At 39.8% G+C, this 72,089-nt stretch overlaps 2 protein-coding genes across 5 annotated transcripts in view; both read left to right on the top strand.

Annotated features, from left to right (window-relative positions):
• Positions 1 to 22,523, top strand: part of foxp4 (forkhead box P4) — a 92,637-nt gene extending 70,114 nt beyond the window's left edge. For 3 of the 4 annotated variants that reach the window (XM_039797856.1, XM_039797855.1, XM_039797853.1), the window contains exons 7-18: positions 742 to 943; positions 1,454 to 1,552; positions 3,159 to 3,257; positions 6,305 to 6,392; positions 7,579 to 7,662; positions 9,843 to 10,068; positions 10,675 to 10,751; positions 10,846 to 10,947; positions 14,584 to 14,705; positions 15,319 to 15,385; positions 16,488 to 16,657; positions 17,021 to 17,168. In XM_039797856.1, the coding sequence (XP_039653790.1) occupies positions 742 to 943; positions 1,454 to 1,552; positions 3,159 to 3,257; positions 6,305 to 6,392; positions 7,579 to 7,662; positions 9,843 to 10,068; positions 10,675 to 10,751; positions 10,846 to 10,947; positions 14,584 to 14,705; positions 15,319 to 15,385; positions 16,488 to 16,657; positions 17,021 to 17,168 (1,484 nt within the window). Of the gene's footprint in view, positions 1 to 741; positions 944 to 1,453; positions 1,553 to 3,158; positions 3,258 to 6,304; positions 6,393 to 7,578; positions 7,663 to 9,842; positions 10,069 to 10,674; positions 10,752 to 10,845; positions 10,948 to 14,583; positions 14,706 to 15,318; positions 15,386 to 16,487; positions 16,658 to 17,020 lie in introns of all 4 variants that reach the window. The other variant, XM_039797854.1, reaches the window with a different exon arrangement.
• Positions 22,524 to 33,798: 11,275 nt separating this feature from the next.
• On the top strand, positions 33,799 to 67,225 carry mdfi (MyoD family inhibitor). Its single transcript, XM_039799112.1, has 5 exons — positions 33,799 to 34,314; positions 35,684 to 35,885; positions 51,210 to 51,347; positions 62,853 to 63,209; positions 64,423 to 67,225. Exons 2-5 carry the CDS (start codon positions 35,735 to 35,737, stop codon positions 64,674 to 64,676), a joined length of 900 nt encoding a protein of 299 aa, XP_039655046.1. The 5' UTR covers positions 33,799 to 34,314; positions 35,684 to 35,734; the 3' UTR covers positions 64,677 to 67,225.
• The last annotated feature ends 4,864 nt before the right edge of the window (positions 67,226 to 72,089 follow it).

The raw sequence follows: 72,089 nt of genomic DNA, 5'->3' as shown, positions 1-72,089 counted from the left end.
ACACATGTATAGAAACACACCGCCCTAATTCCTCCAGAGTGAGAACTTTTGTTTTGGCGGGACCACAGAAGAATGCAGACAAAGCAGACATAATATTTGGATTGCTGCGAGGTCCGTGTTGTGTGTGTGTGTGTGTGTGTGTGTGTGTGTGTGTGTGTGTGTGTGTGTGTGTGTGTATGTGCAGATGTGTATGTGCGTGCATGGTAAGATCCATCGGAGTAGCTGTGGCATTTTAGGCGTCTCTAACTGTGAAATTGGAGCTGAAATAACAAAGCTGCGACTAGAAAGAATTCAAAGTGTGCACCCACCCTGTCAGACAGACAAATAGTGGTAGTGACAGGAGCAGTGGTGCTGGTGGACAGTAGCAATTGCCAACAGAGATTAGGAAATAGTTAAGGAATAGTGGATATCTGGAAAAATAACAAAAACATGCAGAATTGAACCTCTTGTCTGTTTTAGTTTGTCCTATTTTCCTCTCTTAACCACTCCCAGGGGACTGTAATAGTTGCTGTTTCTGTTTTATGTGGATTAGAATACAGTAGTTAGTCACAGCTCTCTGTTACATCAGTTTATTTACAGTGTCTATTTGTGGTCTCATCTGACTTAATATTAAACATATTTCTTCTTAGCTTTGTTTGAAATAGCTTAACTTAAATACCATATAATCATATTTGCACTGAACATGTGAAATTGATCAACTGAGTTAGGTTGCCAAGTTAACTGTGCGTTCCTTCTCTGCAGCAATGTGTCCGTCAGACCTCCAACAGCTGTGGAAGGAGGTGTCAGGGGTGCAGAGCAGTGAGGAGGCCCTGAAACAGGCCGAGGGCCTGGACTTGAGCACCAATAGCTCCAATTCTACCTCAGCCTTCCCCAAAGCTGCCAGTGCTCACATCCCATTGCACAGCCTGGTCAACGGACATAGCCACACCCCAAAGAGAGACAGGTACAGTAATGTGCAGTATGTTAAAATACTTCAAATAGCCACATTGTGATGGTGCGTCTGTCCTCTGTTTGACCTGCAGTCTTTCTAACTCACACAACCTTGTCATTTTCAGGATTTTAACTTTTAGCTGTTCATCCATACCTACGTAGTAAACACAAAACATGCACATGCAGCATATCACACATCACCAGGGTGTAAATGTCTCTCAGCTCATTTGATAGGAGGTGTGTTGGGTTCAGTAAGTTCTGCCAGTATGCTGTCAACCACATGCAAGTATAGTATAGCGGAGAGGAGAGGATGGTGTGTGCAGGCCATCTGCTAGAAAATGGCAATTATTTGTGAGAGTCATCTATATTTGTGGATCTGAATTTGCTGTAGACATAAATTCCTTGTTACCATGTTGACATATTGGGGATGCATGTGCTAGGAATACTTGTACCACACGTATGAGGACTGTGTTGTCCCATTGGCTTTTTGTTGGCTGCTCATGGGCTTGTCTCCGTCTTTCAGAGCCAGACTGTTTGAGTGGATATCCTCCTTCACCAAGTCAGACAGCGGAGATGACCATGTCCCCCTTTATTCCAAAGGTGGCCAACCCCCCAGCAGCCAGTGAGTAGCAGAAACACACTCACACATACGCAAACATGAATGGACAAGACTTAAGTCCAATTTATAGTCCAGCGTTAAATCAATGCAGTAGGTATGCCGTACCCTACGCCGTACCCTATGCTGTACCCTATGCCGTACCCTACGCCGTACCCTACGTCGTACCCTATGCTGTACCCTATGCCGTACCCTACGCCGTAGCCTGACGTGCACCTCTCAAGAAAATGTAACAGCACGTCACCGTGACGCAGACCACATCAACTGTGATTGGTCCGCTTGGCTGTGGCTTGGTAGCATCGCATTTCCCCCTACTCATTTCCGGGTTATCCTTCTCCATAAACAAAGAAAAATCAAGGAGGGGGTTAACTTTTCCTGCCACAGCTCAGGGTCTGTGTACAAGTATCAATTCAAATTAAATTAAAAGAGCTTCTATTAGTTGATAAAATGTGTCACAAACTGTTATACTACAGCTATGTGCTGCTGGTAGCCCAACAGAGGTGGCTTTAGTAGACACGAAGAGGGTAGCATACGTGTGTTAGCCTGCTAAGCTAATGCATGGCTGATGTGGAGGAGAATGTGGTTGCCAGCAGTTTGTCATGTCTGCTGTCTGAGCTGCTTCTAACTTGACTCAACCACAGCCAGCACACACACACACACACACACACGTGCAGACACACAAACTCCAACCTCAGCCAGCACATATGATCAGGAAGAGGTGAAAAAGCAAAGGGAGAGGGATGTTTCCATCTGCGAGACAAATGTTTTTTGTTAGACAACCTTCTGATGTTGATTTGGGAGAATCCCCATCCCAGTCCCCACACACACGTGCACACACACATACACACTCATGTAAATATGTGGAGACAGCAGTCGCAGGCGAAGGTCCAGGTCTGAACCACATCTGCTACTGGACCTGCCACACACACACACACACACACACACACGCACACACACACACACACACACGCAGTTATTTTACCCCATGCCCAAACCAAACCTGGCCCAGGCTTTTATCGCCACACACATACATACAAATACACAAATGCTTATAAATATGCACAGATGCACACAGAAAAACACACGTGCACGCACACGTAAGCTCACCACAAAAGAACAACCAGCACATGACGGCAGCCGCCGCCAATCAGTCATGGCTGGTTGGTACTGTGCCGACTCTGTGTCAACTCCTGAAACATAAGAACACACACCAACACACACACATGCACAACACATACGCCAAGGACAGAGAGACAGGTCATGGAATTAAGAATGTGCCTCTGAGGTTGCTGGACCAATTCCCTTATTTGCCTGGCTTCTGTAACTGACCCCACTCTGCTCTATCCTCCTCTCTCTGCACTTGGCTTCCTGAACTGTACAAACTAAATGACTGCTAACCAGACTCAGATGGCTGTATTGATACTTCTGCTGCTACAGTTAGTTTAGCATGTGTGAGTTTGCATGTGAAAGAGTGGAATATTAAGGCTTTGCTTTTTATTATGAGAAAGTAATTGCTTTTATTTGCTGTATGTGTTATGCACATAACAGCATATGAAAAATGTAACATCTGTTTTACTAGCTCACTCTTTCTGTGTGTTTCCTCCCCCCACAGTCATGAGGAGCATGCCGGCTCCCATCCTCTCTACGGCCATGGAGAGTGTAAGTGGCCAGGCTGTGAAGCACTGTGTGAGGACATGGGACAGTTCATCAAGTAAGTTAACAACCACCCAAATATATGAAATATGATGGGTGGGTTGGGGTTACAGATGCAAGTAATGCACTAAACAATGAAAAGCATATATTAGTACTTGATAGGGATGACTACTTCAAAACTGAAGTACTTGACATTTCTCCATACTATATATTTAATGCTGCAGTTGAAAACAGTGGTAGAGGTTCTGTTTTGAGCAGCACACCTGTTAAACATGTTGGCTTCTGAATGTGTCTTTAGTTACTTTGGAGAAGGACAATATTTCCAGACTTCTTCTCAGACTTTTTCAAAACATCACACAGATAAAGATCAGCAAAATTGTCTTACTTCAGCATTGTTTTCAATTTCAGGTGGTAATGTGCAAATGTGCAAACGTCTTAGCTGTGAACCCAAACGTTTGCAGTTACAGTTACACTTCGCTCTCATACCCGACCACAAACCAGGTTTAAGACCACATTAAAACGTCCTTAAATTCACTCATAAGCAGGCCCAAATGGATTATGAAGATTCTTTTTAACAAACACACCTGTTTTTAAAAAGGCTCAACAATGCTAGACCTAGTAGCATTGTAGGAAAATGACACAACACCTTTGATTCAGATCACCAGTTGGAACTAGAGATGAAGCAGAGCAAAGTGAAGCTACTGTTTGTGCTAAATGTGGAGTGTCAGTCACATACAACACTGGTGTTTCACATTGGCTCACTAATTCGTCAGTTGCAATCTGTTACATCACATTTGCACCGAGGCGCATTCATGCATACACAACACACACAACACACACACACACACACACACACACACACAAGTCCTCTGTTTTTTGAGGAATTCTTTGGAACTACAACTCTGTCCTCTTACTCTTTGTTCCTGTGTTAGTATTTGTCACCAAGTCTTTCGTTCACTTGGTTGGTGTTTTTTTTTTGTTCTATTGTCTGTGTCTTGTATGCGTTTCCTCTGAAGGTCAGACACATTATTTTTTCGCTTAAATAGAAAATTACTCTTAATTAGCTCATCCGCATGCACATCTTTTTGTTTTCACAACAAAACGACATCAAACAAACTTCTCTGTCACTCATTCCCGCTCTGCTTCCATCATGTTATTTGCCAGTTTGGAGTCACTGGGGGGGGGGGTGTCGATGCAGTCACTGGCCTTGACATTCTGCTACCTCCTCCTCTGTCACACACAGTACAGCGGACATCCCCGTGGCACTGTGGCTGCTAACGAAGGCTTCACAAGCCTTTAATGAAGCCCTAAACAAACTCACACTCTCATTATCAGTGTGGAACTCTTAGCTATTTGAGCAATGGAGATATTAATAAGCCGGGGTGATGAAATATGTACTCATACACACACACACACACACACACACATAATCACGGAAGTGTGTATGGTGATTGTGATGCCATCGGACAGTCAGATCAAAGCATGCAGGCAGGCTGGGAAAGTTTGGAGAGGAAAGCTGTTGTTTGGTGTCTCATTTCACGCAGCCCCGGGGCAGATGGAAGGAGAAAGAGACAGATAGAGCGAAAGAGTGTGTGTGAGTGTGTAAGAGGGAGAGGGAGATGAAAAAAAAAATAGAGGCAGTGACAGATAATGCCGTCAGTCCGACAGTGCGCTCCCTTCCAGCAAGCCTTAGTCATTGCCCCAGGAGGGAAAAGGGTAGAGCAGAAGAACAGAGGAGGGAGACACTCCACTATTTCAGGCCTTTCTTCTCTTCTCTCTTCCCACCTCCCTCCCTCCCCGTCCTCTGGTATAATACTCTGGCTGTGGTCGGTGGAGCTGGGTGTAATGTGGGTTAAAGCCTTGTCTGCCAGCACTCAGAGGAGTAAACAGAGCCTCATTGTCGGGACACATCGGGAAAAAAAACTGCTACTGTTTATGGCCCGGCTATAGAGAGAGGGGAGGGTTTTGGGGGCAGATTTTGTTTGGAATGAGTGTGAATCATAGGCATTTGGGGAGTTGCGGGGGAAGGCGAGTGGGAAGGGGAGATTGTACAGAAGTGCAAGCAAGGGAGAGAGAGCTTAACAGAGTGCGAAACAGAGAAAGAGAGGGGTGAGATCATGTTTTTGTTATTATTATCGTGCACTTGTGTTGAGCAGTCTATCTGACTGGATTAGCTATGCCATGACATCATTGTTTTTGTTTCATTTCTAGACTTCGACTGATATTGCCTAACTTTCTGCTTTCTTAAAGAAACACACACTCAAATAGTCATACACTTCACACACACAAACACATATTTCCTTGTGTAACATTCCGCAATAAACAAGTCAGAAAAGTGGCTTTATGAAGATTACGCAGATTATAATTTAACACCACAGGATATAGCAAAACTCACTCTGATATACAAGCACACACAACTGCATACACACACACACTCACACACACACACACACACACACCGGGCAGGCAGCAGCAACCTGTGAATAACCTTGGCGATGACAGAGCAGAGAGAAAGGGATAGAGGAAGGGAGACAGGGAGGGGTGGGCTGGGAAAGATCAGAAGGTCCTGGGTCCTCCCACATTTGAGGAGACAAACAGCGCCACCATTCACACACACGCACACACACACACACACACACACACACACACACACACACACACACACACACACACACGCGCACCAGTGTTAATATGTGGAGTAGAGTTTAGCTAACAGAAAGTCTGAAGATAAGGCTTTATGTGATAACACATGAGCTCATATCCAGGTGGTTGTCTTGGATCATGGCTCACTGAGCACCAATGAAGTATACACACACAAAACACAGCTGCTGCGTCCTTCACTAGACAAAATAAACCTCCAAGATTATGATTTATTTTTATAGCGCTGAAACAGCTCATAAATCAGTTTAAATAAAAGTGAAAGCTGGGTTTTGTTACTTTACTCATTATTTAGGACCTGTGAATTGATTTAACAAGGATTATGTTGACTTAGTGTAACTTAAAAATGATCATTGAATTAGGACTGGCAGTGCTTTCATCTTTTTGTAGAATATATATTATTTGTAGATGTCAATTTATCATCTTGCATTTTTCCTTCACCTCTAGGCACTTGAACAATGAGCACGCCCTAGATGATCGCAGCACTGCTCAGTGCCGAGTCCAGATGCAGGTGGTTCAGCAACTGGAGATACAGGTGAGTCCCCCCCCCACACACACACACACACACACTTAATTTTTGCTCACAAACAAACTCATCCTGTCAATGGCAGTAACTTGTCTGAGGCAGGGGGCAGAGTTTATGGAGAGCAGTGGAGCTTGTAATTTAAAAGGAGCAGTCAGCAGGGAAGCTGCCATCGCTGCTCCAATTATAAAGCTGCTCTGGTCACCAGCAAGAGAGAGCGAGGCTGAGAGGGGAGGAGGGAGAGAGAGAGAATGAAGAGAAAAGAGAGAGAGAGACATGAGCTAGAAAGCGGAGGACCAGGCTGCATGGCCTCTCTTGTTCTCAAAGTGGCTCATGCACGCAATGCTCTTGAAACATCTGAATGCTCCAGCAAAAGCAAAATACCAACACTGGACAAGAAGTGAAATGCTGTTCCTAAACAGTGAGTAAGAAAAGTGAAAATACAAAGGCTGCCCCTTCACACACATCTTGACATAGTTTCCAAAACACTTCAGAAAAACCCCGTTCACATCACTGCTTATGTGTGTCTGCTGTCCAGCATTAGGGTTAGGGTTAGCATTGTGTTTGATGGTGGTGGTAAACAGCATTTAGCTGAGCCCCTGAAGCCACCACCAGGGAACGCAAAGTGACAGAGAGGCAGCTGGTGTCACATCACATCAGGACGACCGTCTCTCTCTCTCTCTCTCTCTCTCTCTCTCTCTCTCTCTCTCTCTCTGACATGTCACCTCGTCTCGTCTCGCAGTCCACAAGGCAGCCCACCACTCTACCCTCCAATAGCACACGCAAACAGCAGTAGCACAGGCATTGTGTTTGAATGTCTCATATTTGCACATCTCATCAGTGTGTGAGTATGTTAATGGTGCTATCTGTCTTAGTGTAGATCCGTTGTTCCTGGAGGCTACACGTGCGTACGCTTGTACTCATGCACAAACAGACACGCAGGATGCAGCGTTTCCACAGGCTGTAGCAGCACCCATTAAATGGCAGTTAACAATGTCAAACGGGGACGAGTGTGTCTGCAGGCTAGTGTGAGTGTGTGAGAGAGCTCCGGGTGCTGAGGCGGCTGACTTTTATATTCATCTCTCTGCCTGAGGTGTAATTGTAATTGTAATTCTGTGTCAATACTACATTATATCAATCTAAGCATTATGAAATGAGTGTTTTTCATGGTGATAACCATCCCTTGTGTGTTTCACAGCTGGCGAAAGAGAGCGAGCGACTCCAGGCCATGATGACCCACCTGCACATGCGCCCTTCAGAGCCAAAGCCTTTTAACCAACCTGTGAGTACACACTGGCACCCCAAAACCCGGATTTCATGACCTTTTCATCAACTCTCTGACCCCAAACCTTTGCTTGTCTCTCTTATTCGCCTACAGACTCCTCTTAATTGAACAGTTTCTTTATCCCTAAACCTTCTTGGGATTTCACGTTGCTCTCTTACTGTAGCTTGGTATCTACTCCCCCTATTGACCAGTGAGGGTTAATGTGTTATTTAGAAATCATAGAGACTACTTTCTGTCTTTTTCTTTTCCAAACTCTTAAACTTGTCATGATACCGTGCATTTCATTTACCAGAAAACTATGCTTTCACAATGTTCTCATTCCACAGAGAAAGTTGTACATTCCAACATTCAAACTGCGTCCGGGTTGAACTTCAGTTTTGTATTCGATTCAGCATTCAAAAATTAAAATTTTTCAGCTTGTCGGAGAGAGAGAACAGCTAAAGCGGTCTCTCACAGTATTTTCAGTGTGTGCCCACAAAAGGGAAATTTGACGTTGATGTGTGTGTGTCTGTGTGTGTGTGTGTGTGTCCACACTGGTTGGTGAGGTTGTTATTAGGTATCTAATGAATATTTCATTATTCAGATTGACGAGGAGTCTTATTAAAATATGAAGATGTTGAAATTAATTGTCAATTAGAGGTAGAGTGTCTTAATTTGAAGGGATATAAATGGGTGCAGCTGAGTGGCAATGTATGTGTGTGTGTGTGTGTGTGTGTGTGTGTGTTTGTGTGTTCTTGTGTGTCTGGATGATGCGTTGATCACTGGGGGATCAGCTGCTATTAACAACTAATGGGAAATCAGGAAGAGGCGTGTTCTGTCACCACCGGAGACGAGCCTCGGGGTCAGGGATTGGAGGAGGAGGGGCAGGGGAGGAGCGTCAGGAATGGAAACAAAGCTTGGCCTCAATTAACAAGGTTCGACTGTTGCCGTGGTGATGTGGCAGGGTTGCAGCGTTAATGAAGTACCTGTTAAACAGCCCTGCCTCCTCCCGTCTGCTTAAATGGTACAGAGAGGGGGCAGGGTAAAGAGAAGGCGATTCACACATTTTACATACATATAGACGACAACAAACACACAAAGAACAGACACTCAGACACACACACACACACACACACACACACACACAAAGTCGTTTTAATTAGTCCTAAATTAGCAGCCCTGCAATGGCTGTCCCAGAGAGACTGGGAGTACTGGTTATGTGTGTGTGTGTGTGTGTGTGTGTGTGTGTGTTTGTGTGTGTGTGTGTGTGTGTGTGTGTGTGTGTGTGTGCGTGCGCGCGTGCGTGCGTGTGTGTGCGTGCGTGCGTGTGCTCGCTCATGTGTGCGTGCAGGCATGCGTGCGTATTGGTCAGGGAAGAATTCACCACCGCAGAGTGCATGTATGTGTTCCCTTCTTACAAACATGCTGTTGTGTGGTTTTGTATTTGTAAGCGCCTGTTTAATTGCAGCAGCCAGCGCTGTGTGTATGTGCATGTTCAGTGTGTGCAAGCGTGTGTGGTTCTGTGCAAGAATACATTTGGTAAATGGTAGGGATACATATTCATCGGGAGCGTTGGCGACTTTATTTTTAATGTAATGTGACTTAACATAAGCGCTTCCTGAATATGGTGCCCTATATTGCTTTAGGTTAAATATTTTGAAATGAAGGTAGTAGTAGGCTCGTGGCCCATCCGGCCCTTGTTACTGTGTGTTTGCATCATTTCTATGCTCTATGTATTGCAGAGCAGTTACAGTACAACCTCAGATGGTTTAATATTATTGCACAACTTTTAAGTGAATTGTTTAGAAACACTTTCCTAAAAGAGATTTCTTTGTTTGTTGTGTATGTATATAACACAAAGGCATTTTTTTTAATACAGTGATATCACCTGACCCTGAACCTGTTTTATGTACAGTAGATTATGCTTCACTGTAAACAGCAGCAGCACTCAGCAGATGGTGAAGCCTTAAAGTAAACATGAGAGAAGCATTAATCATATACAAATCCAATGTATGTCCCTGCACTAAAACAATTATCTTTAATATTAATAATGGATAAGCCCAACTAAAGTTAGTTTGCAAAGTAAAGTTTCCTCACCTTTTTTAGGATGGCATCAGTCTCCATTATACAAATGTATTCACACTGTAAACACCACACTAAATACTAATAATTAATAACTAATTTCTCTGTGTCTGTAGCTGAACCTGGCTTCCAGTGGCTCTCTGTTAAAGCGGGACAGTGATCTCTACCCAGAGGGTCTTCCCCACCCCCCCACCTCAGCTGCCACCCCTATCACCCCACTGCGCCAGGGACCCTCAGTCATCAGCTCCTCCAGCCTGCACACACACTCTCACTCCCACACGCACGGTGTTGGGCCCATACGTAGGCGCAACTCCGACAAGTACTGCACCCCCATCGCCTCAGGTAGACATACACTCACTCAGTACCCGCCTTGTTTGTTATTATTATTAGGCATTATCTAATTATTGATTTATAATGGACTCAAATTGTATGTTTTTTGATCCAGTTTTGATAACTGCTATAGTCTTTTCTTAGGGTACTTGTTGCTGTTTTTATGTGCATATTTTTTCATAAATTACCTTGCAAGAGCAATAAAATATATCTTACTTTAGAAATCACTTTCATTCATGGCTCAATGAAAGCCTTCTGTTGCCTTTCTTGCAATAAAATTACTGTAGCGTTAGTTTTAATTCCAGGTATACAAGCCATATACTGTAGTATGTGGCTGAGAATTAAGTCCCATTCATACACTTTCACAAGTCTTTAAGTGGTAAAAAAGTGAGGATTAAAATGTGCCTAATAGGAGAATAATATCAAGCACATAGATACACACTGCTAAGATATTAGTTTTCAAGACACATTTTAATTTTTTTCCATCCTTATATGGATTTAAAATACCACTTAGAATTTATTTTATTTTTTCATTTCCATTTATTATCATTTCAATTTGGTACACATTTTACATGTGTTGCAATACACATGTTTACAATTGTCATGCCTCATTTTCAGAGCTGGCTCAGAACTGTGAGTTCTACAAGAACGCTGATGTCAGGCCTCCCTTTACCTACGCCTCTCTTATACGTCATGTAAGTCTCTCCAGTGATCCAGTTTCACCATCTCCTCTCTCCATCTGTGTTCTCCTCTTCTAAATCTGGTTGTGCCTCCTCTCCCCATCCTCAGGCCATTCTGGAGTCCCCAGACAGACAGTTGACTCTCAATGAGATCTACAACTGGTTTACACGAAAGTTTGCCTATTTCAGGAGAAACACAGCCACATGGAAGGTAAAAGCTTATGATATACACACTCTCCTTTGTACTGCGTCCCTCTCAGGACATTCTTTTGGCTAGATGTAACTAATGCAAATTCTAAATGTGAAAACTAAATGTGAACTCAACTGATGGAAGATAGAAGAAGAGACCAGTTAGCAAACTGGTTTGGAGTCGTTAAGATGATGTCGAAAATGAGCAGCTTCAGATTTATTTGAAGGTTTAAAGCCGGTTCAATCAAAGCACAATATTTTGACTAAAATGTTGTATACAACTCTGGCTGGATAAAAGCTGATCTAATTGACTGCAAAGTAATTGTGGTCTGTGCCCACTGATGAAGCCCAAAACCCAAGCAGATGCAAACTTAGACCCCAAATGAGAGAAACACAATTTACAGGCATTATTATTAGGTTATTTGAAACATTAGGGATTGGCCAAAATGACCTCACTTTGCAGAAAGTGAATTCACTTTGAAGGCCTACGTTTAGCACTCATACACAGAATGATACAAGTACAATAACACACACATACACACAAGTTTTAAATAAATAAATGACTGATTTGACAGTTATTGGCTCTTTCTGTCCTTTATGAGACACTTCCCCACTGCTCTCATTCTCTCCTTCTTCCTCACTCTCTTTTTCCTTCTCTATCTCTCTCCCTTTCAGCCCTAAACAATTCTCTCACCTCCAACATGGCACATGGAGAGTCGGCCCCACTTAGCCCGGTAGAGCCACATCTAGCCATTATACAGCCTCATTACAGAGATGCACATAAAAAGCTGACACACACACACACACTGCTCATGATCACACACGTTGAAGTCTCTCTAGCTCAACCTCCACTCTCCCATACCCACACACACACACACACACACACACGGCCTGATCCCACCATTGTAGGTGCTGACCCATTTCTACAGAAAACTCACACTAATTTAAGTGTCAGTTCCTCCAGAGAGGGAAAGTGAGAGAATGAGCAAGGAGAGAGACAGTGGGAGGAGGGGTGAGGAGAGACCCCATACTTCCTCTAATAGCCCTAAACCAAGGAGGGAGGGATGGGATGATGATGGAAGGATGGAAGGAGGGAGGGAGGAGAGGGCTAAGAGATGGGGCAGCCAGGAATATATTTACCTCCTCATCTGACTTTTATGAATTTTAACTATTAATGTCTGGTGTCTGCTTCCTGTGCCGTTGGCCTCGCAGACCTTTAAATATAGCTTGCCATGGCCTTATGTATTTATATAGCAGCTCAGTGAGTCAAATAGGGCCGTAGAGATGTATGTCCTTTAATAAGCCGTTATATTTCATGAGGGGAGCAGCGGTGTCAGGGAGTGGAAGTCATTGATCATAGAAACTAAAGGGACGAGACGACGAGAGAAAAAGAAATGGATGATTGAGAGATGAGGAAAAAATGAGATTGTGATTTCAAGGTGCTGCATGATGGGTTGGACGCTTTCAGGCTGAGGTTTTATTTTTTGTTTAACTTACCAGAAAAGTATCCCATTTGTTTTCTACAGTTTTTTGTTTTTCAGATGCACCTAGTATAGGTCCGACATGTAAAGAAAATAAAAAAAAAAAATAGAATAAGAATAAAAAAAATGCATTAAAAACTGGAAGTCTGGAAGGTGGAAGTATTGTAATTAAGTAACAATTTGAGGTTCCATTTTATACTACTTTATACTACTCTAAATGTTGTACTTTTTAATCCACCTCATTTTTTATTTATTTTAGTTAGAAATAACTTTGCAGATGTAGATGTAAAATTAGCTCCACCTTGACCAACTACAAGAGCAAAATGCTGCTTACACATTGATGCATCAGTAATCATTATCCACTGTAATATATATATAATAGTAACAGTCAGAGGGGGCTTTTTCTGCATTTTGAGTACTTACTTTGGATTATTAAAGTACATTTTGCTAACGCATACATACTTTTACTTAAATAAAAACTTCAAATTAGGACTGTTACTTGTAATATTTTTGTAGTATTTTCACAGTGTGGTTAGTACAGGATCTGAATAATTCATCGACCACCATTTAACACTAATCTGGTTGCAAAGTCGTCACTAATGCTTGTTTATTCATTATTCTGTTCGTCATCATATGGGAGTAGCCTATCTCAGCCTGAATTAGGCAGCCCCAGAAACCCAACCAGACTGATCACAATGCTCAAACATTTACAATATAAAGACAGGCATGCTTCTAGTAACACCTGGGAGAACCTAAAATAAATGTAGTCACTTGATTTTTTTTTCTTTCCTTTTTTTGTGTTACACATCTTTCTTCCCAAAATTCTGCCTCTAGTTTCCCCTCCTCCCTCTCTTAGCCGGAGGGAGTTGAGATGAGTGGCACATGTGCTGTGACCCACTGTAAATGACTGCTAATGTTTTAACTGGGAGAATTAGGCTTTCATCACGGAGACGAATGCAAATAGCATTGCAATAGCACTGGTGTCTGGCGTGTGTGTGTGTTTGTGTGTGTGTGTGTGTGTGTGTGTGTGTGTGTGTGTGTGTGTGTGTGTGTTTGCACTGTCAGGGTGGCGGGCGCAGATTGGGGTCAGACTCATTTACAAAACTTAGCATCACAGCTCGGGGGTTGAGGGGATGCGGGGGAGAAAGGGTTCCTCCTGATTATGGCTAGTGTAATTACGTGTGTGTGTGTGTGTGTGTTTGTATGTGTGTGTGTGTGTGTGTGTGCATGTGTGTATCTGCGTGTGTAATTGCGGCAAGGAGTGATGCATGCCTGGCCTGTCCCTCCCTCTCGGCTTAGAACAACGTGTCAGAGAGAATATGCAGGATTTAATTATAGACGAATTAAAATTGGTAATGAAATTGGGCATGAACAAACTACAAATAGCAGATGAAAAGGGAGGCCTGTCCCTGGGGGGGTGAGACGAAGATAGCGGTGTGCCCGCCTGCGTGCCTGTCTGAGTGCCTGTGGATGCGTGTGTGTGTGTGTTTCTGTGTGTGTGCTGATGGTGACTGATTAGAAATATTCTGAGATAAAACAACGCTACTACAGAACTGCTACCCTGTATTAGCTCTGTACATGAAGCATGTGTGTGTGTATACAAAGGATCCTCAGGTCACCCTACTTAAAAGGTAACTTAACATCAAGCTGGAAAGCATTGTTTGTACCGAACACACTCTAAGTGAGTGTTATTACCTCCAGCTAACTGAGAACTTCAAGTAAAGGAACAAAAATAACAATTTCAGCTGGTGTTTAGTTACTCTTCAAGGACACATTTCCTGCTGCAATATTATAGAAGTCATAGAGTATCATTTATTTAAGAAGTGTAGCTCAGATTATTTAAGTTAAGGAATTTCTGAAATTAACAGGACACATCCGAGAATATAAGTGTGTAAACTATGTGTCACTATAAAGATAAAGGTTAGAATGCTTTTTACAATTTTTTTTTCATGCATTTTCATGCAAGTGTTTTTCTCTGCTACAAGCCAATACTCTTCGGTCCTTTAGAAAGAAAAGAAAGAAGTAACTTAATTTATGGCAAAATAAACTAAATTCAAGTTTCTGTAAAGAAACTAGAAAAAAAATGTAATATTAGATAATACGTTACGATAAAATACCCGTACTAAGGACTCAAGTCATGTTAAAGCTCTTCCTCTTTCCTCTCTCCTTTTTCCCAGAATGCTGTGCGCCACAACCTGAGTCTGCACAAGTGTTTTGTTCGCGTTGAGAACGTGAAGGGAGCCGTGTGGACTGTGGATGAAGTTGAATACCAAAAGAGGAGACCACCAAAGATGACCGGGTAAGTGTGCGCACGCACGCACACACACACACACACCCACACACACACACACACAGAGTGCACAGTTAAGGTTGATGTGAGTGTAAGCTTATGGGTGCTGGCACTATAATTGCTTAAATGGACCATCTATTATTAGGAAGAGGCCAACTCAGCAATAAAAAAAAAAAAGTGCTGCCGGCTTATCATGTACACACTGTACTGTATGTGTGTGTGTGTGTGTGTGTGTGTGTGTGTTTTTCCCTGTTTGTTGACACCATTAGTAAGCAGCTGTGTGAGAGAAAAAAAAAAACCTTGTTAGCGTATGTAAACAGATGTTCTCTCAACCGCCAGAGAAACCAGGGATAATCACACACACACACACAAACACACACACACACACACACACCTGCACACCAGATATATTAGACGCTTTCATATGTGTGTTTTATCATCTGTTTACAGTCTGTGTATGTTACCACTTGTAACAACCATATTTGGGAGCCTTGTCAGAGTGCTTTGGCTGAGGTGACATCTTTTCACATATGTGCTCAATCTGTGATTCTTACACCTCTCTCTCTCTCTCTCTCTCTCTCTCTCTCTCGCTCTCTCGCTCTCTCTTTGTGTGTCTGTGCAGAAGTCCCACTCTGGTGAAAAACATGATTTCAGGCCTGGGCTTTGGATCCCTAAACGCCAGCTACCAGGTAAGGAATGCCCTCTCCTTTCATTTTCAACATTTCTCTCTGTCTCTCTCAGTCACACACTTGCACACACTTGCACACACACACACACACACACACACACACACACACACACACACACACACACACACACACACACACACACACACACACACACACACACACACACACAAGCAGCCAATCGTAATCAAGGGCACTAATATCAATTCCCTCTTATAATTAGCAGATTCCCTAACGACGTTAACACCACCTCCCTCCTCCTCCCACACCGACACACACTCTCACCTCACATCTCACTTTCTCACACATGCAGCACCCCCACCTCTGCAAGCACACACACACACAAACACACACTAAACCCATCTCTTCACTCCTACGCACACATACACAGGGAACCCACACGCACTTGCAATTTTGCCACTGAGATGATTTATAGCATCAAGTAGTTGTCAATTAAGGTTACCGAATAAAATTATCGCCTGTCCCAGAAAATCCATCTCTGAGCCAGTTAGAATTTCACTCCTTTTGTCTTTTTTTTCTGTTGAGAGGGAGGAGGGATGAGTCTCTCAGCTAGTGTCCAACCTGTCTCATCTACAAACAGCTGGATATGAGCGTTTGGAGCAGTGACAGAAGTTACTCCTGTTGATTCAGTTGGTTTCTCTTCCGCAGACATTGATCTTTCACTCTGTTTGCGTGTGCGTTTAAGTTGAGGTCGTGGCTCAGTCTCGCTTACCATTCCTGTTGAGACTTTTCTCGTGAACACACACTTTTAACAGGGAGTTTAATGTACAAGCCATGATGGGGGGAAACACTGTATATAAGTGCCCCCTAGTGGTTTGTCAAGTTCACTAGCAAGTTAGTGGATTCAAATAGAGAAAAAATATCCATCATTCCATCGTGGCTGTGACAAGTTCTTATACTGTGTTTTACATGTAGTTATGTGTCAACTTACAAACACATTTTTTGCCATTGCCATTTAGATTCTTCTGATTTGATGAATCATATTTTTAGAAAAAAAAATAACTGTAATGTAACCCAGCTTCTATTTAAAGTGATTGGACAACTCTTTATGTGTGTGTGTGTGTGTGTGTGTGTTTGTGTGTAGGCGGCTCTGGCAGAAAGCAGTCTGTCCCTGCTGAACAGCCCTTCCCTGGTGACTCCGTCTGCGGCCAGCCTCAACATGCTGCATGTGGGCCACGATGATGTCAGCTCCACTGTGGAGCAGGTCAATAGCAATGGCAGCTGCAGCCCCACACTCAGCCCTCACCAGTACAGGTATACATGGACATACGCACACAAAGGAAAAGAGCCAGTGTATTAGACTAGTGGCTAATAGTGGCATATATATATCAGCGAGTCAGTTTTTTCTGTCTATATAATAAATTATAATGTATATAGTTTTTTGTGCCTTGGTTGCCTCAACTGTACTAAACTTTAAGTAAGGAATAATGTAAAAATAAAAAATAAATAAAGCAGGTTATTATTGCAAATAAAACCCCGACACAAAGCAAATACATGTTGATGTATTTTGGTGAACTCACTCTGAACGTGCCAGAAAATATTTGGCATGAGAAATTCTGCTATTGGCATCTGGCCTAAAAACTTTGACAGCTAACAGCTGTTTTCTCTCTCCTCCAGCCACCAGGTGCATGTGAAGGAGGAGCCCACTGAGGTGGAGGAGGACAGTCGGTCAGTATCCCTCCTGGCCGGCATCACACACAACCTGCCATTGCCGAGTGACGAGCGCGACCTGGAGGAGGATCTTCCTACCGAGGAGCTGGAGTAGGACAGATCCCAGATGGACCAGAGGGACGAGACATAGCGAGATCAATCCCTGAGCCCTCTCGTCGGCGTGAAGAGGAAAAGATAGCTTAAGAGAAAAGAGAGAAAAAAAGAGAATGTTTTTTTTTTTTTAGTTTTTAAGAAAATGCAAGCAACCAAGGACAACATTGAGAAACTCCAAACAGGGTTAGATGACCTTCATTACTTACAGACGCAAAGACAAGACTGTGGAGCACTGCTTTACCTCCATGTGTTTCTTTTCCAACACTTGGCTCAGAGATGTACCACTCGACGCATACATACTCACACACACAAACACACACACACACACACACACACACATTCACTTGTCAAACCATGTCTCATCATCCTCCCTGGTCATATCAGCCTCTGTGTAGAGACCCTTGGAGGTTTGGACACACACTCTCCTCCTTGCCCAACCACTCTGCATACGCCCTCCTCGCTGTTGTCTTGGGCTGCCTGGCTAGCAGTTTTATCTCAAAATCAGTTGAGAAGACGCACAGATGTGTATGTGTTTGAAAGAGAAAGACACACACACACACACACAGGATTATGTGTATATAGATTTGGAGCAGTCACCAGGGGCTGTGCAGTAGGCATATACCTCTCCTTCTTCCCCATCTTTGAGTCAATCACTTGCTTTTTCATTTTCTTTGAGTTGATTGAAATGAAACTGTCAGGCTTCAAGATGGGAGGGAAGGAAGGAAGAGTGCTTTCAAAGATTACCTCCAACAGTGCTCCAACACTTCTGCAGAGCAGGCTCCTGTCCCCACGTCAGTGTGTGAGCCCATGGCGAGGTTGTGGCCCTGGTCCCTGACCAAACTTCTGCCCCCCAGCAAAGACACTTAGTGACTGGCGTCTTTTAAACTCTTTGCTTCTAAGTGAGAAAAAGACTTTTCCTACCCCACCCTCATCCCTTCCCATCCCCAAAAGACTGCAGGAATTGGACCATTTGGTGCTGTCCTTCTCCTCTCCTCCATCTGTGGATGGAGCGATGAGCCTGGAACACTTTGAGAAAGAGAAGAAAAGAGGGGAAGCAGAGAGAAATGAGGGAGGAAACGTCTACAGAAATATTGTGACTAAAAAAGAAAACTGTTCGTGATTATGGAATATAACAAGAAAAAAAAAACGTGTGGTAGCTTTTGTCATTTCCTTTTTTATTTGATGTTATTATCATTGTTTATTTTTGAGGATCAATATTTCCACGGTGGCGTTCTCTTTCGACGTACTATTTCTAAGAATGCTGTTTTTGTTTTTGTATTGTAAATTGTTTGATTTACTCTGGCTGTTCACACCATTCCAAATGAGTATTGGCAACAACAAAAAGCGCAGTATTGTCCCAAGTTGTGATACCTGAACCCTACTCCCACCCCTTTCTGTCCCATGTGTAGCAGGCAAGAAATTTGGAAATGCACTTAAAGTTGCCATTATCCAAACAGATTATTTAACAGCTGAATCATTTTTTTATTCTCTCTCATTCGCTTGTTTTTGGTTGTGTATTTAGTTGAGAAATATCAGTAATGCTTTAAAAATATATATATATTATTACTGCAGTCAGAGAATACCTCATCCCACAAAGGTTCTGTCGGGAACTGTGTCCAAATTGATAAACAAATAAGGGGGAATTCTTTTCCGCGGGACACCAAATGTGGCAACTCTGCTCAGCTTCGATTCAAAGCTCTATGGTTGTAATAGTTACTGTTTAGAAGCTATCTGCAATTCACTGTGTGAGTTTGTGTTAAAGGAATAGCACGTGCGATTTATGTTTTTGTTTGTTTTCCGTGAGCATAAAAGCATTACTTTTCTCTACAGTGCCATGCCAAATTTAACATTTATTTTAATCTATTATCTGCTTATTCCCATTTTATTTTTGTTACAGGTAACCAAAGAAAGATGTAGAAAACCAAAAACCCTGTATTTTATTTTGCCCTTTTTGAGTTTCTTTTTTTTTTTTTTCCTTCTTAAAGGATTGGCCAAAAGACAACAAACCAGGAGTTTGAATTCTTATTATTGTATTCATATAACTATTATGTTGAAATTATACATGGGTTACAGTGCTGACCATTCCGAAAACCAAAGTGTGTAAAGCAAACTAGAATTTGGAGACATCAAAGCTTTTACATGATAAGCGGTTACGAATGACTCACATTAGGTATGAGGCCAAAAAGAAGTATTAACAAACCTCGCACAGTTCCTCTGAAAAACAAAAAAGAAAGAGAAAAGAAAAAAGCACTTAGACGTGAAACCCTGTCTCTCCCACGCTCAGGCTAAACTGTGTTCCAAACACAATCCTAGGACTGGCCCTACATCTGTATGAGCAGGCCTAAAAATGAAGCACTCGAGAGGCATTTGAACACTTTTCGCTATAAAGGATACTTTTCTGGGGCTGTTGTAGCGAACATTTGGAGTTTTTTTCAATCTAGGGAACAAACATACCCTCTTGATCTGTATGTAGTATTTCCAGGAAGAGGAAGGGTACTGTAATGTGGTTACAAAAGTCACATGGGAGGAGTTATTCCAAAAACATCTATATTACAATAAAGAGGGAACAACTAAAAATAATGAAAAAAAAAACAAACATGTAAGAGGAAAACAACCAAGGGACATCATGTAATTGAAAGTTGGGTTCATATTTTCATACTTTTTGTCGAACTATCTCTTGCACTTCAGACGATTCTTCTTATTTAATGAAAGAACCTTTCTGATGACTTTGTGTTCAAACAGGACTGTTTCCTGTCACATTAGAGACTGATTTCTAACAAAGTACAAAGTGGCAGACAGACATCTTGAAACAAGATAAAAACCAAAAATAACACTACCTCCTTTTCAAAACGGTTCAACACATAGCCAATGGGAGACTGACCTCTCTAAAATATGTTTTTTCTCCATTCTTACTCGATGATAATATCGAATGCCAAAATTGTTGTTACACTTACTGTATGACTGACACAAAAAAAAAGAAGCTATTTGGCGATCTGGACTCCCTAACACATCTGCTTGAGCCCAAAAACAGAGACGTTTCACTTTCCATGGAATTAAAAATGACTACCTCTCCTTAAACCACATCTAAAGCACTCTCTACGTCTCAAAGTCTGTTGTGAAGTGCTTACTATATATGAAAAGTTTTCTATCAGCTGTATAAAAACTGACCATATTCCTGCACCCGATTAGCACTGAGCTATGTGAACAGCCTCTCAACTGTGTGCTCTGACTATACGTGTGCATATTCATGATCTCAGCCAACGAGAAACTGGTTGTTAATGGCTTTGTGGTGTTGCAGGGAGCTGGTTGTCGGGGGTAATGATGGACAGAATATATCAGTGCCACCACACACACACACACGCACACACACACACACACAAACTCACAGGGGTATAACAAAAGCATAGAAGCAGGGCTATGGGTTAGTGCAACAGAGGCTCTGACCATCCAGAAATCCAAAGACCCACAACACAGCAGCACCTGCTCCGCCAAACACTCGCAGAGACACTGAGAGGACTAACACACACTTAATGAAACTCATCACTACTACTAGTAATATCCAAACCAAGAGGAACTGCTGCATACAGTACATAGATGTAATGTACACCTGTAAACAAAGTTGTTTTATAAAGATGTAGATTGTTCACAGGTCGCCATGTAACACTTCTGTTCTTTCTCCAGCTTGGCATAACATGATGTATTCTTGTATATTATTGCTTGACTTATCTCTCCAGGGCATTCTTTCCCATTTTGTCCTTTGATTTTTCTCTTCTTTGTTTTCTGCACCTGTTTAGCTATTGTAAAGCTTTCAGCTCTGATTCCTATACTGTACTGCTAATGCTGAAGTATATGTATTTATCATATTATGTGCTGCAGGTATCTTGGTTTATTAGTTTTGTTTTTGTTTTGTTTGTTTTCATTTTTTCAGTTCTTCATAAAACGTCTGGGACGCTGATTTTTAAAGTGTATTATCTCAACAAAAAAAATGAAAAGAATAAAAGTTAGATCAGTGGTTTAGGTAACACCTGTTTGTATATTTATCTTAGCTAGGTCTATTTTGATACTTTTTTGTCTCTGTACTGCATTTATGCATTTTTAAGGAAAGAAAAAAAAACAAATGGAAAACAAACTAAAAAGTTACTTCATTATGTATTGATACCTCAGAAGGACTTTTTTCAAAGACAGGACCAAAACCTCTGAAAAGAAAAAGAGAAAGATGAAAAAATGTAACAATATGTAGCCCCTCTCTTGCTTTAAAAAAAAATTGCGGAGCTCTAGAAAGATATTGCTGTTGGTCCTCTCAGGTGCCAATATGTGTCCCAGCTCCCTGTGACCCCTCCCTGTGACCCCTGACCCCTGTCATTCCTGTGCTGAACTTCGACCCGCAGAGCTGTCAATCATCTGCAGGCGCCATGGGGGTGTCACTGAGTCACACACCTGTCTGGTGGTGACCAGTCACAAACCTCATCTCCAAGTCCCAGAGAGGCAGATCAAAGCCTGGCCCTGTTGCATTTTTGATACTCCTTCTCTTGTGTAGTCTCAATACCAAAATGTGGAATGGCTCTCAGAGATGCAGCTCATCCTCTGACTACCAAAGGCATTGAAAGCAACCCATTTGCTTAGTCCAAACTTCTGAACTGTAACCAAACTGTAACCAAACCAATGCCACAACTTTAACCAAACAAAAACCAAGCTACTTCCAAAAGTCTCCATTGACTTCACTGATTACCTTTACTGATAGCTGTTATCTCTCGTACATCCACGTAATTGTGTTTTACTATTGGCTGGTGACTGACTCAAAGGACACAGGGAGCCCAAATCCTGACTTGTGATTGGACAGTTCTGAGGTGTCATGTGAGGGGGAAGGGACTCTCAAAGTGGAGCATTGCCTGACGGTATTATCAAGTAGACAGCCAGAATCCGATGGAACTACCACTTCAGCTCTCCTCTGGTTAAACCTAAGGAATGTGTGTACATTTTCAGCAGTGACTCTCTGTATTGTTTCTTTTAGTTTCAGTTTATCTGTTTACCTCTCTTTATCCTTTCTGTTTTCTTGTTATTTGAAAGTGTGACCCGAGGAAGAGGCGGGGACAGGGACTGGGTGGTGGCTTTAGACAGACAGTGGAGCCCAGCCCTCTGACCCTCCACCCCGGGTAGCCATGTAATGCCAGTCACTGCCCTTTCCTTCATGCTGTATAAAAACACACACATATATCTGTGTATTTGTAACCTGAATCTTCTTGTGTCTGTCCATGCAGACAATAAAAAAACTGTACAGTAGGTCTAGTTGCATGTAATCTGTACTAATTATTGACAATGGCATTATAAAATGCAATAAAATACTTATTACACTGTCCTACGCTGCATCCTTGTTTCGTTTCCAGAGGTATATACCTAGCAGTGGTTCCCACATCGTGGAACCCTCAAAGGGATCACAAGATAAACATCTAGGGCCAGGGCCACAAAATGATGAACAGAATAGGAAGGCAGAAAAAAAAACTTCACTCTAATCTTTGCTTTTCTCTTATGTATAACTTGTTAATTTAACCTCCTTAGATCTCAAACAGGTTTTGAAATATATCAGTTTGCAAAGGAAAAATTACTCTGGCCAACTGATCACAACTACTACACATAATGCAACATGTGACAACAACAGATAATGCATTGTTTTAAGGGTTCATATAACTAAAAGGTTGGAAGCCACTGGTATATGGAAAAAGTACCCTTGAAACTAATTACCATATTTAAATACTTTATTTTATGTTAAGAAAGGATTAGCCTGCCCTGCTGCAAGATGAGACTACATAACAGGCACAAACTAACTGAAAATGCAGTGATATTTGCAGAAAATATACCGTGTTAAATGCAGCTACTCCAATTTTCACTGTGACCACTGCCAGACTAATTGTATAAAAACTTGACTCCTGCAGTCACAAACCACTTTAATTAAGGAAAGATGATTTAAGTGAACTGCTAACAATGACGGAAAGTTGACTGTTTGGCGCAAATCTCACTAAGCTTCCTGTTGAGTCATATTATACAGGTACAAATTTAAATTTCTTGTAAGAACTCTGTATGGTGAGTTTTATCCTAATTTGTCATCTCAACCGCTGTCCCAATCTGTTTGCTGGTGGAGGGTTCATTATGAATGGAGTTTTCCCGGAGGACATTGCCATTTTAATAGCTAAGGCCCTAGGCTATTTAAAGAGAAACACACACTTCTTTTAGGTCATAGTCTTCATATAGAAAAAACATGCACCCTTATCCAAACACACAAAGCCTTTAAAGAATGTATCAAATCATCCAAATGATGCCATCACAGTATAGTAGTTATTTAAACCTATTATACATTGACCAACCTTATTAGACAAGAAACTGCTGCTCAAATGGTAACATTTCCTTGGGCTACAAGTTCAGCCTGTGTTAGTCATGCAAGGCCTTCAGAGAGGTCAGCATGTGTTGTGATACAGAGAATGGCCACCAGGAGGAGTAAACAAACCGGACAACACAAGCAGCATCTCATAAACACAAACCCAGCAACAAACATCACTGTGGTCCACTGACATGGCCCGACCAACAGGGTGGGCCAGAGAGTGCAGAACAGACATTACAGTAAGTAAGTAAGTAAGTAAGAACTACCTGTAGTGTGTGTGATGCAGTGAATAACATAAATGCAGGTGGCTGAAGTCTAAAGAGATTATAGAATAGATTCTGAACATAGTAGAAACTAGTTTTTGTGACCTATCTGTACTTTTCTTTTCACTCACCTGCTCCATTTTCCTTCTCTTTCTTACCTGTGTCTCTCTAACTCACAGGTTTGGCGCATGTCCTACACCTTTTCTTTACACCTGTGCGCTGCATGGTGGATGTGTTGCGACAGGGAGAAAAAATGGAAACCTGCTGGATGTTTTTTGGAATGTTGAAACTTGTGCTTTTAGTGAACTTCTCCGTTAGTCAGCTGGGAGGAAACTCACTCTTGACGCTTAAATCCCTGTGACATTTGGTTTTGGGAGAGACCCCATCTTAAGCCTATTACAGACACACATGCACACACAGAGAAACACAGTCACTGGCATGCACACATCATGAATACTAAGCAGAAACTTAGTACTATATACTTGTACAAGGTGAGCCAGGGTGCAGAGCAACACACAAAGAAGTTATTATTGGCGTGGCACAGTAGTGTTTGGCAAAAGCGCTGAATATATTTCTTAATGCTCATCTGGACATAGTAAGTGGTAGGTGTGTGCACAGGAATGTGTGTGTTGTACATTTGCAAACCTAGATTTGTATATATGTTTATGCATCTGCTTGTCAGTGCATGTTCATGGACTTGCGATGCTAAATCAATAAGCGTGTGTGTGTGTGTGTGTGTGTGTGTGTGTGTGTGTGTGTGTGTGTGTGTGTTTGTGTTTGTGTGTGTAGGGCTGCTAGTCCCAGCAGCATGGAGAGCACTGAGGTCCAGGCAGACCCTGTGAGTCACAAAATAAATGTACTGAGAGCCATGCTAACATCTCTGTCCGTCTCTTCTAGTTCACTTACTCGGTCATCCTCCCTCGCCCTTCTTCCCCTTCGTGTCTGTGGCTGAAGGAGTGGGCTGTCCCGCAAACTCACTCAAAACAACAAAATATTCTGTGTATCTGCTGCTGCATGCACCCACCCGATCTGTTTATTCAGTCTTTTGAGTGGACACTCTCTCTCTTTCTCTTGTTTCTACTAAAATTGTTTTGTTATTCTATGGACAAATAACATTTAAAGCGTGTGCAACCTTGTGGCTTATTGCTTGGGGTCACACAAGTTATTATTATTATTTAGAAAATGCATTTCCTGCAGAAAATGTTTGTGAATGCTGAAAAGATTAATTGCTAAAGCTAAACTAGATTGCTGGCATAATTGGGCAAGAAGAAGGTGAAGTAGTGGGAATAGTTGGAAAAGTGGGAATGGTTTTAATGAGTACAAATTTCATTGAAATGTTGAATAATACCAATAATCTATTAAACAAAAATGGAATATTTTAAGTTTTTTACTAAAGAAAAGTCATAGTATAGGCATGTCAAAAGAAGTGACAAAAAGTCATATCATAGCATGTTGAAAAAAGTGATCAAAAAGTCATAGCATAATATATAAAAAAAAGTCATACTATAGTATAGAAAAAGTGATAAAAAAGTCATTGTATAGTATGTTGAAAAAATTCATATTATAGTATGTCAGAAAAATGTCAGAAAAAGTGATAGTATAGTATGTCAAAAAAAGTTATATAAAAGTCACAGCATAGTATATTGAAAAAAGTCATAGTAGTATGTACAAAAAAGTATGTCCAAAATTGTCATAGTATAGTATGATGAAAAGATTGTAAAAAGAAGTCATAGTATAAAATTTTGAAAAAAGCCATTAAAAAGTATAGTATGTTGAAATTCATAAAAAAAAGTTATGAAAAAGTCATAATATAGTATGTAGAAAAAAGCGATAAAAAAGTCAGTATACAGTAGTAGCCTATGTCCAAAATTGTCATATTATAGTATGTTGAAAAAGGTTAAGTAGTGAGAATAGTGGGAATGGTTTTAATTATTATGAATTTTGTTGAAATATTGAATAATACAAATAATGTATTAAACAAAAGTGCAATATTTTAAGGTTTTTAAAAAATGTCACAGTATAGCATGTTGAAAAAAGTGATGAAAACATCATAGTATAGTTTGTCCAAATAGGTCATGAAGAAGTCATAGCATAATATGATGAAAAAGTCATACAAAAGTCATAGTATAGCACTACAAAAAAGTCATAGTATAGTATGTCAAAAAAGTCATAAAAAAGTCTTAGTATAGTATGTCAAAGAAAGTCTGGAAGAACATGCAAACTCAAAAAAAAAGCAGTGCTAACCAGAGCCACCATGCAACTACAGTACATTGAAAAAAAGTGACAACAAAGTTATAGTATAGTTTATTGAAAAAAGTATTAAAAAAGTAATGTATAGTATGTCCAAAAAAGTCATAAAAAGTCATAGTAGTGTATATAAAAAAAGTCATAGTATAGTACGTCTTAAAAAAGTGATAAAGTCATTGTATAGTAATGTATAGTATGTCCAAAAAAGTCATAAAAAGTCATAGTAGTGTATATCAAAAACGTCATAGTATAGTATGTCGAAAAAAGGTAATAAAGTAATTGTATAGTATGTTGAAAATTGTTATAGTATAGTATGTCGAAAAAAGTCATAGTATATATACAATAGGGTGATCAGGCTTTTGCGGTTGCTGCCCCGAGACTCTGGAACAAGTTACCCCCTGATATTCGCACAACTACAGAGGTTGCTCTTTTCAGGTCTAAACTCAAAACCTACCTATTTAGAATGGCTTATAATACTCAGTAGTGGTGTGACAATTTCCTTTTCCTGTTTCTATGTAACCTTTTATGATTTTCTACGTTTCATTATTCTTATTGCAAGATATGTTGTTCTTTTCTTAGTTCCTGATGTGAAGCACTTTGGATACCTGCTGGTTGTTGTAAAGCGCTATACAAATAAATTTTGATTGATTGATTGATTGATAGTATAGTATGTCAAAAAAAGGTAATAAAGTAATTATATGGTATGTCAAAAAAATTCGTAGTATAGTATGTTGAAAAAAGTGAAAAAAGTCGTAGTATAGCATGTCGAAAAAAGTCATTAAGAAATCATAGAATCATATTTTTTTTAAGTCATAAAATAGTCATAGTATAGTATGATGAAAAAAGTCATAAAAAGTCATAGTTTAGTATGATGAAAAAGTCATAAAAACGTCATGGTATAGCAGTACAAAAAAGTCATAGTATAGTATGTTGTAAAAAGTCATGGTATAGTATATCGAAAAAAAAGTCATATTACAGTGAGTCAAAAAGTGATGAAAAAGTACCTCACCTCGTGGAGCGTGCTCCCCAGTATGTCGATAAAAGTGATAAAAAAAGTTTTAGAATAGTATTTGAAAACTAGTCGTATGTTAAAAAAAAGTGATAAAATAGTCATACTATAGTATGTTGAAAAAAGTCATAAAAAAGTCTTAGTATAGTATGTCAAAGAAAGTCTGGAAGAACATGCAAACTCCACACAAAAAGGTAGAGCCCAGACTGGGAACTGAACCAGGTGTCAGAGATAGCAGTCCCTACTTGCTGGAGCAGTGCTAACCACCGAACCACCGTGCAATCATGGTACATTTAAAGAAAGTGACAACAAAGTCATCGTATAGTTTATTGAAAAAAGTGTTACAAAAGTAATGTATAGTATGTCCAAAAAAGTCATAAAAAGTCATAGTAGTGTATATAAAAAGTCATACTAAAGTATGTCGAAAAAAGGTGATAAAGTCATTGTATAATATGTTGAAAATTGTCATAATATAGTATGTCAGAAAAAGTCATCAAAAAGTCATAGTATAGTATGTCCAAAAAAGTCATAAAAAAGTCATAGTATATCGAAAAAAGTCATAGTATAGTATGCAGAAAAAAGTCATAAAAAAGTCTTAAAATGGTATTTCAATTATAGTCATAAAAAAGTCTTAGAATAGTGTTTAAAATATAGTCATAGTACAGTATGTTGAAAATGTGATACAAAAATCATAGTATAGTATATGAAAAAGTCATAGTAGAGTATGTCAAAAAAGTGTTTCAATTTATAGTATAGCATGTCAACAAAAGTGATAATAAAAAGTCATAGTATAGCATGTCAACAAAAGTGATAAAAAGTCATAATATAGCATGTCGAAAGAAGTGATAAAAAGTCATAGTATAGCATGTCAACAAAAGTGATAAAAAGTCATAATATAGCATGTCGTAAAAAATGTCTTTCAATTTATAGTATAGCATGTCAACAAAAGTGATAAAAAGTCATAGTATGTATGTCAAAAAAGTGATAAAAAAGTCATAGTATGTATGTCAAAGAAATTCACAGTATAGTATGTTGAAAAGAACTGCCGCGAAAGAAATTATGTTGAAAACAGTCATAGCATAGTATGTTTAAAAAATCATAGTAGAGAATTTTGAAAACAATCATAGTATGTCGAAAAAGTCATAAAAAAGTCAGTTGAACAAAACGTCATGAAAAGGGCCAGCTCAGACTGGGAAACAAAGCTGGGTCAGAGTCTGCATTGCCTACTTGCTGGTGCTAGTTGGAGCAGTACTAACAACTTAGTATAGGATGTCGAAAAAAATTATAAAAATAGTCATAGCATAGTATATCAATCTGACATTAACTGAAAGAGCCTTTCTAAAATTCCTATTGAAGAAGCCTGAAAAAAGCCTAAACAATACATGGTTTCAATATATGACCTCACAGTAATCCCCACAAAGCATTTGCAAACATATTTATAAATACTTTTTGTGAATAAAGTAAAAAAAAGTGGGGAAATATGAGTTTTTAAAAAATTTTTTTTTGTTTTTTTTTCCCAAAACCTGTCAATGAAAGAATGTTTGTGGCTTTTGTCATTTGGAGGCTCACTGAGCCAAATGTATATGTCCTATGCTTAAATGAGTACATTGGCTGAAAGTAGACAAGTATATAAGTAAGAATTGTGGCCGTGGGAGCAAGTTAAAGAGAAAGTTTTAAGACAATGTTCTCTCTCCTTTGCAGTGCAGCTGTGACATCACAGTAGCTTAGTAGTAGTTTTGTAGCTGAAAGTATTCAGAAGTAGTAGGCGACCGAAAATTGTACAGCAGAATCAGATACCAATACTGTGAATGCTGCTGAATCAGAACTAACCATGAAGCATAGATATTACACATTAGGATTGAACATCATTATATTACATCATATTATTATTATTATTATTGAACATTAGGGTTAATTGTTTAGTCTTAAAGGAACACGCCAACTTATTGGAACTTTATCTTATTCACATTTCCAGAGTTAGATAAGTCCATACATACCCTTCTCATTTCTGTGCGTGTCGCAAATCTGTCTGGCGCACCCACCGCTAGCCTAGTTTAACACAGATCCTGGAGGTAACTGGCTCCAGCTAGCCTACTGCTCCCAATAAGTGACAAAATAATGCCAACATTTTCCTATTTACATTACTTGGGCAGAGTGATTAGCGCAACACCTAAAAAGCACCGTTGTTACTCTCTGCTCCTCACCACGGGGCTTCTTGTGTTCCGAGCAAATCACTCTGCCTAAGTAGCAGGAGTAGCAGTGCTTCGCCTTCTGAGAATATAGTTCCCAGTATGTAGACGGTTAGAAGACGGCTGTGTCTCATGTGACCTTGTAATTTGTACACGCTGTGACTATACAAATCACAACATGTAAATAGGAAAATGTTGACGTTATTTTGTCACTTATTGGGGCTAGTTGGAGCCGGTTAACTCCAGGATCTGTGCTAAACTAGGCTAGCGGTGAGTGTCCCAATAAGTCGGCATGTTCCTTTACCAATCACCTAATTATTTTCACAATAGTTGCATCAATGGACTATGTATAAACAATGCTAATTCATTTGTCTTTAGCAAGAGCCCTCCTCAGAGACGTCATGCATCTAATGAAAAAGTGGATGAAACTCCACGACTCCATGTGTGGCAGAGAGAGAGAGAGAGAGAGAGAAAGAGAGGGAGCGAGAGAGAAAGAGAGAGAGAGAGAGAGAGAGAGAGAGAGAGAGAGAGAGAGAGAGAGAGAGAAAGCGAGAGAGGGCCCCAGCCACAGAACAAAAGCATCTTTGTGAGTGATTGGAACCACATTTTCTCTCTCTCTCTCTCTCTCTCTCTCTCTCTCTCTCTCTGTCCCAATCACACCAAACTGTTCAAAACCAGTGAAACAATCAACGTCAAAAGTTTAGAATAATATTCGGAGACGGTTTCTGTAGATACTCTGTGCGTGTAGTTCCAGTTTCACTTCTCTGTGAACACACACCTACACACATACACACACACACACACAAACACAAACACACACACAAACACACACACATGCACTGTACTCACACACACTCTGTCTCTCTCTCTGCCTCCGTCTGCCCCTCCCACCCTGCCTTTCTGCTGATCTGACGCTGGGTATAGGGTTTGGATGTGCCATCTCATGCAGTCTGGACAGAAGTCCTGGACTAGTGAAACAGCTCTCATCTCAGTCCTCCAGTGCTGTCAAGCTAGAGAAGGCAGCCTGCTCTTTCTCTGCTGGATCTCAGTGGACTGGAAAGCCTCTAAACAGGTCTACGTGCTGTGAGAAAGGTAGAATTGCTTTCACTATAGTGAAGCATGACATGATTGCCTTTGTGAGAACAAGTTGCCCTTGGTACAGTGTACAATATTTAAATGTTAATTTAATATAAGTTAACTGTTCACACAATACAGTAACATCAGATATGTAAATTAGCTGGATACATGGTTAAATGTAATTTGCTCTTACCAGCGTATCGCTGTGTGTACTTTGTCCATAGCAATCCCCTCCATATTCTTTGTAAATCTTTACAATCATTCACTGAAAGAGGCAAGCTGGCCTGCCTTATTGCACAAACCAAATTTTCTTCAAAACTTGCCATTTTCAGCAGGTAATGTGAGCTTGCTAGCTCAGAGGTTATTGCGAAGGGCCAAAGGCAAAGCTTGTCAGGCTTATCCTGGCCATGTAGTTCCGTCGATCCAGACTATATTTGCTGTACAGCAATGAGAGTGGTATTGACAGTAATTACATGCAGTTCAGGACCAGGGACAAAATATAATCTGCTGTTGTAGTTATTTCTGTCCCTCTAGTCTGCACACAATAAAATATGTATGTGTGTGTCAACAGCTGCTCCTGTTTCATAATTGAAAGCTGATTTGATAGCACTGTTGGAGGTGAGGAATGTGGAGGGACGCTGCCATATTGGTCTACTTGGTGCATTAGACCCTGGATGGTCCAAAGAGTCCTTGTTCACCTCCACAGGGAGCTGCCAATTACTGTGGAAACAGAACAAAGGCAAATCTACTCTGTGAGAAATGTGTTTAAAAGTCATTAAAGCAAAAGTTTTGATTAAATTACCATTAAGTACCTGCGAATCACTAGCATTTAAGTAAGTATGTAAATACCAAGTAAGCAATAGAAATGAAAGCTATCGGACTGTATTGTAGAGAGCCCCGTGGTTGTGGTGAATGGTAAAGCGTGTGAGTCGTGAACGAAAGCAAGAGGATAAAGAGCATAACCTTTTCAGGAAGCTGATGACAAGAAAAGTTCTCCTCTCCCATTGTTCAGTGTTGGAATAGGTAGGGAGACTGAATCTAGTACAAACACACAAGACTTTAATGTAGCCGCAATGTAATGTCAACAGTCTTCAGGGTCTTTTGAAGCTTGTATTTGCTTTGTATATGCAAGACGTCTGTTTTCATAACACCATAATTGTACGGTATCATTTTTAGCTGATCTGATGATATCCCATAAAAGACAAGAATTTCCTCATTAACACATTTAACACACTTGGAATTAGATGAAATGAGGTTGACTATTTGAAAATTGTTGATATGATTTAGCTCAAAGAGACTTTGAAATGCTGCTATTGGTTGTTGTCATACTTCCTGTCAGTGGCAGGTTTTGTTAAAATAAAAACAAATGTGTGACATTTATACTGGAACAGCCCCTCTGAATTATCTGTCTTAATTTTATATCTATGAGAATTATGTATAACAAAAATATTTGGATCATAAAGTGAGTCAGACCTGATCAGCAGTAAAATACAGTATGTCTGGATTTCTTTCACAAACCAAAAGACAAACAGACAAAAACAATCCGGCTCTCTAACGCTACCATTGCCCACACAATCTCTGACCCTCGTGCCCAGACAGACGTCTTCTCCCACAGAGCATGGATCCTACAAATAGTTCAGTGTCAAAGCCTGAATGTCTCAGATGAATGATTGTACACACAAATGGAACAGGAGGTTATCAAGTTGTTAGTGAAAATAGAGCCTGTCTCAAGAAATAGCCTCAGAAGATTTGCTGCTGTGAATTACCTTACGCCCCTGCCACGCCTCTAAACATAAATTACAGAAAACACTCTTATCAGCCACAAGCTCCAGGTGTCAATATGGCCCGAGCAGACAGGGGTTTTATCCTGTGTGACCCAGACAACACAACTAATTCTTATAATTTAGTAATTTGTTTTAGTCCACTTACCTTATTGTTTGTAATAACAATGATTAAAGACTATTCTCAACAAAGTTGGAGATAAGTCAGAAAGTTATTGTAAAACATAAGAAAAAAGACGGACAGACAGATTGGGCTCATTATGATCATTATTGTTGGCCATTAACCTTTGCTAATTTATGTTATTGCAAAGTAAAATACACTACATGACATGGACTGTTTATTTTTGATTGAGCCTTCTTATTTATTTCGAAACATTTGTTGTTGCTGCTTAACTAATGGTATCAAAAGTCTTAAAACATGAATATCAGGTCATTTGATACGTACACCTACTGCAATTATTTTTCAACATAAGTGCATCTGTTTAGCAACCGTCATTTAATGGAATTCTCAGAACGTAATTATGAAAGGTAACCAGTTGACAATAGTGAATTAGGACACATATTTGTATGAGTGTAAATGTAAATACTGTTATTATCTAGCCTCCCTGGTTAATTTGTATTTAGCTAAACCTAAATTTTTTTGTTTGCGAAGTGGATTAAATGTCAGATGACTTACATATTGTGGCAATCAACTTAAAGTCAGTACTTTAAGGTATTAGATATTATATATTACAGAGTGCAAAATTGTAACATTTGTTAATTCATTTAGTCAATAAAGCACTTGATAACATGGTGATGGTTTCAATTCCTTTGCTTTTGACATGAAAGTTACTATTTTTTAAATTTCTGAAAATAACCAGCTGTCAGTGGCAAATGGGGTACAAGGTAGGGATGTGCTTTTTAGGGTTTCTTGTAATTGCTTTTGAGTACACTATTACTATTATGAGGATGAATCATGAGTCATAACCTAGTTTGGTCTTGTACTGGGACATCTTAAAAGATCTCGTGCACAACAGAATTAATACAGAAAATTCCCACAGTGAGTCACAACAACATGAAAACGGTGGCCCTGCAGCTGAAGAACAAGGGTTTGGTTGACTCATGTCAAGAGTACAATACGTGAACATGGCATGTTAAAAAAAAGGCCAGAGGTTTAAAGAATTAAGCATGTTACTGAAATACACTAAAATCACAAGTGAAAAAATCTTCAAAAATTATGTTATGTTTTCAAAGTTTCTTCAAAGTTGAAATAAGAAGCATTGGCTGACAAAAAGTAGCTAATGAACCATTTCTCCAACTGATTTTTCACACCTACAGTATACTTTTTTGTTTTTTAAGAACTGAAATTATAATAATATAGCAGCAATGACTTCACAGAACATTATTGGTATATCATATGGTGGGCCTATATTATAGGAGACTAAAATGTCATTACTATAGCTAAAATAGTGCTCATAACTGAGCATCAAAATGTGGCATGGGATTTTTAGTGAGTAGGCTATACAGTTGTGACCTTAAATAAAAAGTTATATTCACAAACTGTTACTCTATCATTAATGACAAAACATATGGTTCCTGGGCTCATAATTCCTGATGAAAGCTACCCTGTGTTAGTGCTGTGTCTGGTTCGGGTTAAGGGGGTAATTATATGACAGTATAGTTCAGCCCAACGAGCTTGTAGCCTGGAGGAAGCACAATCACTGCTGACTGTAGTTTCCTGTCCAATAGCTGCAGTACAGAAGTCTGAGGCAAGTATAGTGGGGAGTAAAGAGAGAGGAGAGACCGACACATCGGATACTGCTGCTCATTTTAAGAGTTTAAACAAGTTTGGGACAGTGGTGTAGCCTACTTGTACTTCGTTTGCAGAAACGCAACAGAAATCGAGTCAGCCCTGCACTGCAGACAAAGCGAGCTGCCTGCAGAGACACACAAAACTTCCCAACATCTGGTCTGCTGGAGGACGGGGCGAGCCGGAGAGAGAAACTTTGGAGGCGGAGAGAATCTATCTTCGCTGGAGAAAAATGCATTGAATTGGGAGTTTGGGGGGGAACCTACATGAGCCGAAACGAGATTTGGTGGTCGTGTAAGGTGTCAAGAGTGGAGGGAAAGAGGACGGGAAAGGTCTCGGAGGGCGAGAAGTCCACCTGGAGCGGTCAGAGAATGAATTAGCCGAAGGTTTGGCTGCACCGCGTTCCAGCCAGAGAGAAGGTAAGAAGTTGTTTTGCTGTGTTGTTGTAGATCAAAGCGAGTAATTGTGCAGCATGAATCCAGAACAGAAAAAGGATCGCCACACTGGAGCTGCGCTCGGTCTGAGCATGCAGGGACTCGTTTAGGGAAAAGCAGGGCGCAGACGTACAGGTAAACAGAATACGGCCGTTATAAGCTATATAGCAGTAACATTTAGTAGCCTAGGCCTATTTATATTTTCAATTTCAGCGTACATTTCTCTTTAACGGTAGGCTTAACTATTTGCAAAACATGTGTACACGCATGCTATTTAAACTACAAGTTTGGCACTGTTTTTAAGTGTGCGTTGCGATGTCTTTTTCTCTGTTGCCGAAACTTCTTTACACCTTTGACCGTATAAAACTAAGCCAATTGTAGTTATTTAAGGGCGAATACATGTTTATAAACTCGTTAAACGTCGCCATATCAAGCGCATTTAAAAAAATTAATAAAATAAAACTTAGAGCTAGGTTGTCAAAACTTTTGGGGGCAGCGAATGTGTCCAGAGCAAAACCACGGGAGCGCGCAAACAGCTGTCCTGCTGAGCTGCTCTGGCAGGGTTGGCGCGCGCCAAACACACGTTGGCACGTGACACAGTTAACGGGTCCGGTGCTCGGTTTTGATTGCCTGCTCGACTCCTATCTAAAACATCAGATAAAACACACGTCGGTGGGCAATTAAGCAAGTATGAAGGTCATAAGATATCTCATTTAGGCTATATATGTCGCTTAGCAACCATTTAGTAAGGCTCCAGTCTTACTTATTTAAGTATGATAGATTATTGCATCTACTTGAGAAACGACCCTTGTATATATAATTAAACAGTTTAAAAAAAAAAAAACTCATAATCTTGACTGGGAGTAATACATTAAGTAAATATGAACAATATTTAGGCAGCTTTTTGTATTGTATCCGTGTTATTCTTTGTGAGTGTGTGTTCTTTACAATGAATTATTGCTTTTATTACGGTTGCCTTTTTTAAATCTCATGTTAGTTATATACTACCCTCATTGTTATTATTTGCACAACATAACATTAAAGAGTTTAAACACTATTAATTAAAAGTAGGCTATGATTATGCACATCCGGTGTGTTACAACTGTTTGATGAAAGTAGCACGACAGGCCCCTTCCTTTAGTGATTTTATAGCTGTAAGGGATTCATGCTGGTTCAAGTTGTGCATGATTACACCCCTCTCTCTCTCTCTCTCTCTCTCTCTCTCTCTCTCTCTCTCTAAAGCACTGGCCTGTTGGCTGTTGCTCAATTTAAAAAGACAATAAGAAATCTTTCATGTAACCCATGTGATCATCTCTGTAATAATATTTTTGGCTGTCTCCTCTCTCTGCTTCAGGCTCACTCCTTGGCCCCTCCACCTCCTCCCACAAGAGCCAGGCCTACGCCCATGGATGAGGAGAGGAGTGCCCCTGCCATCTCCCCAGAGCCACCTGATGAGGTGGACCCCAGTGTACCAACTCCACAACCCAGTTCACACGCAACTTTGACCGCAGAGAGCACAAAGAGCTGTCCGAACCCAAAGCCCTGTCCTAGTCCAGGTAAGGAAGAAGTTGCAGTAGAAAAACAGACAGACCTACTTTTTTTTTATCTGTTGTGTAGCTGTTTGTTTAGTGTGTCTGTGTGTTTGTATACAGTACGTGTTGGAGAAACAGTTATGTGATGGGTCTGAACAAGCCTTGAATAGTAGGTTTATAACTACTACCACAGAGTTCTATTAAAGGCCCTTTGTTGTTTTTTGGTGTGTGTTTAGTTTTAGTTTAGATTATTACGATCCCCATTAGCTACAGCATTGCAGCTGCTGTTCTTCCTGGGGTCCACAAAACAGACATTACATTGTGACAATGCAACGATTACAACTTGCATCATAACCTTAACAATAATCAGATAATTTGAAATAGTCCATTTCACTTCAGTGTCCCCAACACATAATTCAGACAGACCCTCCACAGCCACAAGACCTATAAACAGAATCAAACCCACATTTGTATTTTGTTCAAAACTTAGCCAAACTAGTTTCTACATATTTTCAACGCCTCTAGTCAAAAGATGCTGTTTTACTAAAATTTGAAAATCAATTTTAATGTTTTCTTGTGTGATATGTCTTGTAAGTAAATGACAGTCATGCATAGCTTGGTACAAGACCGTTCGTTTGATGCGTTGTTTTCGCTATTGTACAACTTCCTTCTATAGCATGTCTGAGAGTAGTCATGTCTATCTAAACTGAATGATAAATTATTATACAAAATAAACTGTCTTTGTAAAAGAGATATTTCTGATAAATACAAGTCATGAATAGAATAATCACTTTTTAACAAATAACAAGCTAGACAATTCTGCATTGCAATAACATTCATTGTGTATTCACATGGATTGTGTGTGTCTGTGTTTACTGTAAGTTTGGCTGCCTCAAAAAAAAGAATGAAACAGAAAGTAGTTATGAAGAGTTCAAGCCATTTATTATGAAAAAGAGAAGTGTATTTAGGCTGAGAGAGAATATCTCTCTATGCTCTTTCATGCATACAAACCTCATTATGGTAGAAGGTTGGCCATTGTGTGAGTGAATATATAGCTGGATGCAACACATTTTCCTTTTTTTCCCAAGATATAGGAGACCATTTACCCCAAAACAAGAATAGACCAAATTATTCACCTTTGTGAAAGTGTGTATAGGTTGATGTTAGTTTTCCAGAGTGGAATAGTCTTGAGTCACTGTTATGTTTAAAATTTTACAGACTGGTAATTACTAATCACTATTGGTAGACTCAGAAGCTGTGTTCTAGTGACTCTCTCACTAATTCCTACAAAATCATTGTGTGTTTTTGGTGGATGTCATGGTGATTCATTAGGTCAGAGGCCTTCTCACTGACAGATAAAAACAGTTTCTCGGTCTGCGTGGGGGAAGTGCCGCCTTGGATGATCTAAGGGGTCAGGACCAATTCAGCGCTGTGGAACGCTTAAAGGCCGCACTGGGAATTGGGGAATGAATCCATGACCCTTCCCCTTTGTGTGATTGGTCATGGTAAGGGTTGACTGACACTGGGGCGGAAACAAGGGAACTTGGCCCAACTCAGGGCAGTATTGTGCCTGAATGACTCATCCAGGATCAAGTTCCCTCAAGCTTCTGTGACAAAACGACAGCACGGACTTTAGATCAGAGCGCAGGTCCTATGGGGCAATTGGGGTAGGTGTGGTAAATAGTTAGAAAAGTGTGCAAAGATTTAAGTGGCTTGTTGCCATGGGAACCTGCCACAAAAACCTCCATGGTCGATGGAGTTGTTTTGTTTTGTTTTCTAAAGACACGTCTCAACCCAATTTATTATGATAACTGCATTGAATGTGCAAAAGCACAGAATCTACACACGCACATTTTTGTTCTCTGCTACATTGCGGTTCACCATGATGAGTGTAAGTACAGTATCAGATTTAATGATAATACCTCTGTGTAGAGTTTTAGAGTTATTAAACTGTAGGTTTGTGCCTGAACATGTTCTCGTGGCTGTGCTGACTTTACCTGTGCTTGCTTCTTAGGAAGCCAACCCAAAGTATAACTGTGGCTTATCCCACTAAAGTTAGACTGCTTGTCTGGCTGACTGGACTAATTTCTGTGTGTGTGTGTGTGTGTGTGTGTGTGTGTGTGTGGGTAGGTGAGCCAAGGTGGGGAGGAGAAGATTGGTCAGGCTACCACTGAGGGCAACAAGGCCCTGCTTTCAGTGCTATGCTTCACCCCCCACCCATCCCTCAGCCTGCAGAGTGCAGGGCTTTGGAACAACACAACAGGCACATATACAGTAGATCTAACAGACTTGAGTCGTTTTTTACCCATGGATGCATCATAACAAAGGGATAACAGGTCCCAAGATTGTGCTCTTTATTCCAATCAAAGTTGCTTAGCCAGCGCATATGCCAGACAAGTTATTTTTCTTCCTGGTTTACTTCCATGATGTACAGCCCATAATAAATCTCCATTAGTGTCTCTTTTCCTGTTCCTGACTAGCCTGATAATCAGACTGAATCATGTTACTTCATTCATTTGGCCTGACATTAAAGTGATGGTTCGGAGTAATTTCACCCTAGGATCCTTTGCACCACAACCTCGAGCCAAACAACCCCCCAGAAGCTTTTTTCACGTGGGTCGAACACTGGGAGAGTTAGCGTTATCAGCTGAATATCTTAGTGCAGGCGCTAATGGATCCAAGAGTGTATCTTGTACATTACCCTACTAATAATGCAAGAAATTATACCAAACTTCTACACTAGTACAAAATATTTATTAATTTAAGGGAGTGTCTCCAAACACCACCAATTATAACGTCTCCTGCTAGTTGTACTACAGCACTTTTAAAAAATAAGTAAAATTAATAAATATTTTTGTTGTATCTCTTTTCGGTGTTGTAATTTGTAGACGTCCCTAAGCACTCGTCTTACTGCCGGTAGCAGTAGCAGCAGAGAGCAGAAGCAGCAGGCAAGTGTTATTTAAATAAACTCCTGGTGTACTTACAAACTTTCCAATCCATTGTTTTATGAGTACATAACCAATTTGTACTAGTGTAGAAGTTTGGTATCATTTCGGGCATTATTAGTGGGGTAATGTACAAGATACACTCTTGGATCCATTAGCGCCTGCACTAAGCTAATCAGCTGATAACGCTAACTCGTCCAATGTTCGACCCTGGTGAGAAAAGCTTCTGGGGGGTTGTTTGGCTCGAGGTCGTGGTGCAAAGGACTCTAGGGTGAAATTACTCTGAACCATCACTTTAAATTAGTCAGTTTCTTTAATGGGAGGGTGGTGTTTTGTTTTGCCCTAACAATCAATAGCGAATGACGTATCCATCCCACTAGCACTGTTTTTTATTTATATGGAATCTGCAATGGCTGTTGCCACGCCGTGCCCTGCTCTCTTAATTGAGGCACATTGTGTTGTGTGCACAGTAGATGCTTACTAGAGCTTAGATCGGCCCAAAAAATCAAGCCCGACTCAGCCCGAGCACATTGTGTCCGAGTCCGGCCCGGCCCGACACATTAACTGTAATTATGAGCCCGAGCCCGATTTAAACCGAAACTTTTTTAACACGTGGCCCGTGTTGTTAAACTGACGTTCTCAACTACAATTCTGAGTTGTTTGAAATGCAGAAATCTGTTTAGAATAATGCAACAACGACAAAGCATGTAAACTGCGCTGTTTGTTTATTCAGCACAGCAGGCCCGGTGTGATGCGTGCGAGTAGGGGGTTGCATTTTGTAACTGCAGCCTAACTTTTGTACACATTTGTTATTTTTATATAGCCTATATAATATTTCTGATTATGGCATAGCTTTCTCCCCACCCAATTAGGCTTTAAAAAAAAAAAAAGGGTCAGGCCCGGCCCGGCCCGAGGATAGTGGCGGTCCACTGGTCGGGCTCGGGCCGAGAATCTAAACTCTAATGCTTACCTGTCACAATGGGGAAGGACACATATGACCATCTGTGCAATCAAATGCAATCGTATACAACAAATAATGGCTCTGAATAATTCTGTTCAGTCAGGGGTGCTGATTCATTTCTGTGCTTATTTTGAGGCCATAGTTTAATTATGACAATAACCCAGCAGCATCAGCGTGGGAGCCAGCCAATCACAAAGCACCAGATGAGCTCGGAGAGAGTTTTAGCGCTCTCGTCATCCCATATTTGGATCGTAGTCTTTTCTGCTGTAAGTCAATAAAGCTCTGCTCAGTCGTTACAATAACACAAAACAGTGGTGTGTGTGTGTCTGTGTGTGTGTGTTTGTGTGTGTGTGTTGACAGATGTGTGCTTCTCGCTGTTGTGAGTGTATATAGGAGCCACTTACTGTACCACCACATGCTGATTCCCTCCTTCTCTTTCACCACTGGCATCTCTCTCACTCTATTTTTTCTCTCCCTGTCTTTTTTTGCCTACTTCCTCTCCTTTGTCTCTATTTATCTTTCTTTCTGTGACTCTCTGTATTAGGGCTCAAAAATAATTAGTTTTTATGTTGCAAAGAGAGTCATTTTCCAATCACTAGAGGTATGAGTCTAACTATAACTTGAATTATTATCAGTATCTTAACCTATAGGAGGTTAAAGTTTTATTTGGAGCTTGTTGATGTTTTACAACTATAAGACAGCTGATTCCAGCATATGTAGTCAGCTGTAGCTATTTAATGTTTAATTTAAAGCAAAATGAATATTTTGGCTGTTGTTTGGTTATTATGATCTCTGGGAACCTGGTCTATACTTTATACGCACACCTAAAGATGCTTTAGTCAAAAAAGAAATGCCAATCTGTATTATTTGATGTGTTATTTACTGCTTAGAAAGACCAACATAGTCGTTAGTCTTTCATTAAATAAACAGTTTAGTATTAGCTGACCCCATCACATCGATTTCAGTCAGGTAGCTTGCAGTTTGCCTGTAAGTAATCAAGTTTAAAGACTGACAGCTGGCAGAAAGTAAACATTTGTTAGAATCTCCGTCAAACGTCTGAGCACTTCAGATTGTTTTTGATTTTTGATTTCAAAATCTCTGAATCGGGACCTCCAGGATTTGGGGCTGTGGAGCATCTTGTTCTTTCAGTCTGTCAAGCTCAAGTTAAGATTCAATACTTTATTGCCATATCAACATGACAGATTGGAATTTGTCTTAGTGAGCTCATTAAAACAAAGACAAAAGATTCAATACTTTATTGCCATACAACTCGGTTGCTAGGGATTTGCTTCAGTGTGCTCATGACAGGACATCAACAAAGATACAAAAAAAAGACATAGAACATATATATATACACATATACGGTATCCCACACAGGATCACACTTGACACAGGCAGATAAAGAGTAAAGCCACTCATTTATAGAGCACATGATACATTAAACAAAGTATAAAACAAAAAAATCACAACCTCAGTTGTCCAAAAATATTGGTCTAAAGAAAATGCTATTAGATATTTTCATCAAATCTTTTAGTACCGTCGATATTTTTGCCACCCTAACCTGTTTTTACAGGTGTCTCTTTGTTTATCCTGGTGCTTTATTATAATGTATACAATAAAACATAATAAAATGCCTCTGTCTACATTACAGTCTAAACTACATTTATTTTCCCTCTCTGCGCTCCAGCGTGCAGATGCAGCTATTTGCCTTCTTGTCCCTTTTTAGTCACTGAGGTTTGTTGAGGCTTGTGTGTCTAATTTGGTTTCTCACAGAGATTGAAATAAACTAGGAGCAATTTGAGGCGTTTTTACAGCATATTTGAACTACGAAAATGAGCATGCTTTTTTTCTTCTTCACCACCTCGCAAACATTTGAGAAACTGCTGCTGCTCTGGTGGCCTGCACTCCCACTCTCTCTCTTTCTCTCACCGACTCCTGACTTGAGTAGCGTCTCCAAATCCTCATAACCCATGTCATATACTGTTGACAGTTAGTGTCAGCATGATAGTTCTAGCTACCCAGCAAACTGTCTGTCTTGTTGAGACACTTGAGCGGGGGCCCTGTTACTGTACAGTTACCGTTACAGTGACAGATCTGATGGTTACCCCTTTAAGTGTGTCGCTGTTGTCTCTTCCAGTTTCAAGTCTACAGTTGTGGCAGAGTTGTTATGTAGAGACCGACTGTTTTTTTTAGGCTGATATTGATGCATTAGGTCAACAATATATCAATATTTATATCTATAATAACTCCATATCGGCCTATAATATCGGCTTGTCATTGTGTGCATTAGAGCGGGGTATATATAGTACATTTGCCACCGTAGCTTGAGATTGACGCTCTTCCTGAATGTGAACTACTGAATTCAGCTTATCCTGTCAGAATGACCGTTAGACTGTCCATAGTTTCCATATGTTGCACAGTATAGTGTGTGTTTGTATATCTGATGGTGGTGTCACTGTTTCAGGCTCCTTTGTGTTAAATGCAGCAGTATAGCACTCAGTTAGCAAAGCAGCTGTACTTTCCCAGGAACCAGAGGAATCTCAGAGACAAAGTAACACAATTAAATTCCCCTTAAGCCTGTTCAACAGCAGACAGTTTTTGTCTTTAATGAGCTTACACTGCTTCATTCTCTCAGCAGCTATAATCTCTGATTTTGGACATATTCCAGTGTTGCACTCTCACAGACCCTGTGTGCAATGTGTGTGTGTTTGTGGGAATGTGTTTCTGTGTGTGCTTTTGGCTGGATTGCAGCTAAACAATTGCCTCTTCTTTCCTTTTCCTTGTGTGTGTGCATGTATGGTTTTTTGTGTATTTGTTGTGGGATACAGATTTAAAAAAAAGGTTTCTGTAGTTATGTGTTTTCTTTGTATTTCCCTTCGTCATGGTCAGAACCCCAGCGGTTGTGTGTGGTTTCAATCAGTTCCAGTCATTACTGCTTGCCATAGAGCTGCTACTGCGTCCTCTCCACTAACTCCACTCTGCTGAACATTATTCTGCTTGGTTGCTCTTCACCTCATCTCATTGTATCGTCTTTCCAATTCTCTCAACTCTTATCCTTATCTTTTTTTTAGGATAAATATTTTTATTCTTTATTTATTTAAAACAAACAAAACACAAACAAAACATACAACATTCATACATCACCTCCCCGCCTGACCCCCACACCCGCCATCACCGCTACACAATTTGGTTTTTCCCCTTCTCTCTTCCTTGACCAGATGAAATTATATATATATATATATAATTTCATCTTTCAATTTGGTTTTTCCCCTTCTCTCTTCCTTGACCAGATGAAATTATATATATATATATATATACACACATAATATTAAATACAAAGAAATACCAACAAAATAGACAACAAAATACCTCTTTCCACAATACATCCTAGCCTCCTAGGACCCCTGCAGAAATCTCAGCTACTTTCCCCTTTTTTTTGTGTAAAAACTCAATCTAGCAAACTGTTTGTATGACATTTTTTCAAATGCTGCCACTCTAGCCACCTCCATACTCTTAGAAGAATATGTCTGGCTATTATTAACCTGGTTTGGACCCAACTTCTTGTGTGCTTATTTCTATCTTTATGTTTTAGAGACGAGTCAGCAGGGTGTGCAATGGGCATGTGTGCGAACATTTTTGTCTGTGTGTGCCTGAAAAGTGCACTTTCAAGTAGGTCTCCAACTGTAACGACTATTTGTATTATTGATCAAACTGCTAATTGTTTTTACGATTACAGGATAAATTAATTAGTCTATTAAATGTCAAAGAAAAGTAAAAATATAGAGTTGTAAAAATGATTTTAAAACAGTAGTTAGACATTTTATTTTAAATTGCATTATATTACTTATATCACTGATTCACTACAATACTATTACTAATAGATTGCGGTTGTGCTTTAATATTTTATTTTATATGATATGCTTTATCATAGTATCGTCTTCCATTCTATTGTCTATACCTTATATTTGTTTCATTTCTGTATAGTGTGCAATATTACACATACTGCACATATTATATATAACATATAATTGATTGACCTTATCTCGTCTTTTCTTATCTCAACATGTTGTTAAAATGCCCATCACAATTTCCCTGAGCCTTCAAATTGCTTGTTTGGCCCAATCAACAGTCCAAAACCTAAACATATTCAATTTACAACGATCAACCCTGCAATATCGCCGCAATATCAATATCGTGGTATTTGGTCAAAAATATTGTAACGTTTGATTTTCTCCATATCGCCGAGCTCTATTTGACAACATTAAACAGAGTTGCAGCTTAACATTTGCGCTAAATGATTAAAGTTTTAACTTATCTGGTGGATTTTGGATGCCTGTTTGCTCCCGTTTGTGGTGGGTAGGGTGCATATGTACTGTATGTCTTTGCCGAAGGGTTGTACACACCTAAGAGACCTAATTTCGTATGCACATTAGAATTCTGTGCCTCTAAAGAAGTACTAGTAAAGCTATAGAAACAGGGTTCAGGTAGTTTAAAAGACAGCAGGTAAACTCAACTGAGCACTCCCCCCTCAGAGATAATACTCAGAGGAACAGCAGGTTGCAGTCCCCTTGAGGTGATCCAGGATGTGTCACATCATTTGCCAGCTCCCATCGCCTGGATCTGTGTGTGCATGTGTGCGTTTGTGTTGTGTTCATGCTAACCATTGCCTTATGTGATCCATATGTTTTTGTTTGTTTACTAGGGGACTGATATTCCTCTGGATCACCCTTTCAGGGCCCATGACACGTGTACACACCAAATTACAAACATGAACACACACACATGAACACACACACACACACACACACCGAACACACACACACACACACACACACACAGTCAAGCATGCACAAACAAATACACATACTCACCCACACGTGTAAACACACAGCCAGATCTCCTCAGCGGCTCTTGATTGCTCTAGTCTGATTTGAATTAGAGGCTCATCTTTCTCAGATCTCAGAAATGGCTCTGAGGTCGAGCGGTTTGGTGGTTTGATGCTGATGCCAACACACAATTGGTTGAAGGCCTGCTTGGATGGCACTAGGGGTTCGGTGGGGATGTGCTTTTGCTCCAACAATCGTGGTTTTGAACGTTTACAGAGGAAAGGCTTTGACTGAGTCACAAGACCTACACACTTTTAACCCATAGGACTCTCATTGGCAACAGAGTCTAAAAGAGAATACATAACAGACTACTATACTGACGTATGAAGTGGTTAGGCTGACCAGATGATTGAACACATACTCAGGAGGAATGTGCAAGTGTTGAACAGATATTCAGATAATTGATGTACATATTTATTGCATATCTTTAAAATTATTTTTCCAACAAGGGCAGCAATACTCTGTTATCCTTACTACTACTCCTACTCCTACTCCTACTAATACCACTACTACTACTTTTGTCATCTGTTGGCTGGCTAGTTTAGATAAATCTATATTTCTCAGATATAATAGTAATCGATTCTTCTTCAAATTATTTGTTGTGGAGTCATGAATCTTACACTGAAGAAGACCGTCCTTTCCTTTCCTCCCGTAATTTGCTTACGCAGAGCTCTCGTGTGGCTTTGATAATGACATAATTGCCCCCAAAAGCAGCTTCCACAGAAAGGGACCAAAACAACATGAGAAAGAGGATTAGTATAACCCGATAAATGCCACCTAAAGCGCTTTTTGTTTGAATTATATTACTGATCTAAATATTTTCAAAAACCTGCCAACTGACTACAGTCATTAAAATCAGTTGTTGCCTGCCAGCACATGGTGAAATATTACTTTTTTATTATTCATCCTCAAATATATTTTTGATAAATGGGTACCAGCTGCATCGAACAATGGACGATTATAGGTAACTGATGGATTTTGATGAGCTAATTGATAACTGATTATAGGATTATTTAAGATGATATTTAACAGATAATCAAAAATACATGACTACATGTATGTGTGGCTGGCTGGGCCTATGGACAGATATAGACAGAGTAACATATGCTTTGCATAATTTACTTAAAATCTTTTGAACAGAGTGTTCTCTAAAGTAATTACAAGAAAGTAAAGTAAGGATGGATGGGTGAATGGATGTAATGATAGATAGACATATACACTGCTTGCCAGTGACATATGCAGCCTATAATAGGCACACATATCTCTAAACTAGACATTTGGCATTGTTGGGGGCAACAGCTCTCACTAGAGGCTTTCATATCTGAAGCTTGCTGATTGAGACTAATGGATACAGCATGGGCCTTAGCAATAGCTTCCACATGCAAGAGGCAAGCAAATGTGTTAGAGAGAGCTGGTACTAGATATAGGAAGGTACCATTGGAGTATATATTGTTAATACGGCAGACAAGTGCAGTAGTGTATGTGTGTGTACGTGTGGACGTGTGTGTGTGTGTGCGCACACACACACACACACACACACACAGGTATGTGTGTGGGGTTTGTGTACCACCGTCTAATAGAACGGAAGAGAAGGAACACACACACACACACACACACACACACACACACACACACACACACACACACACACACACACACACACACACACACACACACACGAAGGCTTACACAAATCCTCCAATGCTTGAAACACTGTTCCTCTTCATCAATGTTTGACCACCTTACATAACCAAACGATTCAATGTCATACCAGTAACTTTGATATACTTTGTTATCTAAGAAAATAAAGCTGTGTTCCTTCAGACAGAGGCCCCGTTTTGACCTAATTTGCATAAAGTTGAATCCAGCCAACTTCATGCAAATGATGAGCGGCTGGCTCTGCGCCTCTCAAAAGCTGACGAAAATCTTTTAAACTGACCTTTGTAGATCTGAAATAAAGACAGATTCAGCAACTGCATAGCCTATTTCTCGCTCAAAATGTTTTCAGAAACACGTTTCGGTGAACTATTTTCGTAAAATAAGAGATGGTATTCCGAAAGAGCTGCCGTTACAGATGGGACTACAGATGCAAATTAGCCTAAGGCTAACTCTGGTGCAATGCATTCAATGATTACATTTATGTTTAAATTGCACACTGTCCCTTACAAAAAAAATTGAAATTGAAATTACGGACGGTTTTGAAATCGGGGAGCAGCCAGTCCCCGTGTGATGCCATCATCCAATCAACGATAGCCATTGCGGTTGTAGGAGGGTGTATACTGTTTTCTTTGCTTGTCAGTTGTCATTGAAGAGAAACTAGTGGCAAACCCACTAGCGTGCAATCCTGGGAAGCGGGGCGATCCCATCCGTGAAAACAACTCATATATGGACACGTACTGACAGAAGCCAATGTTTGCATTTACAGTCAGCGAGCTGACGATAGTGTTACGTTCGTACGAGTCAAAACACCGCAACAGCTCAATCATGGCACTGACGTTACCACTCAACGTTACTTACTTACTCCTTTTCATCCCCTGTGTGACATAAGGCTGCAAAGAGATCTCTCCATCACATTTATTCCTTGGCAACATGCTGCGAATCTCCCTGTGACAGGTGCATCTTGTCTAGCAGCTTCTCCAACTTTTAAACACTCCAACTAGCAGGGCCGTTTCAAGCCCAAAAAGGGCCAACTTCTTCTTAAGGACAGCACTGTTGTTGCCGACTTGGCCTTTGTTTGTTGTGTGACTGATTCACTTCTAGTCTCTTCTTAATTTAAATAAAAAGGTTGATGATTGATCATATATTCATTTTCAAAACATTCAAAACTGTTGCTGTGTTATTTCTGTTTCAAAAGGCAGCAATAAATAACACATTAAAATCACAAGTGTCCATGTGATTTAATACATTAGTAGTGAAATTAATGAATGCATAACAATTGTGATAATCGTGAAACCTTGATGATTTTTCTGACTATAATCATACCAACAAAATCTATAATCGTTGCATCCCCACACACAAACAGCCATAATGTACGTGTTTATTTGCATATAGAGCAGGGAAGTGAGATCTGATCACAAGTGGTCTTGACACATTCTACTGCCAGGTGGAAACCCACTTGTGATCGGATCACTCAGGACAGATGTTAAAACCAGGTCAAAACAGGCCCTAAGGGTGCGTGGGACTCTGCATCTTGGGAATCTTGCAGTCATCCTGCTTCAACAATACAACATCACAAACATTAGCATAAACAGTGCACAGTACCAAACACACTTTATCAGCATCTTTAACTTAGTCAGACACGACTTACTGGAAGTTAGTCATTGTTACAATAAGTGAACAAAATATGTAGCTGTCATCAGTTAATAAAACACTGATTCTCAATATTGTGATGGGTATTTTTCTGAATTTGTTTAGTACTTTCAAGTACGTGTGGTCAATATGGGAAAAATGTTGCAATGATTAATCGCAGATTTTTATCTTTTTAGTATGTCATGGTATTTCCCTCTGTGTTAAAACGACTATTTACATCATTGATTAATCTGCAGATTATTTATTCATTCATTGTTTGGTCTATAAAAATTCAGAAAACAGTGAGAAATGTCCATTTAATTTGTCCAGAGTCCAAGATGAAAGCTTGACAAAAGAAGAAAATCCTTTAGCGAATTACTTTTTCTGTTGATCTACTAATCGATTAATCGACTAATCGTTGCAGCTCTAGAATAAAAATGTTTTCACAGATTCATTTGAGTCATAATGATATCTCAATACTGTATAATAACACATAATATTGTCATTTGATGAGGAAGAGACAATAATAATAATAATAATAATAATAATAATAATAATAATAATAATAATAATATTGAAATATAGCCCAGTCCTAAAATGTGTCATATGTGTGATACCTTGGTAAAATGGGAAATAAATTGGTCCATCCTTCAATTTCATTTCATTTCATTTCATTTTTCATTTATTAAACAGGAAAAGATTAAAGACAATCGGGCCTGACTCAGTGTAAAACGGATTTTCAGCAGGTTCCTGCTCTGCAGAACATAAACACCACGTAGAACATAAACACCACATAGTAGTAAACTAAAAGTGTAGTTGTGAGTAAAATGCATGTTATGGCATTTTGTCTTCATTTTAAAAGACAGCTCTGTCATGTGAATTGTATGGCTGCAACTAATGATTATTTTCATTGTCAATTAATCTGTTGATTATTTTCTCGATTAATCGATTAGTTGTTTGGTCTATAAAATGTCAGGAAATGGTGAAGTGTCTATCAGTGTTTTCCAAAGCCTAAGATGACTTCCTCAAACATCTTGTTTTGTCCACAACTCAAAAATATTCAGTTTACTGTCATAGAGGAGTGAAGAAACTAGAAACTATTCACATTTAAAAAGCTGGAATCAGAGAGTGTTTTCTTTTTTCATAAAGAATGACTTAAACCGATTAATAGATTATCAAAATAGTTTTAATAGGCAATTATTTTAATAGTTGACAACTAATCGATCTTTGCAGCTCTAGTGAATTGATTTGTATTTATACTAAAACGTCATGTCCTGCCTGGACCTCCATACATGAATAAAGCAAAGTCCAAATAACCAACACAGTAGTTATATTTGGATGAACACAATATCAGAACCAGATAACTGGATTCTATCAACTAATCATCTCATCCCTCACTTTTTTGTTTTTACTTTATCATTGAAATAAACTGCCTCTATTAGTTTTACATCTTTCACTTTCCTTTAAAACACTTAACTTTGCATAGGCATTATATATGTTTAGCTGCAAAAGTGGGAATTAATCTATGAAGTTATGCCAAATATGTGAATTTATTTGTAAAAGTGGAGACGGAATGTGAACTGGAGACGAAGAGTGCAAGAGGCAGGGGACAGGAAAGAGAGGACAGATAGAGAAGTGAGCGAGCGTGGATAGAGTAAATAAACATAGCCGGGAAGTGTTGAGTCGACGCACAGGACGCGGTTTGGTTTGTGTGTGTGTGTGTGTGTGTGTGTGTGTGTGTTTGTTAAACCCAGCTGGCTCCCATTTGCCCAGGAATGAGGCTGCACCTCTCAGAGGCCCTAGTCTGCCCTGCTTTGAAGGCCTCTGTGTGGTGTGTATGTATATATGTGTGTGTGTGTGTGTGTGTGTGTGTGTGTGTGTGTGTGTGTGTGTGTGTGTGTAATAACAGCTTCATTAAAGCACTGCATGGTACCGGTGAACACATAAAACCCAGACATGTATTTACTGTATGTATATTATGTGTACGTCCTCTTATGTGTTCAATTTAAACACACATACATCCAATCTCAAACACAAACAGACATCCCAGCACACACATAGACCCACACAGATTTCAGGTTTCATAAGCATGCACATAGACCCCTAAACAGTCCCAAGGGGCTGCATTTAACTGCTTCCAGATGCAAGTTCAAGACACACACAAATACAGACAAAATCTTCTGCTTTGTTGAAGTCAGCAGAACTACTCTGTTTAAATTAATTAAGTGCTAGTGGATGGTAAATGACATGGGAGTAGACAAGTTTACTACAAGTGGGAAAGCAGCTTGCTGCTGATACCTGATATTAGCCACATGGAAAGCAGCTACTCACTTAGGAAACCTGGGAACGTGAACCTCAAAACCTTCAAAATAAACTTAACATAAATATAAAAATGTGTGGTCTTACAGAAAACTGTTAATATTGTAATATTATTGTATATGTAACTGTGTGTAGGGGTGGGGCAAAATATTGATACAGCAACATATCGTTGTCCTTCGATAGGAATTGTTGAGAATCGATACGCTGGCACCAAATATCTATATTTTAATAATAAAATAATTATAATTAATATAATAATAATAATAATAATAATAATAATAATAATAATAATAATAATAATAATAATAAACTACCTTTGGACAAACTGTTCTGTCTATCAGAGGAGGTCACTTTTGGAACAGCATCCCAACAAACATTAGAGAATGTCCAACTTATTGCACATTTAAAAAGCACTTTAAACTGTTTCTTAAGAGTTCCCAGTTATGTCATCACTTTGACTAATTTTATTGATGTAATGTAATCTGTCTGAATGTGTGCTAATGTGTTCCTTGTTTGATATTGTATATTGTCATATTCTCACCTATGTATTATCTGCATGTTGTTGTTTTCCTGCCTCGGGACTACAGGTGAAAATTAGCATTTATGCTATAACCTGGCTCATTTACAGTCTTTACAGAAATGTTAGATTGTTCATTAATGTGCATTGTCCCGAATAAATAAATAAATAAATAAATAAAATAAAAAGATTTCCCTCTTCCCAGCGTCGCTACTTCATGAGAGAAAACCTGCACTTAACCTTTTCACGGTTATTTTGTATTCACAGTTAGACAAATATCATGATGTGGGAATGTCTAGCAATATATTGATTATCACATAATTGCTTGATCGTGATATTTTCGGTTTAGTGAGCCATTAATTGTGTATCTTAACGCATCTTGAGGTACCATGTGATTCCCACCCCTAATTGTGTTTTTTTTTTCTCTTTTAGATGTGGCCCACACCTATACTGAGCCCCTCATATTGAGGTTAAATGGCACCCCAGAAAGGATACAAGGCGATGGTGAAGACAAGTGGAGCAGCAGCGTCTCACACTCAGAGCTTACAACACCCAGCAAGAGTATCACATGTAAGTAAAGAGCACCTTTCCACAGACACATTCACACATAGGGACACCCACTCAGAGAGACTGGTGAGTTTTGTTTCCATTACCGATCAATGGTCTGATGAGTCACATTGTCCTGACCTTTTACAAATATATTTGTACACCCTGAAGAAATAGGTCATGTAATCCTACACACAGACAGAAATATCTACATTGTCAGCAAAGTAGGTTAAGTTTCTGATTTCTGAACAGAAGCACCCAAATCTCCACACTTGAAATTAAACACATATTCTCCTCTTGCCCTCTTTCTTCTGCATTGTATTCTCTGTCTGATTGGCACTGTGGAATTTACTTATTTATGGTTCATTGGACATCTTAGTATCAGTCAAAACAAAATAAATACCCCCCAAAAAAGTCTCCAATTTGATCAACCGAGAGCTGAAGTCCTGTCACATTAAGGCTAGCTGGTTCCACTAGTGTCTGGAACTTGATGCAGTCTCTCATTGAGTATTTCTTTAATCTGTCTTTCTGAAAAAGTGTGTTTCTTTGACAGATACAATAGATCAGTATCTACTACAGCACTTGCTATTAGAATTTTAACAATTACTGTGTTAGCTTTCATAAAAACTAAAGGACATTCATTGTTTCCAGATTAGCCCTCCCTTATCCATGATAACCACCCACATTCATGTAACTAACATTTTCCCAACGTATTAACTGTAATCTCTGCTGTTTAAAAATGTCTATGCTGGCGTTCTAGTGACCTATGGGGTTTTAAGATGGCGACCAAGTTATCGCAACATCCTTGGTTCGAGTCCAGTGGGGGACCGTTGTTACATGTAATCCATCCCTCTCACTCCTCATTTCCTATTACTGCTCTCCTGTGTAAATGAAGGAAAAATTTAAAAAGAAAGAGAATGACAAAAATGCCTGATAAAATACATCTCTGCAATTTGTCCCTCCCTGTTCATTTGGAATGCTCAACACTCAACTGGCTTCAGTGTGTCAAGTTTGCCATTTTTAACTCAGAACTTATAGGAAATGGTGTTTGTTAGAGGTTGATTAAAACAAAAATATATATATATAAAAAAACTTACCATCTCTGTCTAGACACATAGACTAAACCAACAGGCTTTCTTACTTCTGTAACAGAAACCAGAAGCTCTCTATTCTGCAATCTGTGAAAATGTTTTTTTGACCAATCCACTCAAATACCATTTATCATTGTACAACATAAAGTTGCTACTGCAGTTGGCTGTTGTACTGAAATAAGAAAATTGCAGTAGGATAGATGAATGTGACTCATATTGTGTGTGTTTTATTTAACTACTTTCCAAAATCTCCAGCTGTCCAATCATTACACTCCCCACTGGGCGTATCAGCAGCTCTCCACCTCAATTTGCTGGCGAGGAGTGACGCACCTGGAAGTTCTCCTTCCAGAGTCATATCACTAATCGGCACCACCCATTTCCCGCCCTCATATTACAAGTCCCACGGTTATCTTTCAGCCAGAGAGAGAGACTCTCTTTCACTCTGCTTGATGTGCAGTCGCTCCAACTCTTTAAAGCAAAGCCTATGTTATTACCCCACCACATATATTTTTCTGGCTTTCACTCCAGTTTGAAATAAGTAGAATCTCAACCTACTGTAATTCTCAAACTAGTTCTACTATGTCATTTATTCACTTAGAAGACCAAGTTTCACAATAATAAACACCCACAAAACTCTAAGCCCGGGGTTCTCAAATGTATTACTCAAAGGTCCGCATCTGATTTTTATTCAAGATCAGAGGTCCGAAATGATTGGCAATAACAAAATAACATTTAATCAATTCACTTGTAACTTTTAAGCAACATACAGTACTTTCAAGTTGAGGACTCTGTTTTCCTGGTCAACTTTTGTACTGATACCAGTAGCTTTATTTGGTAGCCTATACTCTCTCTATGATAAAAAACAAAAACAAAAAAATTATTTTAGTTGTAACCTATTTTTCATTTTGTTATTTATTTAGAATATATTACACACCACACAAAATAAAACCCCTCCTTGGGGCTGGGGCTGGATTGACTTTTGCCGTTTGGTCCGGACCTTGGTTTGGACTTTGAGAAGCCCTGCTCTAAGCTTAGTTGTTTAGTTGCTTGGCCACTAACCTCAAAGCACAGTGTTCTAAATCTGTCCGTCATGTCATTCAAAGAAAAAGAGGGATGGTGTAAGTGGATGAAAGGAGGACTAGAAGGGTGAGAAGACAGTTGAGTAAGCTGAAATGTGAGCATGTGTTAGAAAACTAAGAGCAATTTTTCCTGGAATCCAGGGCCAGCCTTGGGTGACATGCACAAACACACAAACCTGCCTCATGGTAATAGCTAGTTTGCTGTAACTGAATAACCAGCAGTTCAGTCCGGAAATGGATAAGTGAATGCTGTGTGTTTTGAGTAGGTGTGTGAATGTCTGCTGTCTTCGTTTATGTTTGTGCCTCTACCTGTCCTGTCTGCTGTGTGTGTCTATTTCAGGCCCAGGCTGGAGGACTTAGAGGTTTGGATTAGATTTTCTTTCTGCCTCTCTCTCTGCTTTATTTTACATCCCAATAAAATCTATGAAACCCCCCAGCTCCATATGCTGTGCAGTGAGGGTTATGCAACTCCAGTAGGCTTGGACAAAATGTACCACCATGAACACCAGTCCTCACTGGCTTTCCATTTGCCTTCACGTGCCTCCTCCCTTCATCCACAGCTTCCTCTATCTGCAACTTACTCAATCACACATGTTCACGGGACTTGAACCGCAAACTAAACAGTGAAAGCTTAAAACTTTATCCCTTTCTCAGGTGAATATGCAGCATGTCTGCTCGTCCCCATGATTATATGTTGTGTGTGAGTTGGTCTACGTGAACCTCATAAGCCACTATCAGCCTGAATGCAGTTTAAATATGGTCTGTGTCATCTGCAACCAATCAATCAATCATCACCTGTCCCTCCTCTGTTATTGTGAGCGTGAAGACGTTACAAAATAGCTGTGTGACTTAGGTCTGTGGTGAGGTCATGGCTGTGTGACATCTGGGAATGTGTGTGTGAATGTGTTTGTGAGTAAGAGGGTGAGGACACAGAAGCAAAAACAGAAAATTCCTCATCCCGTGTGCTCTGTCTCGCAGTGATGACATCAGAGCTATAGTATGTGGCTGGCAGTGGGCCTTTGATAAGCTGTCTGAGAACAATGTGCAGAGAGATCTGTTAACATTATGTGAGTGTGTATGTGTTATGACCTGAGTCAAACACACACACACACACACACACACACACACACACACACACACACACACACACACACACACACACCCTGTCAGTGATGTCATGAACACACTGCTGTCTTTGACGTCACAGTCACAGCAAGATACACATGTTCACAGATGTTTAACTGCTTCCACTCTTTTGGACTCCGGGGAAACAATGACACATGTAGTTAATCACTGACGGGATCACAGTAGCATTTATGATGTTTATTTGTATCAGTTTTAAACCTTTTCACTAACTGAAATCATAAACCAGATAAAAGACCAGTCCTTTTTATGCATGTGTGAATGAGGGCATGGAAGGGTGTCTAAGGGAAATGCTGAGCAGAGCTGTTATTGTTATTATCTTGTCACCAAAAGGGAGCAGTGTGCAGTGTGTTGTTGGTGGGAAATCTAACAGGACTGTAACATTGCCTTTAATTAGAGACCAGTCTCTATGCTGAAACTGTTTTCCATCTCTGTTCATCTGTGTAAATTCTCGTTTTAATTTTCTTTCAGTCTCTCTTGTCTTCCTCTGAATTTACTATCTCTTTGTTAGTCACATTTAAACACATATTTTACACGCCTGTCAGTTATATAACGGTGACACGGTGTGGGTAGTGATGTCACAGGGGTCATGGGTGAATGTGAAGGTGGTTGGTTGACGTCTCAGGTCAGGGATTAGTGTTGCTGTGTGTCGGGATGTTCTTGTAAGTCTGCTGTCTTTTCCTCTTTTATTGAAAATATAGGCCTAGCCCTCTTCTTGACATATTTGCACACTGTTTCCATTCATTTGTTAGGTGAAACTCACACAAATGAGTCAAATCGTGCAAAAAAAAAGAGGAATTTAAGTGATTTTCCAACAGTTGTGTTGAAGGGAATAAATACTGTTTTTGAATGTAAAAAAAAAAAAAAAAAATTAAAAGACTTTTTCCAGAACTTTTGGGTATTGGGCAAGTTGTTGTTTTGCGTCAGCTAATGTCATATTACATGTTTTCATGCAAACCTAAAAACAAAGAAATGTACTTGGCAAATGATAAAAAAAAAGACTAATGCCAATGCACAGCTCTGTTTTTCCTGGTATAGAAAAAGCAAAACATGTGCAGGCACGAACCCATCAGTTAACTTGCAATTGGTCCACCCTTTGAGTGCTGAGATAGTTCGATCACATATATACACACACACACACACACACACACACACACACACACACATACACATACACATACACATACACACATATATATATATATATATATATATATATATATATATATATATATATACACATATATATATACATATGTATATATAGCATGTATTGTATATTGATTCATGGTTAATAGGTCTGCTATTTAAAGGCTAATTCAGGTTAATACTTAAAGTGATGGTTCGGATGGCTCTCTGTTGCTGCTGCTGCTGCTACCTGCAGTTAGACGAGTGCTTAGAGCCGTCTACAAATTACTACACCGAAAAGAGATACAACAAAAATATTTATTAATATAATGATTAAATAAGGTAATGTCTCCAAACTTACCTCAATTATTACTTGTCTCCTTCTAGTTATACTACAGCACTTACTTAAAAAAAAAAGTTAAATTAAAAAATATTTTTGTTGCATCTCTTTTTGGTGTTGTAATTTGTAGACAGCCCTAAGCACTCGTCTTACAGCAGCAAAAACAACAGCAGAGAGCAGAAGCCAGCAGGCAAGTTTTATTTACATAAACTTCCGGTGTACTTACAAACTTTCCAATCCATCGTTTTATGAGTACATAACCTATATGTACTAGTGTAGACGTTTGGTATAATTTCGGCATTATTAGTGGGGTCATTTACAAGATACAAACGTGGGTCCATTAGCCCCTGCGCTAAGCTATTCAGCTGATAACGCTACTCTACGCTAAATCTCCCAATGTTCGACCCAGGTGAAAAAAGCTTCTTGGGGTGTGTTTGGCTCGAGGTCATGGTGCAAAGGACCCTAGGGTGAAATTACTCTGAACCATCACTTTAACTGAGATTTTGTCATTCAATTACACAATTACAATCAGAAATCAGACCTGCCTATTGTACCCATCTTTAAATGTGTCTGTTGCATAAAGCTTGCTTATTGTGATGCTGTATGCATATCATATTGTTCTGTGAGTATGAACTGCCAACTGGGAGAAGGCTTCACAGCCTTCTATTGGTAGTTACAGATAAGGTGTGGGATTTTTTCCTGCAGGTTTTGGTATCTTTAACCTGGCAACACAAATAACACAAAAACACACAGTAAATGGAGCAGCACCACTGACATCACTCAGTAGTCCATCAAAGTTATCAGTTTCATCCACAGCCAGATAAATAACTTATATAGACAAATGTATGAGCAGTGTTACAGTTAATAAAAAGGATCAAATGGACTTTTATAACATGTTTTGAATTTTAACAAAGGGTACTCTGTTAAACTCTGTGTTTTTTTTTCATTTAAAGTAAAAAGAATTTTGAAATGAAAGAAAACCATTCATTTTAGCCAAAGGTGAGTCACAATTTTGTCTTGCTCACACCTAATTTTGAAGCAGCAGTCTTCTGCATCTGACTGAACTTGGTGTTCACATTACTTTTTCAGTGTAGTGAGCGGGTGCAACTAAACAAGCCTAATTAATGCTGTAGTGTTGGAGAATAAAATGGGGGAAAACATAATTGAAAACTGTTTTAAATAACATTGTACAGCAGCAATTTATCATATTCCCATTCTTACAGTTTTAGTAGTTGACCCTTCTGGCTCATAATTAAAAACAACCCAAGAAAAACCGAGAAGAGAGTCAGTGGGTAAGATGTTTCTGGGAGACTGGGATAAATAGATAATGACGAAATGTTGTGCAAATATTGTGAAACTGAACTCTTTTTATTTTTATCATTAATGGCATATGTCCTCATTGACAAAACAATTACCGGTACATTTCAAGAAATCAAAATGTGTGTGAGTGAGCAAATATTTGGGTGGACACCCAGATACTTTGCCTCGGTTTTGCTTAATAATAAAAAATTAAAAAAACACATGCATGTACATTTGTGTATCGTTAGCAAAAAGGCAGATTTGTGGGCGCACGGTCCATCCATCCATCCTTGTTCCCTGTGTTATTTACTTGTTTCACAAGATGCATTTGGGAGTGCAAATTTGGTCCGGTGAAAAAAATTTTCTGCATTTTATGACTTTGATCTCAGGTCTACAGCATAGACATTTCAACACTTCCAGCACTTTAACCTACATAGACAGACAAACTGCACCAGAGGAGACAATAGGATAAAGCAGCTGGAGTAGAGATAGACAGAGTTCATAGTCATTCTGGTGACTCATTCTAGCAGAGGATAAGTAGAGAGAGAGAGATGAACAGCCGATCTCTGGTCTGGGAGGGAGGTGTGTAAGTACAGGGTAACAGAGACGCCAGGAGAGAAGGAAGAGGTGGAGGGTGTGTGAATAGGGGGGAGTGTGCTTCTGCATTCAACTGATGGTGACTCACTCATGCTCGCTCACTGGCCCAACACATCTGCACAGACAGACATACATGTACATACACACAGCACAGAGGTCACAGGACCCCCTGTGGTCAACGCTGCTGTGTTAACGCCACACACACACACACACACACACACACACACACACACACACACACACACACACACACACACACTCAGAGGTTTCCCAGTCTCATCATGTTAATCCCACAGTCATTTGGCTTTTTTTATTTGCTGTTATTTTTAACTAGCTCCCACTGCTGAATCATTGCGTTTATGAGTCACACCCATACATCGTCCTGGCCCAAATATGCACAAGCAGCAACCCATTTCTTTAACTTTGTTTTCTCTCTCTCACTCCATCTTTCTCCCTTACTTTCTTGATTTCAGACAAAGGGGCCTTGTTTTGTTTTTGTGGGTGTGTGTGTGTGTGGCATACGTGTTCTTGCATGCATATATTTCTGTGTGAGTGGGCCTAACCTCAAGCTCTGTTTGGAGACAGTCCTGACTCCCAGTCTCTCTCTCTGTCTGTCTGTTTGCTTGCCAGATCCGCCTATGTACTGTATTCACACACACACACACACACACACACACACACACACACACACACACACACACACACACACACACACACACACACACACACACACACACACACACACACACACACACACACACACAAAACCTCACAAAAAGTATGAATTTTTCAACAACTCACAATCCCCTGGACAATACAGATGTAGAGGGAATACTGAAACATTGCACACAGCTTCCCTCCCCTCTTTCTAATCTCCTTCTCTTACCGACCTACATCTTGGCCAGCTCAGAGTGTTAAAATACAGAATTGTGCAAAAGGCAAAAAGGCTGCAATAAGAAAGAGACAGAAAGGGAGGAGATGAAGAGAGGGAGGAAGAGAGCGAGACATAACACAGGAGAGCAGCAGGTATTGACTTTTGACATACTTTAGAGGAGAAAGTATGGCTCCTTCTCACTAGCCCTGCACATGCATGCACGCCTACACACACGTACTGGCCCTGCAGCCTGCCAAACATCTGGAGCAAAGTTAGAAAACGCTGAATGAAAGTATCTTTAATAACACTGGATTGGTTGTGTGACCACGGCTGTCAGCCAATCAAAACAGGCCTGGATGGGTTATCTGTCTCAGAGCGGTTATCGAACAGACGCTTTTATTGCCAGTCGTGTTTCATAGCTAGAGCTCAGGACCACACTCTGTTTGCCTCCCAGTGCAACTGTGTGTGTGCATCTAAGAAGTATGGCGTTTGCTTTGATTTTTCTGTGGGTCCCATTGTACTTTACACTGCCCTGTTAATTCTAACCACACCTCTCGACACCAGATGCTTTCAGGTCAAGAAAATATTTAAGGCCTCAATAGGATGGTATTAAATACTACCATAATATATAAAAACCAGGCCTCCATTTTATTCTTCTTTTCAGGGTGTGTGTTTGATTTGGCAGTGAAGGTGCTTTTTTGCCCCCATCTCTCTAGCTGGGTAGTTAGTACTCAATAGCACTTGGAGGTAAAATATACCAAGTGGTATACTGAGCCAAGATTAACAAAATGTGCATGCTCTCAAGTGATTGTAGATACTCTTATGTTGAATCAAAACTGCATTCTTCCGTAACTCCGGTACTGAAAGATTCAAATAGGTTTTCATAGAGACAAACACTCTTCTCTTCCTCCCTCACACGCTTTTCATTTATGCTGCACGCTGTCTCTTTTTAGTTGTGTAACAGTCTAGACAAGTAGGATCAGGGGTCAGTTTAGTAAATACATAGCTCTTCCAGTGAGCTATTGCCTTTCGGGTGGGCTTTGTATTTGGACTCAGTTTCCCAGAGCCTCCCCCTCATGACGCTGCATCAGCACAAGTCTGCACGCATACAAACTGAGAGGGGCCCGGCCCTCAGAGCTGTACAGTGATCAGCTGCATAACCCACTTATGTTGGCGAGCCTGCTCACACACTTAATACATATTTCAATCTCATTAATAGAGTTTTATTAAATGCTTTAAGGATCAAATTTTTTCTGACTTACAACAATATTCACATGCCCGTATGTACATTGAAAGCACTGTTGGTCAATGTATTAGTTCCTCCTGTCTATACTGGCAAACTCGTAAAATCCACTATTTATTTCTGTGCAAAAATGTATTGCAAAGTTCAGCCAAAGCTAATATCTGCAGTCTGAGTTAGACAAATCAAGCAGATTAAAAGTTAAGTCTTTTTCAGTTCAAAGTTCCCTCTTTCTGTCCCTGCACTGCGGCTCAGCAAGGAAACAGACAGAATTTGGTAGTAAGAAAACAGTAACTTTGGAAGATACCCATTTTATTTGACTGATAAATTTATTAAAACTGCTTTTGAAAGGGATTTCTTTTTAAATCAATCAGCAGTGCTTTCAATGTAGCCTATAACATGTGGACAACTAAGTATTGTTTTAAAACAGACTTCAAAATATGTCAACACTTATCATTTAATAATAATAACAATACATATATGATCCATCTTTACCAGAAAAAACATAACAGTGCTCGGATGAGTACAACAAAACAAGTGCTAAATTTGATTACTCAATTAATCATCAACAATTTTGTTAAAGGGGTGATAGAATGCAAAACTGATTTTATCTTGTCATAGTTGAATAATGACAATGATAACTAGGACATACATAGAACCTCTAAATCCCACTGACACCTCTTTCCTCTGCAAATCTCACTATTTGAAACTGCCTCTGAAAACGGGCAAATCTCAACGAGCCCCATAGTTGACGTCAACTATTGCGGCTCCTCCTCATTTGGCTCTAGTCTCTGTGTTTGTCACGCCACAACATTTGCATAGGCTACACAACTGACCTGAGATCAGTTAGTCTTCTGAATCTAGGTCGTGCAGATCTCAGAAATTGTATGCATTGTTCATCTGCTATTTTACCATTAAATTCACTTCTGAGACTTTTTTATGCGAGAAATCAACTATGTAGAGGTCAAATATGGGCCGTTTTACGAAAATTGATGTCTAATTGCAAATTTTTGTCCGACTGTGTCGGAGTTCAGCGGCCAGTGCTGCCTGGGTTGTTGCCTTGCCGCCCGGCCTGCCTTCCTTCACAGACCCCGGCCTGCTGTGAGCTCGATTGAGCTCCGTTAGGCTGGCAACCCACAGCACTCCATACCCGCTCAAAGTCACCGTTTTGGGCTAATGGACTATGAAACGCCACTGCTCTGACAGAGCTCCAGGGCCTGCAACTCCCCTCTTCCTGCTAGCTAAATGCCCGGTGTATGTGAGTGAAAGCGCAGTCAGCGAGCTTGTTACGCCAGCATTCTCTTACCACAGGTTGCAGTTACTCTTTTAATGTGTGTAATTATAATGTGTTGAGTTACTTAAACAAACGATTGGGGAAATAAACGCCGCTTGTCCGTGAGTCTCATTGATAGAGCCTGCGGCTGGATGGAGCTCTATCAATGAGAGCTAGCTAGCCTCCTCTTAGAATTCCTCTGGAATTCACATAAATTCATTAACTTGAAATCGGACACCGTTGTTAGCTTTATAAGACATTTAGTTAGATGTTGTATAAGTGGCGTGACGAAATTCAAACTGTAAATATACTCGAATTACGACCAAAAATGAAGCTAACTAGCCGTGATTTGTAGCTACACATAGATAGGATTGAAGGGTCGCAGCTAACGAAACACTTAGTCTTCACAAATATTCATTAATTTGAAATCGGACACCGTTGTTAGCTTTATAAGACTTTTAGTTTGATGTTGTATAAGTGGTGTGACATGTGTGTAACATGTGGTAAGAGATTGCTGGTGTAACAAGCTCGCTGACCGCGCTCTCACTCTCACACACGGGCCATTTAGCTAGCAGGAAGAGAGGAGATGCAGGCCCTGGAGCTCTGTCAGGGCAGCGGTGTTTGGTAGCTAGTCCATTAGCCCAAACGGTGACTTTGCGCGGGTATGAGGTGCTGTGGGACAGTTTAACCAAATTTGCAATTAGCCATCCATTTTCGTAAAACGGCCCATATTTGAGCTTTATATAGTTGATTTCTCGCATAAGTCTCAGAAGTGAATTTGGTAACGAAACATTGCAGTGTCTGGAATATGAGATTCTGTCGCGTCTCTAATGTGTGTGATAGAATGTATTGTGTATTGGGGATTCGCTCAACCAATCAGCATGCGTCTCTACGTGTGTGTACGGGGATAAGGCTCAACCAAGCAGCGCGCTGCTCATCTAAATATTCATGACCATACCATATTTGGAAGAAAAGCTCTTGTTACAAATGGGGCCAAAACACAGGGATGCATAAGGGCCAATAAAATATCAACCAGGCCATTTCATTTTCAGCCCAACTAATGTTACATACCCCATTAGGAGACCATAAGGAACAGTGTGAAATACCCTATATAATCATTCTATCACCCCTTTAATTGATTAATCATTAATTGTATAGAATAATTAATAAATTCCTTGGCAATGAGAACTTTCAGTCAAAATGTTAGAACACTGTCAGTCAGGGTCCTCAGAATCTGTTCTCATAGGATCAAAATCGGAATAGCTGTACAATATATTACAGTTCAACACAATAAATACTACCTTAATGGGGAGGTTATTTTGTCATTTATATGACGTGAACACAGCAACAGGAACATTTAACAGCAACCACTGATCTGAAGTGGATTGCTTTGACTTTGTATTCATTTCAAAATGCTTATTGTCTACAGCCTATTGTAAATTAATGTACTTGTGTCCCTCCCCAGCTCAACCAGCAGCCAGATCCACACCCATCCACCACACCCAGCCATGTCGGACACAGCCCAGCAGCCAACTACGCAACGGAGCCAAGCACCACGCACACACACACTCCCCTCACACGCACTGTCCGCATCACACACACGCCCTCCAGTCCAACGGGGTCAGGAACGGGGGCCCTCATGGGCATCCTAAGCTGGGCTCGCTCCCGAGAGGTGGATCATCCACCTCCTCGTCCTCTTCAGCAGGACCCAAACAGACCAAGAAATTGCAGTCCAATCCCTCCATCACCTCCCAGAGCAGCAAGAGGAGCAAGAGCAGCTCCAAGAGTAACAGCTCTCAGATTCCTACAGAGGCACAGGATGGTGAGATACAGAAACTAATGGGGGCGGGGGGGTGCGCAGCAGGAGAGGGAGGGATATCTAGCAAGGTTAACATTAAAGTTTGATTCCACATCTGGTCAGAGTAGAGGATCAGAATTCTTCTTTGCACATCTTCTCTGCCCCCCAAAAAAACAGTTATAGAAATCACTTCTTTTTTGTAAGGTTTTGCCATAAATTAGCATTGATATTTAGAATATAAAGCAAAAGCAGCAACACAGAGTTCAGTTGAAGAGTGTATGTTGAACCCACTATGCAAAATGAATTGCATTTATCAATCTTTAGTCTGGCTTACTGGATGTACATTGTTGAGATAAAGCCAAGACGCTGGATGTCTCTCTCCTGTTATATTCACTATCGGGGCTTAGCACCACCTAGGACAGTTGTGATTGTTTTTTTCCTCTATCCCAGAATAGATAGGCAGTGTAGTAAAACCATACTCCATTGCTGACACAGCACAGCAGAAATCTGGCAATGCAAGACTAATAAATATTTACCAAGTGCAAATGCCAACTGAAAAATTGTCAAAAACCAAAGGAGAAATTCATCAGACTGGAAAAGATCTCATTAACTTCATTGTTCCTTTAACCACTCCTGCTTTGTTCCACCACCTCTTGTCTTGTTAAGTGGTTGTGTCAACTTTTGTTACTTTAGAAGTAAGTGGGCTAGATCCATGGCAAACTGCAAATAGTACGGTATTTACCTTTTTCAACTCAGGGTTACTGTTACAATGTTAAAAGGCCACTTTCTCTTTTCACTAAAACTTACAAGAACAGTCTTAAATACTGATACTGAGAGCTCAACCAAGAGAAGAGTGGCTCTGTGGTTGAGCAGAGAGGTAAAGATAACAGACTTATTTCCAAATGTGTGCTGATGCCAAGTCAGTGTGCTGATGCCACCAGGACATTGGCAGTCCTTAGTCTCTGGCCTCACACTGAAGAAAAATGTTTTGTGACTGCACTACTAAACTTTTTCTGACAAACTCAGTTTAATTTTTTAAAATTTCAAATTGGTTTAGTGGCATGACATGTAAATACGTTAATGTTGCCAAAGCATATAGAGAAGGAAAATACTGAATAAAGGAGAAAGAGAAAAGAAGCAAAGCTGATTAGAATATAAACTAGTTACGTAAGAAAATAATTGTGAATGGTGAAGGTTAAGAAACTCACTCACTCACTCTGTCTCTCCTTCTCTCCAGACTGCTGTGTTCACTGTATTCTGGCCTGCCTATTTTGTGAGTTCCTAACTCTGTGTAACATCGTGCTGGACTGTGCCACCTGCGGCTCCTGCGCGGGGGACGACTCGTGTTTCTGCTGCTGCTGTGCGTCGGAGGAGTGTGGCGACTGTGACCTGCCCTGTGACATGGACTGTGGCATCATCGACGCCTGCTGTGAGTCTGCAGACTGCCTGGAGATTTGCATGGAGTGCTGCAGCCTTTGCTTCTCCTCCTGAGGGCCCCGGCCACCACCACCAAAGTAGATGTCTGCTACACACTCCCACAGGCCTAGGAACAACTTTGACCAGTGTATTATTAGGGCTGAGAAGCGCTACACCTTTGTCTTTGTTGCCTGGGCTCTATGGTTTACACTATATTGGCTGGCGTAGTTGGCTCCACTATATGTCCATTGTTTCTTACAAGGTTTGCCAAGAAAAAGATGCTGCGAACAGTCACTGGTGAATTCTTCCTCCTCCTTTATTGATCCAACGATGGGACAGTAGCTTTCCTGCCTTGTCTTTGCTGTTGGTCCATTGCTACACAGCTGGATGTATGGTGCAGAGTGAGTTCCAGCTGTGGTCCACGAGTGTCTGTCTGCCAGGCTGTGCAGATCAGTCCTCTGGACCCGCACAGTCCAAGCTATTACTACAATGGAGCCCCTTGTGCCATCTAAATAACTGGAGTTCTCCAAGCATGAAAAATGACCTCCAAAGGCAAATGAGAAAATGGCTCCATTTAACCGGATTTTAGTGTTTCTGTAGATAAGAGCAGCAGCATAATGGGAAAATGGACGCTCAGATCTTAGTAGAAATGTAGTGTCCTCCTGTCCTTGGCAAGGTTAAAGTCTTCCAGTTTGATACAGTGGCCTTTGTGACACACACACACACACACACACACACACACACACACACACACACACACACACACACACACACACACACACACACACACACACACACACACACACACACACACACACACACACACACACAATAGAGAAAACATTAATGGTGGCTTGTGGCAATATTACAGACAAATTTCTTTTGTTAATATGCATCTCACTTATCGGATTTATTCAGAGAAGAATCATGAGAGCGTCGTGCATCAGCCTGAAGATGGGTCCATTAAATGAGTACTGTAAGTGATGGACATCAGAGCGAATGGTTGACAGCATCGGCCATGGACACATTCTCTACTCTAAACATGTGAAGGGAGAGATTTCTTAATCAAAAGGTCTCTCCTCGTGTAATGTTTCACATCTTGTTTACTTTTACATTGTTTTTTTATGAGGGGCTTCGTCTGTATTCAGTGAATTCCTCCTCGTCTGAATGGTCAGAGCTTGTAAAGGACTGGTGGAGGATTGGAATGCATCATCTCTTTTTTAATATGTTTCATTATTCTTTGTCGTTCTTGCGATGTGAACAAATGGCCTTGGCTTAGCTTCAGGCCTGAATTTTCATGTAGATTCCTCGCCTTTACCAAATCTCTATTAATCCTTGTTTTGTAGATTTTAGTTAAGATATTTGCATTTCTCCTCTAATGTGAAAATCACATTTCTGTGTAATGGGGTTTTGCCGGGCTCTCTGTAAAGCAGTTATGCTCAACATCTAATTTAATTCCTTGAGTGAAAATCTCACGACATTATGCTAAGTTAGATCCATATGCTCGTAGTATGAATGGTACGCTTTTGATAACATTCTGGTATGCTCAGATGCATACCTTCTCCAACCCAATACCTCTTGAAATGTACCCTAGATCTGTTGTGCATTTTAAAATGACTTGATACAAATCTCTCTCCTCTCTGATCAAATACTGTTTGTGCAATCCTTTTTTCTAGGAAATACCAAAGAGTTTTCCTTTTACTGGACCTTAGTTTCGAGACCTAAAATTACTTGTACATTGAATGGCCTTTGCTATGCTAATGTGGCTGTGGTTTATTAAACCCTATTTTAAGGGCTGAAATATAACACTGTTGATTAAGAATATACACTAAGGCTGTAAATCAACCTGATAACTCATCATGTCTGTTTATATATCAGAATGAATGGGTTTTACATTTTGACATGTTCCAACTCAACTGAGACAAAATCCTGGAGAGCCCTGGAAAACAATGTAATTTCTTTACAGTACAAAGTGATTTATGAAGGGAGAACTGGATCATGTGTATTAGACATGATAACAATTTTATTTTGTTTGGATTTACAACATATTCCAAGTGCAGATTCTGACAATGTTGCTTTCATCTAGGGACATGTTCTCTATCACCAGACCATCCTTGTCACAAAAAGAATAGGGGTGGACCGTAATAAATATCTGGGGGGTGTGAAAGGCTAACCCATACGAGTTTGAAACCAAAATAAAAATACTGGTTTGTTAACAACATAGGTCAATCATTACAAATAATAAAAAAGAACCTAAAAATTTAAGTTAGCTTCACAGTCAACAAGCTAATGTTAGCATAACTTGGCCTCCACTGTTGACAATGTTTAGCCCGCAGTGTAAAAATAAACAGTTAACACTGTTAAGGCGAGCAGGAATATGAATACATATTGACATTTTTCAGCTAAAACCCTCCCAAATGACATGTTGTTACCTATCATTTATGACTGTGCATAACCACAGCATCACTCACACTAGCTAGTTTCAAGATTCTTACTCAGCTGCAGCTTCTCACTAATGTTGCTTTCCATTATGTTGAATTGATTTTAAGTTTGCTCAAATTCCTGTTTCCAGCACATATGTAACTGGAGGAATAAAGTCAACAAAACCTTACCTGTGACAGACAGCATGACTTTGCAACTCTCTTTTTTTGGCAGTATATCATATAAACATGTCTGAACCTCCTGTGAGGTTCCTAGTTTCCAAATGTAGCTTCACCAGGGTTTTTGAAGCGGTCCTGTTGGACTGTAAAGTGCAGTGAGAAGGTGCAGCAGAGTGGTAAGTCTGTCAATGCTACAGCTCAGTTGTGCTATGCAACATAAATCATGTGAAACAACATTTTAATAAGGTCTGGGTTGAAAAACAGTGAACACATCATTTAGGTTTTATTTAATGATGTTGGAATAATATTTTATGACTTGATCATTAAATACTACTTTATGTTTATGCTGAGAATGGAGGCAGTCTGGAGGGATAGAAAATACTGATTGGTTGGTCTGGAGATGGAGAACGCGTCTCTGGATTGCAGAGATGGTTTGGAGATATGAATTTGATGTGTCTTATAGGTCATCATATCATATTTAAAAATGTCCCTTGCACTCAGTCATACACTATTACAGTAATACTGGAAGAAAACAAGGTAACTTTCAATGTTGTCCAAACTCCGTATTATCAGTATTTTCGCTAGAGTTACTTTGACTACAGAAATTTCTAACTGTTGACTTTCATAGATTTATTATCTTATTATGAGATGTAATTTGGATATTGATTTAAAGGGCTGACCACATCTGCTAGTATTATGAAAGTTATTCTAGCCCAGCTAAATTGTTACTAGACTGTTAGTCCACTATAATGTCATTTTGTTTACACTACCCCCATTTTATGTCAATTTAAATTGCTGTCCTGGAAGTCACATTACAATCTCTTAGTTTAATTCTGAATAAACAATGTGAACTCCAGGCTACATGTATCATTCTTTCTTCATTTTCACATAGGCTCCAAGCATATTACATTATGGCCTTATTACATTATGGTTGCATAAATACTTCTTGTATACTGCAGTCTTAAAAAATGTCTATGTAGCAATGCTATGAAATTCATTTAATAACAAAGATTTGCTTATTCATCACCTGGATAGTGTTGAATTACCAAAATTCAAGATAGAGCATATACTATATTTAAACATTTGACCTTGGCACACTTACATATATATCAGGAAGGCAAGAAATGTATTCACAACAAAAAAGGAAGGAATACATGTGAAGAATGTGTCTAATAAATTATTATCACATTCTTCTCAAATGCATCTGCAGTATCTTCTATGTTTTCTGTGTGCACAAATTCAAATGGATTTACTAAGGGTGAGCTTGAGAGATCAGTTTTCATGGCAACTCTTTAATTGTCCTTCCTTTACCCCCATTCATGAAATGCTTTTCACTTGATTTAAGTTTGGATAAAATGTCTTTAACTAATTCCTATACATAGATTCAAACTTCAATTCAACAGTCAAAAGGCTTACTGCACAGTGCATACTTTCACAAACATGAGTTAGTTGCAGTGGTGGAAGAAGTATTCAAATAATTTGCTTAAGTAAATACCACACTGTATTAAAGCAGTTTGTGTTGATTCCAGCGGCCCCTTTGGACAAAAGCGGTAGTGTTTTTACCACACCTACTGTCATGAAGATGTTTTCTAGCTGTCACAAACCAAAGCATTAGCAAGAGTTTGTTGTAGCAAACAACGTAATAATAAACTAGAACTGCAAGACACCTTGTCACAAGACGCACCTAATGGACCGCAGAGGCGATGCAAGTCATTTATACAGTATAGCACCTTTCATGAAACCCAAGGACGCTTTACACAAGTACAAAAGGAGAAAAAGAAAATAGTAGGCTTACACAAACATGGACTGAAAAGAAATAAAAACTGGGCGTTAAATGGAAGGGGGACGTAATTTCATTTAGGCTACTGACGTATAACCAAGTTTTGCATTGTTAAGTTATTTTATGAATGAAATAGACATATTATATAGCTGTGGGCAAATTCAGGGCCGGTTTTGAATCATTTACAATCCCGTAATTGTCTCCATCTGTTGAAAGCTCGACCGAAGTTGACTCGGGTTTTCGCCCGTCCTGTCTCTCTCCCTTTTAGCTTTTGGTTGTTCTTCATTTAATTTCCTTTTTTTCTGTGATGAAATAGACTTCTTTTCATGATCATCCGATGGAAAATTAAACAGTTTCAGAAACATTTAAAAAGGTCCTCATAGCTACTTTAAGTATTCAATTACAAGTAAAAGTCTTGAATTTAAAATTCCCCTTAAGTAACAGTACAAAAGTATTATCAGCGAAATGTAGTCAAAATATCAAAAGCCAGATTTATATAATTACATTACTGGACCATTATTATTAAAGTGCTCATATGCTCATTTTCAGGTTAATAATTGTAGAGGTTGTACCAGAATAGGTTTATGTGGTTTAATTTTCAAATAACACCATATTTTTTTTGTACTGCACATTGCTGCAGCTCCTCTTTTCACCCAGTGTGTTGAGCTCTCTGTTTTAGCTACAGAGTGAGGCATCTCACTTCTGTACCATCTTTGTTGCGAGTCGCACATGCGTAGTACCTAGGTCAGCACTGCTAGCTAGTCAGTTGCAGAGTATGAGGTAGTGCCATGCTAGCAGCTAGGCGAGCATTATAACGTGTGTTACAAAGTGACGCACGTTTGTCATGGAAATAAAGGCTGGACTACAATAGAGCTGTTTGGAGCAGTTTGTGAACAGTGTTTGCTCTGGAAGATGGTATGTCCCTTTGGGGTGGACTTTGGGCTTTTTCAATTTGTAAACCTATAACGTGCACAAAAATATATATAACTCAATAAAGCCAAAAAGCATAATATGAGCACTTTAATGCATTAACATGTAAAAAGTACTTTAATGTTATAGCTGGTTGAGGTGGAGCATATTTTAAATGCTTTATATACTTTAAGTTAAATCTATAACAGCATTTTATTTTGTTTTGTGTGTTACATCTTGATCTGTCGAGATAAATGTAGTAAAAAGTACAATATTTGACTTTGAAAAGTATATAAGTAGCATAAAATTTAAATACTCAAGTAAAGTGCAAGTACCTCAAAATTGTACTTAAGTGCAGTATTGACTAAATGTATTTAGTTATATATCACCACTGGTTAGTTGTTACACATTTAACACCACATGCAAGCAGAGAAGATTAAATAGTAAATTGCCAAAACTAATGATAAACAGAATAAAAGTTGAAATAATTAGCTTAAGGTAAAGGATAGACAGCTCAAATGTCTGCCACTCCAAGTGGTAACTTGAAAGTATGAACGCAAACTTGACCAAAATTTTTTTCAATTCACTTTACTATAATTAATACTGATAAATAACATCTATAATACTATCGAAACAATTGAAGGATGGAATCGATTAAGTATTTGAGCTCATCTTAGCTGTGGGGAGACGTCAGACAAATAATATAATATAATAAATATATAAAACAAACTAAGCAACATAGAATTAGGATAAAATGTTGCTGAAGCAGCCATTAGAGTGTATGTCTAACATGTGCAACATGTGCAGTGTTTAATAAAGTGACCATGTGGTAGATGCAGTGGAACTATATTGAGGTCAATTTCTCCCATTTTGAACATTGTTGGTGCTCATCTTTTCCCTGCTGTGTTTTATTATATCTTCATTAGTATATTGTCACAATCATCTATTAGCATCTGCAGATTTTCCCATACCCCACCAGATTAGCTGTCTCTGAGCAGAGCAGAGAGAAATTGGGGGAAAAGGGAGAAAACAGAGCAACAACTGAGCTCATGCAGAACAGAGCCCTTTAATGTGTTTTTTTAATGGCTTGCCAAAGTCGTTCAGTAGGAATGTGTGTTCGGGCCAATACATCAATGTGTGGAGAAAGGCAGGGGACTTTTACTGTTTGAGATTTTATTCTTTTTCTGCCTTAATCTTTCCTCCATTTTCATTCTCTTTCTATCTTGAAAGTGGCCAGCAGTTAGGTCTACTGCAAGTGCAACTTCCAGGCCTGAAAAGTAAAAGCAATGCCGAAGTGCCTTAAACCTGCATTCTATCAAATTCCCAGCAGGGGGCGACTCCACTGGCTCGAAAAAGAAGTCTGTTTCTATTGAAGTCTATGAGAAACTGACCTTACTTCTCACTTGATTTGTACATTTTCATAATGGGTTTAGGGTCTCAATTACTAGTTTCAAGTCTTCTTCAATAAAGCATAATGTTCATTTAGTAAATTATGGTCCCATTTATTTTAAAATTGACGATAAAGCAGGGCTTTAGGGGCGTGGCTACACGCTGACCTGTCAGTCAGGACAGAGGCTTAGCAATGCTAACCATGGCACTGTGTTCAATAAAATAGCCATGAACTATTTTTTTGGTGTTGTCCATGTTTTCATATTAATCACTGACCCTCTCACTGTATGTTTTCACTTCATCAGAGTTAATTGGAACATTTTGGTCACCTCAGAATGTCTTGTTCAGCATTCTGCCAACCAAGCAAGGTAGCTAGTGTCAGTGTTAGCTGGTAACTTAAGGTAAAGATTGCTGATTTTCTGTACTGCTGTACATGCAGATAAACGGCGCCAGTATCCGGAGGTCCGCGTTTACTCGCCAAAAGACTTTCCCCCTTTAGCATTTAGCTTAGCCAGCGCCATTGAAACCATAAACAACGCTTGCTTCGCGTCATCTTCCCTAGCTCCATCATTTTTACCAAATATGGTCACTTCTGGCTCCAAAATACCAAGATGGTGACGCCAAAATGCAAACTCAAGGCTTCAAAACGGCAGTCCACAAACCAATGGGTGATGTCGCCGTTGCTACAGTTTACAATCAATGGTCTAATGAAAACAATTCCTGTCTTCTGTGTTTTTGTGCATGCGTACTTGTGTATACATGTGTGTGCGGTCCACTGGGTGTGACATATTGGCTTCTTGTAGACTGCGT

Source organism: Perca fluviatilis, chromosome 4 (assembly GCF_010015445.1).
Source record: "Perca fluviatilis chromosome 4, GENO_Pfluv_1.0, whole genome shotgun sequence".
Taxonomy (NCBI): domain Eukaryota; kingdom Metazoa; phylum Chordata; class Actinopteri; order Perciformes; family Percidae; genus Perca; species Perca fluviatilis.
Note: the sequence above shows the minus strand (reverse complement) of the source record. Positions and strands in the feature narration are given on the sequence as shown.

What these genes read in the sequence shown, in the direction of transcription:
- mdfi (XM_039799112.1), top strand. Translation starts at nt 35,735, where the DNA reads ATGGATGAGGAGAGGAGTGCCCCTGCCATCTCCCCAGAGCCACCTGAT. An exon ending in AAAGCCCTGTCCTAGTCCAG is followed by an intron (nt 35,886 to 51,209) that starts GTAAGGAAGAAG and finishes TTTCTCTTTTAG; the next exon opens with ATGTGGCCCACACCTATACT. An exon ending in ACCCAGCAAGAGTATCACAT is followed by an intron (nt 51,348 to 62,852) that starts GTAAGTAAAGAG and finishes GTCCCTCCCCAG; the next exon opens with CTCAACCAGCAGCCAGATCC.